The sequence below is a fragment of the Cupressus sempervirens genome, chromosome 7 (assembly GCF_028749045.1).
Source record: "Cupressus sempervirens isolate cs-2001-9-10 chromosome 7, ASM2874904v1, whole genome shotgun sequence".
NCBI classification, from domain to species: domain Eukaryota; kingdom Viridiplantae; phylum Streptophyta; class Pinopsida; order Cupressales; family Cupressaceae; genus Cupressus; species Cupressus sempervirens.
In genome coordinates this window covers 937,967,110-938,039,198 of record NC_143124.1, presented here as the reverse complement: position 1 = coordinate 938,039,198, position 72,089 = coordinate 937,967,110, and positions in this window count along the sequence as shown.

Here is a 72,089-nt window from a genome sequence, read left to right as displayed (position 1 = left end):
ATAGAGGATTTTAGGAACCATGTAAGGAAGGACAAAGGAATTTTATATCTAAAATCCATAGTGTCGGTTAAATGGAGGACAATATTGCTTATGGAGAACCCCTACCCCTACTCAATAGAAGGAATGTGTTTTGGAATATTTACCTCTTAAAGATTCAACTATATATGATGAGAATAATAGGAATAATATGGTGATATTGCTATCAAGATTTAACTGTGTGATTTTGAGTCAAACTCATTGACCCATGTTTCATGAGTAGTGATTCAACATGAATCCATCTCATATCTGAGGCTTTTGGATTTGTTGTAATATATTAAGCCACATATAGAGATCCAAAAGTAAGCCACATATAGAGATGTAATAAATTATAGAAAATTCTCAAAATTATACTATAGACAAAGATGATACCAAAACTAGCCAAATCCAAACAAGTAGTATAGAGGATGAAATAGGGTGGGGTTGAATCTCACTAAAACTCTAAAATCCAAATAGGGAAGATCTCTCACTTCTGAAGTGGAAAACAACATAGAACTCCACACAGGAATTCCCATACAATAAAATAATCCAAATCACATGTCCAGAATAACCTACAAGATGACCTTATAAAGGGCTTCGAGGAAGGTTCCCAAAAGGATTACTAAAATGGTGACAAGTCGACAAGTTACGACAAAATAAAATAAAGAGTAGGTCCTTTTATTAATTAAATCAATTAATTAAATAAGTCCTTTTGATTTTATTTTTTACAACCATTTATTTAATTTACCTAATTAAATATTTTATTAAAAATTAGGGGGATTACAAATCCCCACCACCCAAAAATTTCTTGTCCTTTAGCAATTTTCTATCCAATCCATACGATCAATTTTTCAATCCCAAATCAAAAGCACAAGTAGAGCATGTGAATTGACATCAAATCTCTTTTGTAACACATAGTCATCCAACTTTTGCTATGCAACTCTAATATAAACATTATTGTACTCTTCACTATGATGCCAGTGACGACAATAAATGAAATCATTTATGTTGTGATATTCAAAAATTACTTTGGGTATGGTCATAGGCATGGATGTTGATGCTGACACAAACTTAGTCACTGACACAACTATTGTGACCACTATTATACTCCTTACTAGAAAATGCCCTCTAAATAAACCCTATAGAATATTCACAATGGATAAAGCCTTGACAAAAAGTACCTCAATGAAGGGAGCCTTGTTTTCTAGTAGCTCATAGAAGGGAATCACAATCGTGAGTACCCTATTGAAAGGAACTTCAATGGACATATACTTGATGATAGCATGTAGGCAGTACAAAAGTCAAGTTGTATAGTCAATTAGTCAATGTGCCTCAATAAAGGGAGTCTCGGTGGAGAGTATGTCAGTGAAGGGGTCCTCAGTCATAAGTACCTCAGCAACATGAGCGACAAAGGGTGCCTTAAAAAGGGAGCCTCATCAAATAGTATTTTAGTGAAGGGAACCTTGACAAAGAGTAACTCAGCAAAGGGAACCTCGACCATGAGTACCTTGACATAGAGAGTCTCAAATAAGAGTACCTCAGTGGGAGAAAAAACCTTGATAACATAAAAAATTTCAGCTACAAAGAGACCTTTGGAAGAACACAAAAATTTGATGATGAATAGAGCCTTGCCAATGAACATCTCCTTGATAATGTACATAACAATAGAAGTAGAAACAATGATGGACATAGCCATAGTGATAGACAAAATAGTGATAAAGAGAACCGTGATTATGATGGCACAACTATGACTATGATGAAAATGATAGACAGAGCCATAATGATGATAATGAGAACAACAACAATCACTAACACATACTCGATGGTACTAGACACAGACTCAATGATGACGATAGGTAGAGAATCAATGATGACAAGCATGGACTCAATGATGATGATGGACACAATGATTATAGACACAAACTTGATGATGATGATGATGATGGGCACAAACTTGACGACAAGAGACACAAACTTGACAACGATGACAGACACAGACTTGACAACAATAATGGACACAATGACAATAATGGACACAAACTCAGCAAAGGTCGTAGTGATTAAAAATGTACACAATGATAGTGATAGAAACAAACTCAAAAATGAACATGTTGAAAAAAATAACTACAATGATGGACACAAAATTAATGACAGTGACTAATACGAAAATGGTCACAAACACACATCCTAGATGGTGGACATGACTAGGGGTATGGATATACCTTTGGTGATAGACATGTAGCCCTGACAAAAAACACAACCTGCATGCTTGATAGTACCTTAAAGGAGGGTACAACCAAAGGATAAACTCCATATTCAACCAATTGTAGTTTCTCTTGCAATGAATCATTTGTAGGATCTCAATGAATTTGAAAAATTTCTAGTAGAGCTTTCTATTTCTAAGGATCACCTATAGGGCCCAAATTTTCATCGATGTGATCCACGAGTGCTAGGTTGATGAAATTAGTGTAGATATCTTCTTCACCATTTTCATCATCTTTAAGTTTCAGGTGCTTTCCACCCTTAGCCATAACAATAGAATCTTGTGAATCCTCATATGACTCTTCATTTTCTTCTTGCATTTGTGTGACTTTATTCTATAGCCACTTATAAGTCTCTTACTTTAGACCATAGTTTGAAGATTTTATTACATTGAGATGATAGATGCTTGATTCACAAGTCTATATAATCCTTAAGACATATGTCACTCTCCCATCCACCAATCACCTAATCTTTCTTGATTTCCTTCAACATCTCAATCAATGCATCACTTGACACCATGATTTGAATTCAATACGTAATAGGCTGGGAAGATCAGCATCTCTAATACCACCATAATATTCGTAATGGCACACCCAAGAGTAAGTACTTGATGGAAACCACGCAATGGAAACAACTCGAGAGAAAGTACTTGAGGGAGACCACCTAATGAAAAGTTGATGAGGGAAACTAGCTGAGAAAAAACCACCCAAGGGAGCCACACTAGAGGTAGTTAAGGCCACATCTAAGGGAGTCAAGGTCATATTAGAGGGAACATGATGTCATGTGAGAGAAAACTAAAGGCTACAAAAAATGAGCTAAGTGCCTTAAGGAAGAAAATATAAATGCAACATTCAACTAATTGAAGATAACTATCAATCACTTTATTTTAGATATTCACTAGATACCAAAAGTAAGCCACATGCAGATATGTAATAAATTATAGATAATTTTCAATCTTATATTGTATGCAAATATGGGACTTGGACTTTCAAGATCCAAACAAGTAGTATAGAGGATAGAATAGGGTGCAATTGAATCCCAAAAAAATTATAAAAGCCAAATAGGGGGAAGATCTCTCACTTCCAAAATGACAAACAACACATAACTCCAACATGAATTGACATAAAATAAAATAATCCAAATTGCATGCCTAAAACACACTACAAGATGGCCTTATAAAGGGCTTCAAGGAAGCTTCCTGAAGGATTACAAAAATGTCGATAGGCCAACATGTTACTAAAAAATTAAAAATAAAAGAGCAGGCCCCTTTATTAATTATATCAATTAATTAAATAAGTCCTTTTTGATATTATTTAATTTTTGAGACCATTTAATTAATTAACCTAATTAAATATTTTATAAAAAAGTGGGGATATTACATTTTTGTCCATTAAAGGATGGTGGTATTTTCAAAGTCTTTCATTCATCTCTAGCCATGTTTCTTGCACAAAAATGTTCAATACCTTGAAAAACAAATGCCCAAATACACAAGGACTTAGCGGTGGCTCTAATACCATGTCAAGAAACTAGAGAATAGGTGGTTAATCAACTCTAGCCAAGCTAATTGATAAAATAATGACCAAGTCACTCAATCAAAATAGGAAGCACTCAACCAAAATGAACACCATGACAAGGTCGAGAAAATGTTAACCCTTGGTAATCTTACTTTTTAACCCTCTGCCAAAAATTAATAATAAAATTCCAAAAACTACATGAAAAAAAATTGTTATTTTGTTTTTCCTTATAGCCAAGCACACAATGGAATAAAGAAAATGGAGACAACACAAACACAAGAGCTAGAGATATGCAAGTTTGCTTGCTTGCTCGTTTTCTATTAGACTAAAATGAACTATTACAAATCTGCTTATTTTCTATTAAATTGAAATGAACTATTACAAATCTAGAAGGGAATAAAATACAAACTTAGAAAACTAAAATAGCTACTACTGTTGATCATAAAATAAACTTGTAGCAATATGTGGCTACATACAATAACCCTAGAGTAATCACTACTCAGACAGAACAAACTTTGGTGTTGATGTTTGCCTAACTTAACCAAATCTCTTTTTTAAAATAAGTAAACATTCCCCCTTTTGTCTACCTTTTTTCCAAACAAAAATTTCCAACTCATTTTCATATTTCAAACTTACCTACCTACGATAAATGCATTGAGTGTTGAAGTTGTAGTGGGGGAGTAAATCTGGAGATCTCAATCTTCTAACAACTAGGTGAACAGGGTCAAAGGACAACCAAATGATTTAAAAATTCAAATATACCACACATTAGAGTATGTATCCCTCTATACCCCTCTCTACCATTTGATAACCAAATAATTTAAAAATCCAACAATACCACACATTAGAACATGTGTCCCTCTATAGCCCTCTCTACCATTTGATAACCAAATAATTTAAAAATCCAACAATACCACACATCAGAACATGTGTCCCTCTATACCCCTCTCTACCATTTGATAACCAAATAATTTAAAAATCCAACTATGCCACAATTAGAGCATGTATCCCTCTATTGGATAGTGGCTAACTAGCCAACCAAAATAGTTTAGTCATTTAGGCGGCTGCATAGAAGTTGCCCTTCTATAACCCTCTCTACAGTTTGATTAGTGATGTTTCCTTCTTTTTTCAAAGGCATAGTTGCAAGATAATCTTGTATAGATGTAGTTGTGCTATGTACACCTCTAAAAAAAAGGTAAAACATCAAACAAACTACTGAATTTAGTAATTTGAATTTCCCAAAAAGTCTGATCAATAACTTTGAAACAAAGGAAACAAATCTACCACAAGTGGAATACGTCTTTTAATGAAAATTCTATTTCATAAAAAAATCCAATGCAGATTCCTTAGAAAAAATACTCTCGTTGAAGCATGAATGAAAAGTATATCAGATTTAGGAGCAGGAATCCCCTATCATGTCATTAGATTTGGCCTACTATCAACTTAGAATCATGTTATGGTTTCTCCTCTTCTATTTCTTCACAAGTGTTCACCCCATTCTCCGATTGTTTAGACCTGTGCCTTCTATGCATGGTAATATTTCGTGAGTATTTTCTAGTCTATTGTATGTTTTGTGGAATTAAAAAAATTCCAATTTGTACAAGTCTTGGTTTAGTCAAATCAAGGTTTTGCAAATTTTGAAACAAATGAACAAATTTCCAAATCCAGGTTTTGAAAAAGCCAATTCCTGTCATCTTCGAGAAACCAAATGATATTTTGTTTCTAGAATGTCTCCAATGCTCAGCAAGCTATATATAATATCAGTATGTTGAATTATGAAAGTTTTGTCTTAAGTCAATTTTACTAAGCTATATTTCAATGCAAATGGTAATTTAAATGCAATTTAATTCCATCAATAGAACAATAATTGATGGCACAGTTTCTTTTTGATCAATTACTTGCAACATTTTTTTAGGTCGGACAAAAGTTGAACCACAACCCTTGTAATATCATAGAAGTATATAAAGAATACCATTCAAATGGAATCTCGACCAAAGTGGCTAAATCAATTTGTTGGACAATCGATAATAGATTAATAATTCAAAAGGTACTAACTAGAAGGCTTAAACAAAAGTTCTGAATAGATGATGACATAAAATTTTGAACAAATCATGTATTGAATAGCATCGTTGTACAGAGTAATGGATGATAAAATTTGAAACTAATCATGAATCGACTATAGTAATTAAACATATTAACACATACGATCACATGCTTCCACAAAATTTTAAACTTTTTATACATTAAATGTCAACCTTATACATCAAAAGGAATCAAGTAAATGAAAATTAAATAGAAAAGAATCAAATAAATACTCAATATCTTTTTTCCCTTTTCTGGTGCCAGCTTTCTTGTGGCTTGTTTGCATGTGTTACACTTCAAGATGATATCTTTAATTCCAATAATCATGTTATAAATTTTATATTGGAGGTAAAATTGTGGTATATACATGCTGATAAGCATACCACAACAAGGCAATTTCAATCTAGTTCATGATCCTACTCAGATGTATCTCATCTGCAACTTGTATATATACTCTTCTTCTTCTGTTAAACGGTCATTAACCCATTCTCCGCTGTAACTATGCCGTTTGAAATGTCGCATCACATTTGATCCATAAGATTCAAAAACTATCAAATTAAAACATTTTAATTGATAAAAAGTTCAAATGAGAAAATAATGTATGAAATCCTAAATATTAAAAAAATACTAAATTCAATCAAACATGAGTAGTGACGTACCTTCATTTAAATTCATAGTTTTTGAACCAGCAAATAACTCATCCGGATCAATATATTGTTGACTCATTAGTAGAGGAATCAAATTCTCTTTTCTGAAAAAATAAAGGTTACAAGAACAAAATTAGGAAATTTAATATACTTTATTAAAAGGAACATGAACAGTAACTTTTCCTTCCTTATATACCTTGTCCATGATTGAATGACTTTTCTTGGACCAAAATCATCATAGTTCTCCTCCTCCTCCGAGCCTTCATCAGATGTCATTTCATATGAAGTAGTCTCACTGCTCAGTATTGACTACTTAACATCTGTAGTACATAAACAGTTCGAAAAATTAATATATCATAAATATGTTTTTGAGTAATTAAAGTGGGAAGGGTTCTGACTCATAAAAAAAAAGTAAGATCAAGTTTAAACCACAACCCAAAAAGATTTGGAGTAGTAGATGATAACCAAAACCAACAGCTACATAAAAAAAACCAACTGACCATAAATATGTTTGTATAAATAATCTTAGAGCATATTTAAAAAGAAAAAAGAAATATTTATCAGTATTCTTAATTGTTTCTTCAATTTGATTGTTTAAACATTTTTTTAACATAACATTTTCCATGGTCCATCATCAGGATGCATGCAAAAGAAAAGAAAGATAAAGGAGCATCCTGATGATGGATCACGGAGTGTGATCTAAAATGTTATCTTAAAAATTTGTTCACACAATCAAATCTAGAATACAAATAACAACACTAATAGATTGTGGAAATCTGATAGCTCTAATTTATCAATATTACAAACAAAATTAAGTCACATTCATTAGAAAATAGTTAGCATTTTACTTTTGCATGAGAATGTTACAACTTCCTTACTGTGATTTGAGTCCTTTGAGACAAATTTGCTAGACTTGGACACATCCTCTGCTAGGCAATGTCTGCGCTCAGCAACTTCCTTTTCTTTCTCCATACGTCACTTCTTCTTTGTCTCTTCTTCCATTTCTCTCTTCTTTCGCTCATATTCAACCTGTTTAATTATTTAGTCTTTACTCAAAATTAGCATATAATTTGTCTAATTAAAATTCTTATTATTTAGAAGCAAGAAACTACAACACAATGATAAAATTGCAAACCTCTTATTAAGAAATCTTAGTTTGAATCTATTCGAATATAATAAATAATAATAATAGTTAATAACAATTGAAAAACTCCTACTATTCACATACCAAAGCTTTGTGTCTGTATTCTTTTTCTTTAATCTCTAGATGTTGTTGCTCCTTAGCTTCTTTTTGTTGCTTCCAAACTTCTTCTAGTCGCTTCTTCCATTTTTCTTCACGTTCTCTCCTTTTCTTTTCTTCCTTTTTCCTCCTGACTGCAGTGGCCTTCTCTACAATTTTATGTCGTTCTTCCGCCTTCTGTATTTTCTCTTGCAATTTTCTGAGCCTGTCTTCTTCTACTTTCATTTTCCTCTCCAATGCATTTTTCAACTTCAAATTGATAGTTGATTTTGCTGCCATGGTACCTCCTTTTGTACTTAGTAATTTAATTATGAGTGCACTCTTTACCACTTTTTTCTGCTTTCACATGCAAAGAACAATGAATTTCTCAGTTTTGTTTCTATATTGTTTTATACATGTGTAGAGGAGTGAGTAATTTACAGCGCACCTGAAACAGAAAAAAATGAGTCTGGCACATTGAGTGCGGAGCATCCACAAATGGTAAAATACATTCATTACTAGCACAACGAAAAAATCCTCCCAACAAAGAAAGCTTCGCTTCCACAAGATCTTGTTAGCCGATAGGCTTTTTTGCGTGGCTCAGGTGGCTTTCATTGCTCATAAATGTTATTGCATTCCATTATATCAACATTAATGTTATTGCATTGGGTCTGCTGGACGAATGATTTGAAAAAGATCTTATTTGAGCTCAATCTAAAAACAATCTATCATCATTAACCATAAAACTTGAATTTAGATCTCCTCTGAGATTTTACTTTAATAGGCTTCGGGTCTGGATTTGAATCTTGTCTTACGCCCATAAAACTTTCCCCAAATTCCATTTTCAGTCATCGATAACCAATTTCAATCAACTGAGTGCTCGTTGACATATCGTGGCCTATAAGCATGTTCTTGAGCTTGCAGTTGGTGAGATTCCAGACATTAAAGTTGAGATCCCAAGATCCAGAAACAATGATGGGATTATTTGTAGAGGGGTTGAAACGAACACTGTTGTTCCAGTTAGAACGTCCATCAGCATCGGCCTGAATGGTGTACTTGCACTCGCTAAGAGTGTCCCAGAGCTTGATGGTTTTGTCTCGCAAGGCAGACACAATCTAGTGATTGTCAATGGAGAAGGCCACACTGAGAACATCCTTGGAGTGCCCCACAAAATGCGGTGTTAGTGAGGGCAGAACAACAATCACCCATCAACATTTCCGCAATTGCCATTGTAACCAATCTACCTACTGAAACAGTCTCTTGTCCTTGCAAGACACTACTAATGCGACCTGAAAAATAAGTATATTTTGACACATGTAGTATCATGTATTTAATGAGCTACCGAATTACCCTCAGATGATGAGAGAGAGTAGGATGGGGTGCAATAGTAGCTGAAGTTGCCACCCTTTGGGGGCACTGATAGCACTCTTCAAACAAGCCAAATGTTTTCATTTGTTGGATAAAGTTCATAATGCTTGCCCAACCACCAAAGCCAAAGCGAACTATTAATACCCAACCTGCAATGAATGTTTTCAAGATGTAAATAGTTGTCCATCTTGGAAGGAAAATGGAGGATTTTCCACACAGTTCTATTGACACATGCACATGGAAGAGAGATGTTAGGAACCTAGAACCACAAATGCTTACCTAAGAAAAAATAAAAGAAAAACTCATAAATCATTTTTTGATTGGTTAATAATGAGAAAATAATTCCCACAAATTCATCAACAAATTTATGTTGTTCTAAAATCATATGATCATAGGTTTAGATTTGGTTTTGTCAGTAAGAATGCTAATTAGTATTTAATTAACTAAACTATTAAGAAGAACATATTTATATTGTCAATTCTGAAATCAGATGATAACATTATATGAATGCCTTACCTCTGTAGTGTGGTTATTAAGTTATTAAATTGAAGAGCTAGAATTAGCATAGCTCGTTACCTATCTAGCAAGGGTTGTCCTATAGGTCAACATGCGTGCCATGGATGGTATATTGTAGACATTGAAACTAACCAAAAGAGCACCAACTGTAGAATTGATAGGACCAAAGAAAGTTAAAATAATTGCAAGGAACTAGATTGGGATGACAACAAGCAACCTGGCCAAAGCCCAGATAAATATGCTCTTTGTGTCATGATTAATGTGAGTGGTCTTTAATTAGGTTTAGTATTAGGATTCAATTGATGTTATAGTTAGTGTTCAAGGTTACCATTAGCTTAAGGCCTTGTGTTCAATTTTTATTAGAGTCATGGTTCATTTTTTACTACTTTTGGTGTATGGATATAATTTGGTTTAGGATTATGGATTGAATTCATTTATTGTTCTATTTGGTCTAGCTATATGGTTCTATTTAGTTTAGAATATTGTGATAATAGGGGAGTGATTATATATGTTTTAGTTTCAAGTTTAGGTTTATTTAAGTTGGTAAATATAGTTTAGTAGTTTAGTATTTTATTAGTTTTCAAATTTGGGTTTTTTTGTTTAGTAGATGTGCCTTTGTTTACAAATATTAAATTGACTCTATCACCCTATTTTTGTTACAAATAATTATTCAATGATTAGATAAGTGTGTGATAATCACCCCCATTTGAATTTTACTAAAACGTCCAACTCCCTTCAAATTTTTTTTGACAAATTATTATTAAATTAATAGAGAAATTTACTTTAACCCAAAAATTACTTAAGGCCGCTTAGATCATTTCTAGATGAAGAGTAATATCAAAAATCAAGGAGATTGATCACAAATCTAGAAAACCAAAGTTCTCCATTATCTATGATTCGAAAAAATAAAATTATTTTAAAGTATTGGACTATACTTTACAATGACATGCCTCCACACTCTAAATTGGAACAACACATGACATAAAATGAGATGTTCTCATAGAAAATTACATTTGATGAATCCAAATATATAAGTTTAAACCACTTCTATATATTAATTGTATCAATCAATGTTTGCAGACAAGACATTCTAATTCAGAGATATTCAGAGATATGCAGGAATCATTTCATTCAAAAGCATAAAATCAAAACCATTTTTTTTTCTAGCACCCATTTTTTCCAAACCCTTATTAGTTTTTAGCTAAGCTAATATACAGACAATCTAAATAACCAAGCCTTCTTGAAAAAATGAACTCCTAGTTCACAAATCGGTTTTCAAGTTTTGAGCCATGGAAAAAGATACCTTTATAATAAGTAAAATAAAGAGTCTAAAAATCAATATCAGGATCCATAAAATTGAAGAGATAAATGATGATCATATATTTATTTCTCTCTCTCTCTCTCTCTCTCTCTCTCTCTCTCTCTCTCTCTCTCTCTCTCTCTCTCTATGTGTGTGTATATATATATATATATATATATATATATATATATATATATATATATATATATATATATATATATATATATATATATATATATATATATATATATCTAATATAACATATGAACAAATAAAATTATAATTCATTATATAGTATTCCTAAAGCAACAATATTTATTTCTAGTTTCACAATTTTTTTAAAGTGATAGAATTTTTTCTATGTACACAATTTTCCAGTAGTGACTGAATTATTTCTAAGTCCACAATTTTCCAAAAGTGAGTTAATTTTTCTAAGTCCATAATTTTCCAAAGGTGACAAATTTTTTCGAAGTCCACAATTTTTCTAAAAGTGACAAAAAAATTTCTAATTCCACAACTTTCCAAAAATGTCAAAAGTTTTTCTAGATCGACAATTTTCCAAAAGTGATGCAATTTTTTCTAAGCCAACAACTTTTAATTTCCAATTTTTTCTAAGCTATGGTAATCTTCGAGACCTCTGTATGTTTTGGATATGTACACTAGCGTACCTTAAGACTTAGCACACCTTCATGCTAGCACACCTTTAAAGTTAGTGCACCTTTGTACTTGCACACCTTCTCACTTAACACATCTTCAGGGAGTCACATAAGGTGCTCAATTTTACAAAACATAAATGTTTCTAGATTTGAAAATAATTTCTAGGTTTTTCTCAAATGAGGTCTAGTGTACTTATTCCTAAAATTTTTGATGATTTAAGCCCTTTTTATACTCCAACATTTTCATGGACTTGAAATCCTTCTACTTCTTCTATCTGAAATACCTGGGCACATGTGTTGAATATGCACATACAATATACCATAGTAATCTTTATTGTTATGGATAATAAGGATGCCATGATGACCTACACAGAAGATAAACATCAATATACTAGTGCTAGGGGGTAAACATAATTCTTAAAAACTAGGCCCGACAAACAAAAAGAAATAAAAAAAATTGGTCAACAACTAACAAAAGAAACAATTGTGCACTAGCACACTTAACACACTTATGCAGGTGTGCTGACTAGGTCAAGCACCATGGTTTGTACATCTAGAAAGGGGAAAACCTAGTGCACCTTGTGAAGGTGCACAAGTGCACATCTACAAAACAACTTAAGGTAGTGTACATAGCACACCTTGTTAGGGTGTGCATGTGCATTGGGTGTGCTTGTGTGCACCTTTAGCTTTTATGCAATACTTGATATTCTTGGTTGGTCAATTTTGAATGATGCTAATTAAAAAAATTCCTAAATCTAAACTACAAGAGTTCCACTCCTGAAGCCACCTTGGAAGATAAACTATTCTAAGGAACAACCTTTAGGGAGTAAAATTACAAAAGGATGGTCCCCATTTCAAAAGTCAAAAATGGGGCATGTGTTGTGGAACCATAATAGATATCTAAGGAATAAGGATTGGAATTGTCACAAGTATGAATTTTGTCCTTTGATCAAGTAATGGATGTAATTTATTATTGCAAGGATGAAGTGATTTGAGAAAGGTTTTCTATAACGGATTTTGTATAAATATTCAATATGAGTAAAATATTTGGAGCATTATGAGAAACATAAGGGATGGTGGAATATGAAAATTGGACATTATTGTAAGTATGCATAAATAATGTTTGTGAAATACCCCAAAAAATTTAAGAAGGATAAATAATAGGATTAAAAAGCATTTAAAGATAGAAGGAAAGGGATAATTGTGTTGAATGCATGTATTTATGAGAGGTGGAGAATAAGTAGATACACAAGTTATTGAGGTAGAAATGTGAATATAGGATTAATGAGGGGTACTCCCCTTATTGACATAAACATTTGCACACCATCATAGAGGAATAAAAATAAAATTACAAGAAATAAAAAATTGCAAAATCATGAAGCCTACTTTCTATTATCTTCAATGAAAAGATAGTAAAATATTGAGAAATATGACATACTAAAGCCACATGAGCCATTTGATTTCAATACTTTTCATGCCAGAGCTACCATATACATCATTAGAACTACCCTAGATAAACTTAGGGACCTTCATTAGATAGGAGGGTTTTAACCACCCTATATGATTCTAGAAATTATAACCCTCTATTTTGAGGCTAACCATCCCTAAAGTTAGATGATTTATCTTTTCTTCCATTGGAACAATCTCGTAAAATCTTTGAAAACTCACATGAGTTTTTGGGAGATTTTTTTTTTTTTAATAATAAAAGTAACTTTTGGAGACTATAACTCTTCACTTGTTGACCTAATTTATTAATATAACACATTTTAGAAATGGCACAAAGTTATCTACTAGCTCAAGATGTCATGTGTGAGCCATGCAAATGTTTGAACTATTTCGAAAGCCTCTAAATCCTTCATAGTTGAGTTCAAATTTGTGTACCCCTCTTCCAATAAATCAATTACTTAAATAATATCTTTGAAAGTAGACTTGATCTTACCATGAAACATTACCATAAATCTGATATAACTAAAGTAAATCTGTAGAGGAATACATTAGAACATTATGAGGTTTAATAAATAATTTACTAGTGTAAAATAAAAATTATAAAAGTTTTTTTAAGTTAATATATAGTGTATATTAAGAAAAAATGATGTATATTAGGAAAGGAGATAGAGAGACTTTTAAACATAACCTTCTAAAGGGCCCAAATTTCGTTAGCACTACCTAAACTAGTGGATGCAAAGGGTGTCAATGTTGAATTCTTGTATTTAATTCCCAAATATATACTCAATAGATATCTTTCTATAAGGTATTATTTCTCTTTAATTTTATGTATTTAATTGATTTGATTAGTGAGGGTAAACTAACTAATTAAATTGTAAGTAAATGTAGAATCATCTATGAATGCTAAAACCATAAAAGGATCAGATCCATAAAATTTAAAAAAAATCTATTAAATGAAAAAAAATAGAACTTGAGGTCCCATAGGAGAAGCCAAATAAAATCTAAAAATATGGTATCAAACTATGTCAAAATCTAAAATGAAAATAAATATAAAACCCTAAAACTAAGATCTGTGGATCTTGAAAATCAAGGATTCTTTGGTAAAGATCAACCTGGAGGGTCTAGGTTAACATGGATTGAGGTATGGTTCAACCTTAACTTGTGTTGTAAGAAAACATAAATCTAAAAGTCTGACAAAAATATGAAACCCTAGTTATAAAATTTGAATTTGCTACTTTGGAATTTTTCATGGGTTTAGGAGGATAAATGTCCTTAGCAAATACATGTTAGGAATTAAACTTGAAATGAGAATGTGTATAAATGGTAAGATAAATGTAAATATTCACCTTACTTACCAAAGCAATAAGAATGGATTCAGTTATACTATCCATTAAGATATATGACTACTTGAATATAGATGTATGATGTAGAATGTAGGATTTATCCACAAATGTAGTAGATCTAAAATTTGAAAATCATCCAACAATGGATGTGAGTATTCTCCTTAATAATTGAACAATTGAATCCTTGAATAATACTTACAACCTTTCTTGGAAATGATGATTTGTATGCTTTCTTATGTGCATACTAGATAATAATGGATAACTTGCATATAGAGTAGATCTAGTGCACGTTAAAAAAGATGATTAAATGAAATGAATAAGTCTTCTTTCATAGTGATTTAAGAATCACAATTGAAATGATTGATAGTATGAGGTAGGAAAATAAATTAAAGACCCCAATATGGGTCAAGGATTCTAAAACAATGATATCTGATGTCATATTTTGTATATATTATATTTCTAAATCTTAGATAAGAGGTATTAGTCAATGTTGAGTGTTCTGGAACTTTAACAACCATATCATGTTTTAAAAACTAATGTGGGATAACAATTCAAAGAGAAAATCTCACCTCAGTATTATCTATTTTATGATCTAATTATTATTATTATTAATTATTATGGGACTTGTAGCATAGTTTGAGACAACATGTTTCTTGCAAGTCTTCAAATTGTCTATCGTGAATGCATTATTTTGCAAGATTTAAAAATCATTAATGTCATTATTTTTATCTTTGCATATATGTTAAACATTGCCTGTATTTTTTTTTAATATTAAGGATCTTAATATTTTCAAATTTCAAATGTTTTATAAATTATAGAGTTTAATGTGGCATCAAAGAGATAGAAACTAATAGGGTGAATAATAGGATGAAGGAAATGGATATAGGAGGTTTTCTATCATATTGGGATAAATTCTTAGTTAGGAATGATACATCATATCAGAAACACCCTATTTGTCTTCCTTATAGAAATAGAGGGCTTGCTACATTTGTCTTTGATAAAAAGAGGGAGGTTGACATCATGGTTGTCCCTTAAGGAGTAGATGGCTGGGGAATATCTAATTAATTCTTTATTGAGAAATTAAGGGGGTGTTATTTACATTTGGTGAAGGTGTAAATTTTTAGAGGAAATGTGCGTGATGTACAATAATATGATTGATCATTTGTGTGGCAAATGAGTGCTTTTACAGGACTAGAGGGCAATCTGGTGTACATAATTGGAGGCACAGGATACACTTAGAGGAGATAGGTAATCTCAAAGAAAATGTGTCTCATTGTGTGTGGGAGGTGAGAAAGTTCATGCTGTGAAATGGTTTTAGGTTCTATAATTAAGAAATAAACTAATGTAGTAAGTTCGGTAATTTTTAAGTGAGTGACAAGGATTGGTGACAATGCTTTAGAAAAGCCTCTAGAAGGATTAGATTCAAAACCCTTGTAATGTTCCACTGTTGTTTAAATTTATATAATAAAGGAGGGAATGTTGGAGCTTTACTTAATTTAGATTATTCTTATAGCTTATATTAATAAGTTTGAAAACACATATATTTAATTATGGAGAGTTATATTCCCTTAAGTGGTTACCTAGAGGAATACTAGTTATATATAACAATTACTAATTAAATTTTACCATTTAATGATGTAGATATATCAATCTAAGTGTTTTATTTAAGAAAAATTCTATTGCCTTCAATTTTCATTGTGATTTTTTGAGCTTCTGAGTTAGTTGGCAAGAGCGAAGTGAGTCCTTTGTCTTCCATTAAATTGAAACATTTATATCTATTAGTGTATGACACCTCCAATAGAATCTAAAATTTTGTCATAAACCTTTTTCGTCATACTTAATCTCATGGAATTTTTTGAACCAAGAAATTGAATAAACAAATTTTCTTAAATCTTCTCTTCTCTTGTAATGTGTCAACCTTTGATTCAATATTGAGGGTTTTTATTTATTGTAGGATTTCTTTGGAATCACATTTAACATGTATTCACCTTTAATTCTCTTATTAGTTGAAATTCATTGATAGTTGATATAACTTGAAATAAAATCAATTGAACTGTAGATTCTATAGTCTATTTGAAGATCCAAATGAATATTTGACTAAAAATATTGAAGTGCTATGAATTTGTACATCTTCATGAAAATTTGATTAGACTTTAGGATTCAATACAATTTTGAGGAATGCATTCGTTGTGCTTTATATCCCTCAAAATTTCATATTTTCACATAACGTTCAAAAATTTGTAATTTTCAAATACTAATAGTTTACTTACAATTTATCTTAATATCTTCTTCGAGGTAATATACTTCTAGAAATATTGATGAAGTTGAAGCAGTCAACCACTACTATATGATTGAAGATATGGACATGGGTAGTTATGGTATGGTTACCTTTGAGCTCACTTATAGCTAATATTGGTTATAGTAATGTTTGTTTTTGTTTAAGACTCTAACAAAAATTATTGAAATGATGTTTTACGCTAGAGAGCTTTGTTGGTGAACCTTGTCAAGATTATTTTGGGATAAAATAGGAATAATGATGATTCTATAGGTTTTCCTCAGGGAAAATTGTTACTCATGAAAAAAATTTCTAGCCTTGCATTAATTTTCACTAGGTCCATAAGTATCATAACCAACTTTATAATTTGTTTCATTTTATATTCAGCGATGAAGGCAAGCAAGTCTTTTTTTTATTTATCCAATGTGTGTTGCACAATATACTGCTGAAGGTTTTTCTAACCCAATGGGATATCTGTTAAGAAACTACAGAACATGAGGTTAACTAAATTAGCATACTTGAGCTACTCAGAAAAATAATGATCAATTCAGTCAAAATAGGAACCACTCAGCCAAAATGAACACCAAGACAAGGTTGATCAAATGTTAAACCTTGGCAAACTAACGTGTTAACCCACCATGATAAATTAACAATAAAACTCTAGAAAATATACAGGGACAGAACAAAGGTTGTTGCTCTATTTTTCCTTACAACCAAGCATACAACATAATAAAGAAAATGGAGAGTACACAAACAAAAGAGCGACATGTATGCATGTTTTCTTGCTTTCTTTCTCTCTATTAAACTGACATGAACTATTACAAATATATGATGGAGTAAACTAAAAACCCATAAAACTATAATATCTACTATCGTTGTCGACAAAATAAACTTGTAGCAATATGTGATTGCATACAATAAAACTAGAGCAATCACTACTCAGATAGGAAAAACTTTCACTTTCAAAAGCACAAAAGATTTCAGTATGTTGCTACACACTCTAATATTCTTTTTGCTACTATTGTTTCCTTCCTAACTCAATTGAATATATTTTATGAATAAATAAAAATTCCCCTATTTTGTCTAATTTTTTTCTATACACAAAAAATTCAAACTCATTTTCAAATCTCAAACTTACATACCCATAATGAATGCATTGACTATTGAGGCTGGAGCATTAGACTAAATATGGGAATCTCAATCTTATGACAAGTAGGTGAATGATAGGCTCAAGAGACAACTGATTAATTTAAAATTCCAAAACTTCCCCTTTGTCTCAAGCCAACAAATAAGATAACTCTTGATCCAAATTAACTACGCCCAGACTTCTTCTTAGGCACACAAGACTTTCTATGCCCAATGGCTTGGTGATTATATTCGCTAGCTACTGCTTAGACTTACAATATTCTATTTTAATTTCACCATTCTCAACCACGTCTATAATAAAATGATACTCAATTTCAATGTTCTTACTTCTTCCATGAAACACTAAATTCTTTGTTAGAGCTATTGAGGAAATGTTGTTAGAATAAATTATGGTTCCATCCTCTTGTTCTTCTTTCAAATTCTCAAAGATTATTCTCAATCAAATAGCTTGACACGCTATTGCATTTTCTACTATGTATTCATCCTCTATTTTAGATTGAGCAACTATTGGTTGCTTCTTATATACCCATGAAATTGTACTTGGGCCCATATGAAATACATAAATAGAAGTGCTCTTCCTATCATCCAAACTTCCAAGCCAATCACTATCTATATAACCAACCAACCCAATCTCATTTTCAATAGTATACAAAATACTAAATCCTTTGGTGTCATTCACATACGTTTGGATCCTCTTTCCCTCTTGTTAATGGGAGTCTTCTGGAGTTTCCATAAATCTAGAAATTAGACTTATCATATGCTTTATATCAAGCCAATTTTCATTCAAATATGTCAAGATTCCAACCACACTTTTATACAATGTTGGATTCTCATTACTGTTGCAATCTTCCTTGCTTAACTTTAGACCTATGGCTATTGGTGTTTGCGTTGCCTTACTTTTTAAATTTTAAATCTTGTAATGAACCTAGATTGATGTAAATTTTTAATATATTAAATTTAAAATCTCTAAGAATTATTTCAATCAAATTGTATAAGTTAAGACAAATATTATTTTAAAATGTTAATATGTTGATATTATTTGAAATGTTTCAAATATTATTTTAATCAATTTTCCATTTCCTTGTGAACAAACATAACCTTAAATGTATTATTAGTTTACAATACATTAATACATAAACCCTATTAATATTATTAATTTTAGTTAATCTTATAAACTTAAACCCAATATAAGTTTTTAAACATCTTCTAATTCAAGAAACCCTAATTATTAATTTTTATCATATTGGAACTTATACATAATTACCAAGATTTACTATATACATATGCTTAAGCTAAGTATAATCTAATATTAATCGATGCACTTAGAGAAAGTAAAATATAGCTGAGTTACATTGAATAGTCATGACACAATGTGGTGACTGTCGAATAGCATATTAATACCCATTTTAGGGTTAGGGCAAAAAGTAAAAAAAGATACGAATCAAGGATCACATCAAGCGGCTTAGCCAATATTTCACATTCAACAGAAGGAGGAAAAACCCATAAATTAAATCAAAGGTTAAAGCACATAAGGGAGTGACAATTATTGTATTCACATTAAGTAAGCACATTGCCGTAGTCATCTGAATGTGAAGACATCAACATCAATACTATACAGGAGAGTATGAGTACCCCATATGCTACATTAACATGGCTCGACGACGCTAGGAGGGAAAGACAGGTGTATTCGATCCTGTGCTTTTGAATAGTAAATGCAATAATGCATAAAGATATATATATATATATATATATATATATATATATATATATATATATATATATATATATATATATATATATATATATATATATATATATATATATATATATATATATATATATATATATATATATAACTATTACTGTTGCAAATCGTGGTACATGATATTAACATCAATCGTTTTGTATTTTGTAATTGTGATTTATGTATTTGGGATACATTACGATTATAGTTTATAATAAAACCATTGCATGGAAATGTTAATTCAGATCAATTAAATCAATACAAGTTAACATATATGTGTGTGTGTAAAATGATGATACATGATCAGAATAGGTATTAATACATAATCTATTAATAAATATTGATATGGGTATAATACATTTATGACTAAAGGAATAGAATGACATTAAGGAGTATTTTGAATTATAGTGTGGAAGGGTTGTATCTTTCTCCAAGCTATGAAATTTTGAGATAGGGAGTTGGTGGGAGCAAAGGCGGAGTAATTTTGAGGACTTGTCGGATACACTTGGACCTTGTTTCACGTGTCTCTGCACCATCATTCTACCGTCTTGAAATAATCATAGTGAGGAAGAAAGATTGCCTGACACTATGAGAAGAAATCTTCTTTGAAACCGATAAATTAGTATTAATGCTCAAACTCCTCAAACATCTCAATAGTAGAAAGGACCTTAGGCTAATTTAAATTGATGATTTCCTAATTTATACCTTAAATTGATTATTAGGTTAAAATTTTGAAAAAGGGGTGATCACAATTGGTATCAGAGCCTGATCCTGCCATCCTATAAAATATAGTAAATGACAAGAGGAGAAAAAATGAATGAGTAATTATCAAATGAAATTAGAAATGTTATGGAACAGACAAACCAAACCTAGGCAGAGCAAATAGGAAGATCAAATCAAGCACTTCTTCAAGCTTTGCAAAACATGGGAAATTCCATAAACAATCTTAATAATAATAATTCTAGTGGAAGGGACATAAGTTCAAACCATTCAACAAATAATGGAGCTTCACCACCTCAAGTACCCAAACTCACCTTCTTACCCAGGGAAGGTCCCTCAATGGAAGACGAGGGACAGACAACCAATACTGCTATTGAGAATGCCAGAGCTTATGCCAACCTTGAACTAGAAATTAGAGAATTAATCACATTCAGGGAATTTTGTGAAGCCAACAGATAGGAGACACATAAAAGAGAAAGGTGTACTAAAAATCAAGACTTTAGAAGTAAAGTAAATAAAGTAACACTTCCAAATTTTGATGGATCAGAAAAGTTTATTGCAAGATCCTAGTTGCCATAACTAAACACCTATCTAACCCTTAGTCCAATGACTGAAGGTGATGCACTTCAATTTGCAATCTTCCACTTAGAACGAATAGCAAACGATTGGTGGCATCATGGTCTTGTCACTCAAGGACACCAAAATATTACTTCCTATGAAGAATTCTTTCAAAAACTTATTAAAAGATTTGATAGAAAGCATTCTCAAGAAAATTTTAAGAAACTGACTCAAATAAGATAGCAAGGAACAATAGAAGACTACATTAAGGAATTCCAAAAGATTTCAGTTCAAGTCACAGGAGTAGATAATGATCGCTCTACATATTTATTCATAGAAGGATTGAAAGATTCATTAAGGGGTCTAGTAAGCACCTTAAAACCTTCATCTTTAGATGATGCTTTTGAAATAGCATTAAGGTTGGAAGTTTCAACCACAAATAACAAACCTTGGAATAAACCTAATATAAAAAATCACAAAAATAATAAATTCCACAAAAAACCTATTCCTACAAAGGATCAAGGAGAACTTAAAAGGAAAAATGTATGCTTTAAATGCCAAAAGCCATGGAAACCCAGCCACAACTGTAATGGAAAAAGAAACACTTGTCGGCACTGTGGAATAGATTGGATACCAGGACATAGATGTGAAAAGAGAGGTCGCATCCAAAGAATAGAAGAAGATCTAGAAGAAGAAGAAGAGGTCAACAAAAAAGCAAAATGTGACCAAGATAATAGAGAAGAGGGAGAAGAATATGGAGTGATAGCTACTATGACTCAACCCTCCAAAAATTGAGTCTTGAGAATTAGATGTACTCTTAATGGACAAAACGTGATTGCATTAGTTGATAGTGGAGCATCCCATAACTACATTGATGAAAAACTTGTCAACAGAATGAAATTAAAACTTGAGAAGTTCAAAGGTTTTACTGTCGTTCAGGCCACAGGATCATTAGTACAATGTACAAAGGTAATTCCACTACAAGAAATCACTCTAGGAAGGAAGCACACCATCAAAGAAGATCTACATGTGGTTCCATTGGATTTAGATATAATTCTAGGAGGTCCATGGATATTTTGTTTGGGATTTTTTAGGTTTGACCTTCCAAACTTAAAAATTCACTTTGAGAACAAGGGGGAAGAAATAACATTGGACGAAATACCTGATGGTTCGGCAAAATTGGTCTCGTGCAAAAGAATAAAAAGAATGCTATAGCATGGTCGAGGAGAGTGGGTTGCACAATGTTTAGTATTGAATAAATCTATACCTTAGGAATCAGCTATCCATATAGATATTGAACCTATCCTTAAAAAAAATTAGAGGGTGTTTGAAGAAATTCCACCGGGATTGCCACCTAAAAGAGGATTTGAACACATTATAGAATTGGAAAAGGATGCTAAACCAGTAATCACCACCCCTTACCAACATCCTCAAAAGTACAAAGATGAAATTGAAAAAGCCATCCAAGAACTCCTAGCCATTGGGCATATTCAACCTAGTTCCAGTCCTTTTCCATCTCTAGTAGTATTAGTGAAAAAGAAAGATGGAACAATGAGAATGTGTATAGATTATCGGGTACTAAATAAGAAAACTATAAAAAATCAGTATCCCATTCCCAAGGTGGATGAACTTATTGATGAACTTCATGGAGCAATATATTTTTCAAAAATTGATTTACGTTCGGGATACCACCAGATTAGAATGAGGAAGGAAGATGTTCCCGAGACAACATTTAGATGCCATTATGGACATTTTGAATTTTTTGTTCTACCTTTTGGTCTCACTAATGCTCCGGCCACTTTCCAGCCATGTATGAATCGTATCTTCTAGAAGAAACTCAAGAAATTCCTCCTTATTTTCTTTGATGACCTTCTCATCTATAGAAAGACATGGGAAGAACACCTTCAGCATATTGAAGAAGTACTAAGCATATTAGAATCTGAACCATTATTTGCCAAAGCATCAAAATGTGAATTTGGATTAGAAGAGATTCTTTATCTCGACCATAATAGTCTGAGATTCTTCATGAATCAAAACAACCTTAATAATCGCCAGCAAAAATGGGTAAGTAAAATCCAAGCATATAATTTTAATATTGAATACGTTAAAGGAACCCATAATGTAGTAGCAGATGCTCTATCTAGGAAGGGCCAATTGAATACCCTTACTAGCATCATAGGTGATTGGAAAGATGAAATTGCTGTAGAAAATGCTAAGGATCCAAGGACTAAAGAAATCATGGAAGGTGACATAACTAATGATGAAATCAAAATTGTTGAAGAACTTATACTATATAGGGGAAGGATACTAATTGCAGCAAATTCAAAAGTTAAAGGGAAGGTTATGAAGGAATATCATGACAACCCTCTATCTAGACACACTAGATTCTACAAAACCTATAGGAAGATAAGGGAGAGATACTCTTGGAAAGGCCAAAAGCAGGATATTATGAAACATGTCTAGGAATGTATAATATGCCAAAAGAATAAGGCTGAACAAAATTTTCCAGCTGGTCTATTACAACCATTATGCATCCCAAATAAGAAATGGGAAAGCATTACTATGGATTTCATTACAGGGTTACCTAAGGTACAAGACAGAGATTCCATTCTGGTAGTGGTAGATAGACTAACTAAAAATGCACATTTCTTTCCCATATCTATACATTATAAGGCACCACAGATAGCAGAATTATTCTTTAGACAGGTTTTCAGATTACATGGATTGCCAAAGAATATCATTAGTGACAGAGATAGCAAATTCCTTAGATTGTTTTGGAAGGAACTATTTAGATTAGCAGGAACCGAATTAACTCCCAACACCATTTATCATCCCCAAACATATGGACAAACTAAAATTGTTAACAAATGGATAGAAGGCTATCTCAGAAACTATGTGACCAGGCAACAAAATGCATGGATCAAATGGTTATACTTGGGGGAATATTGCTATAATAATACCCATCACATGTCAATTGGAATGAGTCCATTCAAAGAATTATATGGATATGATGCCACTACATTTGGAGATCTGATCAATCAAGAGAGAAAAGTACCTGGAGCCCAAGATTTTATCCAACAAAGCCTTGACATCATGAAAACTCTCATGGATAATCTCCACCATGCTCAAAACCAACAGAAGATATATTCTGACTGAAAATGAGTGGAAAGGTCATTCCAAATTGGAGATTTGGTATTCTTAAGACTTCAACTCTACAAACAATCTTCACTCAAGAACAATGGAGCAAAAAAGCTAAAGCCATGTTTCTATGGACCATACAAGATCCTAAGAAGAATAGGAGAGGTCACATATGAAATAGAATTTCCTGAAAATAGCAAGATCCATAATGTCTTCCATGTATCTAGGCTTCAGCAGGTTCTTGGGAAACAAATAGTCCCATGTGGTGATCTCCCACCATTAGACAGCGAAGGGAAGTTGATATTGGAGCCTGAGATTATTCTTGATAGGCATGAACAAAGAATAATAAATTGAACTACTCCAGAGTACTTAGTCAAATGGAAAAATATTTCTAGGGAAGATGCTTCAGGGGAGGGAGAAGAAATCCTTTTTCAGTCAGCTTTGCTTGGGGACAAGCAAAATCAGGAAGGGGGGACTGTAATGAACCTAGATTGATGTAAATTTTTAATATATTAAATTAAAAATCTCTAAGAATTATTTCAATCAAATTGTATAAGTTAAGACAAATATTATTTTAAAATGTTAATATGTTGATATTACTTGAAATGTTTCAAATACTATTTTAATCAATTTTCCATTTCCTTGTGAACAAACATAACCTTAAATGTATTATTAGTTTACAATACATTAATACATAAACCCTATTAATATTATTAATGTTATTTAATCTTATAAACTTAAACCCAATATAACTTTTAAACATCTTCTAATTGAAGAAACCCAAATTATCAATTTTATCATATTGGAACTTATACATAATTACCAAGATTTACTATATACATATGCCTAAGCTAATTATAATCTAATATTAATCAATGCACTTGGAGAAACTAAAATATAGCTAAATTACATTGAATAGTCATGACGCAATGTGGTGATTGCCGAATAGCATATTAATACACATTTTAGGGTTAGGGCAAAAAGGAAAAAAAGATAAGAATCAAGGATCACATCAAGCAGCTTAGCCAATATTTCGCATTCAACAGAAGGAGGAAAAACCCATAAATTAAATCAAAGGTTAAAGCACATAAGGGAGTGACAATTATTGTATTCACATTAAGTAAGCACATTGCCGTAGTCATCTGAACGTGAAGACATCAACATCAATACTGTACAGGAGAGTACGAGTACCCCATATGCTACATTAATGTGGCTCGGCGACGCTAGGAGGGAAAGACAGGTATATTCGATCCTGTGCTTTTGAATAGTAAATGCAATAATTCATAAAGATATATATATATATATATATATATATATATATATATATATATATATATATATATATATAACTATTAGCATTATAAATCATGGTACATGATATTAATAGCAATCATTTTGTATTGTGTAATTGTGATTTATGTATTTGGGATACATTGTGATTATAGTTTAAAATAAAACCATTGCATGGAAATGTGAATTCATATTAATTAAATCAATACAAGTTAACATATATATATATGTAAAATGGTGATACATGATCAGAATAGGTATAAATACATAATCTATTAATAAATATTGATATGGGTATAATACATTTATGACTAAAGGAATAGAATGACATTAAGGAGTATTTTGAATTATAGTGTGGAAGGGTTGTATCTTTCTCCAACCTATGAAATTTCGAGATAGGGATTTGGAGGGAGGAAAGGCGGAGTAATTTCGAGGACTTGTCAGATATGCTTGGACCTTGTTTCACGCACCTCCACATCATCATTCTAATGTATCAGAATAATCATAGTGAGGAAGAGAGATTGCCCGACACTATGAGAAGAAATCTTCTTTGAAACCCATAAATTAGTATTAATGCTCAAACTCCTCAAACATTTCAATAGTAGAAAGGATCTTAGGCTAATTTAAATTGATGATTTCCTAATTTATACCTTAAATTGATTATCAGGTTAAAATTTTGAAAAAGGGCTCATTACAAATTGCCCCAAGATCTGATTTGCATATTTTTCTTGAGAAATAAAAATGCCATCACGCACTTATTTACTTTTATTCCTAGAAAATACTTCAAGAGACCCAAATCTATCATTTCAAACTCACTTTTCATGGCCTTTTTGAAATCAGGGATGAGGAAATCATCATTCCCAGTAACATTTAAATCATCTACACATAAGAAAATAATTAAAACTTTTCCATTATTTGCCTTGATGTAAAGAGTGGGCCCACCATTGCTTTTTCTAAATCTATTTCTCATCAATCATGTTGTACCATGCCAGTCGAGCTCATTTCAACCCATAAATATCTCTTTTTAGTCTATAAACACTCCACAATTTTTGGCAAACCATCTACCATTTTTTTCTTCGATAATAAATTTAAACTAACATAACCAAGATGTCCATACCTAAGATGCCATAGCTTGAATGAGTCTTCAATCACATTCTTTACATCGAATTGCTTGTGTACTATAGTGTATAAATTCTTGGGAGGTGCAACAATGATTTTAGAATAGAAACATGTCTCTATTCTCAAAGGAAACATGCAATTCTCTGTCATTTGAACCATCACAACTATTTTCTTAATCCCATCTTTCTTCTGGATGACACAATTCTCATTTTCCATCAGCACTTTATAACCTTTCTAAATGAGTTGTCCAATATTCATCAAATTGTGCTTCATACCCGGTGAAAAATAAACTTTTTGAATCTTCTTCTTCTCACCTTGCTTGGTGTGGATCATAATAGATCCCTTGCCCACAATAGGAATGGTTTCGTTGTTCCCCATTCTAATTTCATGCTACAAATTTTTAACAATAAAAGAAAATAATTTTTCATTACCACTCATGTGGTTGCTACAACCACTATCCAAATACCACGCCTCAAAACTACCTTCTTATCCAATGTTTCAGATGATGAAGGCCATGGAATTATTTGCTTCACCCACATTCACATCAGCCACATTTACACTTTTCCTTAACCATTTAGTTTTCTTTTTCTAGCACTCACTTCCATAATGCCTAAATTTGTGGCAATAATAACACTCCATATTTCTCTTGTTAGATATGTAGTTTTTCTTGCTTCCTCTAGAGCAATTTTGAGAGTTTCTCACTTCCTCTTGGCTACCTTCTTGTCCTAAGGCTTCTCCTCCAATATTTCTTTTTTTGGAGTTACCAAGATCTCTACCTCTAGAGCCTCTACCAAAGCCATTTCTTCCTCTCCCACTATCTCTTGCATTGGCTTGAGCTTTAAAATCTTGATGTTGGCAAGATGTTCTTGATCTATTAATTTGGTGCTCATGTGTTTGGAGAATACCCATCAACTCATCCATAGTCAAAGTGGTTAAGACTTTTGCATCTTCAATGGTCATCACAAGATTATCATACTTTTGGGGTAGACTTCTTAAAATTTTCTCCACTCTTATTTTCTCCTCATATTCTTCTCCGTTTATCAAGCCAAAGATTCTTGAGCTAAATTTTGTAATATACTCATTTTCTTTCATTTGAAGATTCTCAAGCTCTCTTCTAATCATCTATAGCTTCACCACATACATATTATTAGTCCCTTTAAAATTAATCTCAAGGATATACCATGCTTCTTTTGAATAGTTAGCAGCTGCAATTTTGTGAAAAAGAATCTCTTCCATGGCTGCCTCAATCAATCTTATTGCTTTTGCATCTTTCCTCCTTGACCCCTTCCATTGAGTCATTTGATTATTTATGAGGGCATCATAATGAGATGGTTCTGTCACATCATTGAATCCATTGACCAAAAACTCCAACAAGTCATTTGCAACCATAATGGTTATCATCTTCTTTGCCCAAGTATTATAATTTTTGTAATGTTCTTGATGCTACACTTGAAAGTAAGTACCTAGTGGAAACCACTTGAGGAAAAAGTACCCAAGGAAAACCACCTGAGGGAAAATATTGAAGGGAATGTACCTGAGGGACACCACCTGATGGAAAGTGCTTGAGGGAAATCACTCAAGGGAAAACAATGCAAGGGAACCACATAGGAGGTATTGTGAGGCCATGTCATAAGGAGCCAAGGTTGCATTGTAGGGAGACAAGGCCACGTCTGAGGGACCCTGATGCCATTTAACACGAATCCAAAAGCTACAAAAAGGAAGGTAAAGGCTACAGGAATAGAAGTTATTAATGTGAGATTCAACTATTTAAAGACAAGTATGAATCACTTAATGCCTAATATTCACCAGATACCAAAAGTAAGCCACATATAGATATGTAATAAATTATAGAAAATTCTCAAAATCATACTATAGACAAAGATGACACCAAAACTAGACAAATCCAAACAAGTAGTATAGAGGATGAAATAGGGTGCGGTTGAATCTCACTAAAATTGTAAAAGCCAAATAGGGAAGATCTCTCACTTCCAAAGTGGAAAACAACATAGAACTCCACATAGGAATTCCCAGACAATAAAATAATCCAAATCACATGTCCAAAATAACCTACAAGATGAACTTATAAAGGGCTTCGAGGAAGCTTCACAAAAGGATTACTAAAATGGTGACAGGTCAACAAGTTATGACAAAATAAAATAAAGAGTAGGTCCCTTTATTAATTAAATCAATTAATTAAATAAGTCCTTTTGATTTTATTTTTTAGAACCATTTATTTAATTGACCAAATTAAATATTTTATTAAAAATTATAGACATTACAAATCCCCACCACCCAAAAATTTCTTGTCCTCAAGCAATTTTCTATCCAATCCATACCATCAATTTGCCAACCCCAAATCAAAAACACAAGTAGAGCATGCAAATTGACATCGAATCTCTTTTGTAACACATAGTCATCCAACTTTTGCTATGCAACTCTAATATAAACATAGTCACTCCTACAAAAATTTTGACCAACCTACAATGGCATGCCTCCTCACTCTAAATTGGAACAACACGTGACATAAAATGAAATGTTCTCATAGAAACTTACATTTGATGAATCCAAATATATAAGTATAAACCACTTCTATATATTAATTGTATTAATCAATGTTTGTAGACAAGACATTCTAATTCAGAGATATTTAGAGATATACATGAATCATTTTATTCAAAAACATAAAATCAAAACCATACTTTTTTGCTAGCACCCACTTTTTCCAAACCCTTATTAGTTTTTAGCTAAGCTAACATATAGACAATCTAAATAACCAAGCCTTCTTGAAAAATTGAACTCCTAGTTCACAAATTGGTTTTCAAGTTTTGAGCTAGTGAACAAGATACCTTTATAATATTATATTTTTTATGTCATAAAGGGTAAGTTAGTTTAGTATGAATTTAATCATAGCATAAGAGTTCATTTTGGTTTTATTCAATGTGAGGAGTATAGTTATTTTTAAAAAGAAAATTAAAAATGCATTATTGGGTATGTGATAAAGAGGGAGTTATTTAAGTGTAAAATTAAATTTGATTTAATTCAATATTAGGATACTGCACATATGTATGTACATTTTTAAACATCTCTCTCTCTCTCTCTCTCTCTCTCTCTCTATATATATATATATATATATATATATATATATATATATATATATATATATATATATATATATATATATATATATATATATATATATATATATATATATATATATATATATATATATATATATAATGTAACATATGAAAAAATAAAATTATAATTCATTATATAGTATAATTAAATTTTATTATATAGTATAAATCTCTATCAAATAAAATTTATTTTCATGTTATGATAAAATTTCTTTTATGGTTAGAGTGCAAAAGTATATTTTTTGAGTATTATATTTAGTTTGATGGTTAGGTTTAGATTAAAATGTCTTAATATTCAATTATGAAAAGGGGTAGATTTCATTTAGATTTTCAAGCTCAGGTTTTCATAAGATTAGGTTTACTATTAGATACACTATGGTATTTTTTTAATACTATATTTGGGTTGATGGTTAGGTTTATGGTGCTTAGCTTTTGGACTAGATTATGTTCAGATTTTTATAATCAACATTTCAAATCACATTATGTCATCCATCAGCAAGATGCGAGAGCAAGATATGAGAAACAAAGTAAGTTGAAAAGGAACTAGATTCATATTCATTTATGTAGGACCATTTTGAATTGAGTTCACAATTAAGGTATGATTGGTTTTAGGGCTAGATTTCATATTTGTTTAAAATTAGGGACTCTTAATAGTTTAGTCTAGAACTAATGTTAAGGCTAATAAATAATTTTTATAGTTAGCCTTTATATGTTTATGTAAATAATTAAACTTTTTTTTCTATTGTAACTTAAGTTTTTGGAGTTTTATTAAGATTGGTAATGAATGGATTTTAATTTTTGGCTGAGTTTAATTTAGCTTTAGAGAAATGGTGCATTCTAGTAATTAAGAGGAATTGGATTTGTGCATAAGACTCTAACACAAAATTTTTACATATATCAATAACTATTTGAGGTGATCCATTGGAGTTAACTGAAGTAATTGGACATGGCATGTAATGATTTAAGACTCATTATCAAAATGATCCATTATATTAATATTGTCTCTTACAAAAAAGACATAAAATTTTGAAAATTAAACATTAATACATTTAACTTACTATATATGGTGGGTCAAAAAAACACAGAGCATGTATATAGTAGAAAATATGATTTACAATAAAATAAAATGTCAAAACTATATTGTGAAACACATATACCTATTTTCAAAAATCATGCATGGAAAATATTATATTCATTTTTAATTTTTAATTTTTTAAAGAAAAGCATTATAGAACTTTAATATATCAATATTGTGAACACTAACATTGTAGAGTGTCTATGGTAACCTAAAAGCATAAATATGTTTCAAATAAAAATCTCAAACCTTTTCATTTAAATTATAAATTAGTGAAATATGTTAATCAAATATGTAATATAATAAATAATTAGAGAAAAATAAACATCTTTTGTATATTCTAATATGAGTTACAACGTAAGTAAATACAAATATGAATAACAAATTTATTTTTTCATTTAGAATTGTTTGATTAAACATTGAAATCATCGTCAATTTTTTTAAAATACTATAATTAAAGAAATTGATTACAATAGTACCAAGAATTACTCATTTGAGTCTGAATCACTGCATTCATTGCATTGAATCAAGTTTCATTGAATAAGGTCATTAGCATTGGGACCCAATATGTCAAACCAATATAGTTTTTGAAGTAGTTGATATCAACCAAAAAGATAGGGGGTTGACTTGGAGTACAAGAAATCTGAGAATTCAGCTAGAGGTTACCTCCTAGTTATCTAACCTATACCAACTTTAAACAACAAAAACCATAATATGTTCAAAGCTGAATTGTCATTAGCCATAGTCCTTAAACTACCATGCATAAGAAATTGAATAATAAACCAACAACATTTAAAAACATTTTTGCTATTGGTCCAATTAGTCAACATAGTACAGAAAAGGTCATGGGGCATAATGTTCAGAAACATAATCATAAAAAAAACTATAAAACACAATAGATCCCATGCTAGATGCCCTCTTCCTTCTCATGGTTACCATTCTTCTTCTCCTTAGGTGCTTCCCTTGCTATATCCTCCTCCTTCACTTTCATTGGTTTGTCAATGATGGTTTTTTATCTAGTCCTCCACCAAGAACCCATAGATGGAATGGGTTGTATCAGTTGTCTTTCCTTGGTTTTTTTCCTCTTTTTTAGCCTATAAGAAGTAGAGGTTTGTGGCTGTAGAGTGCATAACTTTGGTAGAGAACTTGGGGGTTTCCTTCCTAAGAGAGGTGATCTCTTCCCCCCACCCACACTATGAGCTTGGGTAGCTTTTAGAGTATTAGAGACATGGGATGGGCTAATAGAGATGGGGGTAGGTTTAATATCCTAATGGATTCTTTTCTTTTTAGCATGTTTCTCCTCACAATCGGAGGAGTTAGAGATAGAGTCATACTTCAGGAGGTGGGGAGGCTAGGTCTTAAATTTCTCTAGTTGAAGACACTTTTGCATTCTCCTAGCACACTACTTGCACTTCTTGGTGTCTGAATTTGACTCAATAATGTTAACTTTAACCTCGGGGTTAATTTTGACCTTAGTGGGATGGGCTTTCTTGGGTCTCTTAAGAGTAGAGCTAGGATTGGGATCTAGGGAGGTCTGAGGGGTGACATAGCCCAAGGGATTAATTAGGATAGGGGGATTTTGAGCTAGGTGCTAGATAGAAAATTTATTCATGAGGCCCTGGTGGATAAAAGGTAGAAGGGTTTCCCTTCTCTTATTTCCTTCTAGCCTTACAAATGCTATCCTCCAAAAAATGCAATAACATAAATGGAAAGAAAACATGGTCATTATTTATGAAATGATTCACGATAGGAAAGTGATAATAATACAATACTTGGTAGTGATCCTCCAAGGTAATGTATCTGATAATCATGTAGTAGATGACGTCCCATGGCTTAGGAAGGGAAAATTACACTAACCCACGTGTAATCTCTTTGGTTCCTCCTTGAATTTGAATAATTTTTACAAGTTCACCTCCTTATTGACCATAGCTTGCCTCCACCATTTCTTTCCCTCGAACAAAAAAATCCCCTACCTTGGAAATGCTTTCTTCAAAAATTTCAAAACTCATGCCATTAATAGTAACTTTTCTCTCCTAGATTTGAAAGATCTACATTAAGATGACCTCACTGTGTTGAACCATGTCCTCCATATAAGGTAAAAGGTCTCCCTCCTAGAAGTAGACCATCACTACTTTTCTACTACTAATTCAATATGGTCGCTAGTGCCTATGTCATCGTCTAAGTCCACAACCAACTCTTTGGATGATATATCCTTGCACTAGGTTTTGATGTTGTAAAATATAATATCCAAAGTCACAAAGGAGAAAGTGAAAAGGGATTTCATAGTAATCATAAATCCACAATATTTCCCAAAAAAAAATCTCCTATGTCAATACATGTGGGCAGTCCCTTTCCATCTGCAAACAGTCATAATTAGCTGTACTCTTTCTGGGAATTAACCAACCTGTCTTTATGATCATGAAAAGATCATTTTTTAAATCTTACTAAATGCCCCCTCTGTGTCCTTTTATGGACACAATCAATATTCACAGTAGTCAGGACATAAATGTTAATCAACATCCAAGCATGCAAAGAAAACCCTTTATGAAGCCACACATTCCTGTGACCACATGCGAAAAAGGAGACTTGCCACCTAGTTGGATAGTTCATGTGTCATTATTGAAGGTACACTACCTTTCCATCATAAATTGAGTTGATGATGGCAATAAACTGATGTCATCCCATTCCAATAACCATGTGACATCGTGACCAACTTTGGTAAGGTCATCTGCCATGCTATTTGTTTCCTAATATATATGTGCCACATGGATATCATGATAATATTCCATCATCCTTTATATTTCATTGATTATGGTCTTAATTGACCAACTACATTTTCCCTTTCCCCTAGTGACCAACTTAATGACTCCTCAAGCTCTTGCAATTCTTAGACCCTCGATAAGTGCAAGTGCCTTGGCATTATTATTAGAGCCTCTACCACAGTTACCTGAGTAAGAGGCCAACAAAATTACCATGTTTTTTTGAAGGATACCCATATAGCAATGCTACCTATCATGCCTAACCCATCAAAATTTAGCTTGGTCTAGGACTTGGGGGGAGTACCAAACTATCTCCTTTCTTGCCAAGATTTTGGAATTGTGAAACTGTGCCACCATCTAGCCCACACTCCAAGTTGAGGCTCAAGTCAAACCAATATAGTTGCTCAAAGGTTCTTTTCCTCATATATGAAGTACCAATATCTAGATATCTCAATATAGAAAGTTCACATGTTGATTGCATCTATGTAGGTATATATGTTCTATTACAATTTTTCTTATTCTTTCTCGAAATGAAAGATTAAAAACAAACCTCTAGGCCCCCTTCTTTCAACTTCATCCTAATTTCAAGGCATATCTAGTATTCCAACAAGTTGTATACAAAATATTTGGCCATGATAGTGAAAATTCTCTAAACCTTTAGTACTAACTTGTGGAGCTTGAATCATTGTTTTCAACCACGAAGAACCATTTTCATCTAAATTTGTGTGATAAGGAGCTTGTTTTAAATTGATCTCTACAGGAACAAAGTACAATTATGTAGGATCACACTCCTCTCAATAAACTAATACATCAAAAATAGTATCTCTATAGAAATGATTGAAATTTCAAAGAATTGGAGGATGAAACCTATGTAAACTTGCTTCAAGAAGATTTCCTTTTGAAAATAAAGATTTTTCCCTTCTCCATTATGAATTCTTCTTAGATTAGTATGCTCATAGAAATCAGGAGTTCTAATTGTCCTTTGTCTTCATTTTTTTTTTCAAATATCTAAAAGAAAAGATCAGAAAAATGATTGCATAAAAGAGAATAAAATCTAAGTAAAACATTTATTGAAAAATTAAAATAGTATGTTTGAAGTGGAGCAATTTAACAGAATTTTAAAATGATTATTTTAGAAAAAAAATATTATTTACAATTCAATTGTTAATATCAAAGAATGACAAGTTTATTTTTTTCCTATCCTTCCAAGAGAAGAAAAATATGTAACCTTCGTAGTAAATGATGACTATTACATCTCCATAAAATACCTATTTACAAATAATTTTGCAATTGTATTAGAATAAAATTTTAAAAAGCTACTTGTTGTAGTCAAAGTTACAGTAATATTAATTGAGAAATGTTTTACATCACATTTTCTATTTCTCTAAGACTTTTTTCTTCTGTTGTTCATTTTCAAGTCATTTCCCACTTTTCATTTTCTCATGATCATAGGAAAATGGTGGAACTATCCACAATCCCTATAATGAATTTACTCGAGATTTTCAAACGAATTTCATTCATGTTTTTCTCTGTTGGACCTATATCAATTGTTTATTTTCAAGTGGTAAACCCTGAGATTTGTGTATTGTCAATGCCCAAGCCAATTGCAACAGTATTTGACTTGTACAACCTCTTTGTTCATGATAAATTGGAACTATTCTTCGATTTTTTTTCATTGAATGGGGATCTGGAGTAGGTGTCAAATTTCACAATTACATACAAGGGTAATTCTTGTGGCATGGTTCTTGGCTTGTACGTGGTTGTACAATTTCATGAACAAAAACTTAGAGCACCATTTACAAGTCCTTCTATCCATAAATTGGAAGTAAAAATTACTCTTGCTTGCTTTGTGATCAACAATTCCATATCTACTTCATCTGTATAATTGTCATCTCCTCCAGTAAAATTTGAAATTTTAGTTGCAATAATGTGTGCCATAGGTTGCCTAGGAGAATGTAACATATTTCTATTATGAATGTGAACATTATCATTAGTTGAAAATGAATGTAGATTTTTATCAAAATCATCATTTATTTTTGGAATAATATTACTCCTTGTTCTTGACATCAATAAATTCTAATCCACAATTGTTGGATTTGCATCTCTAAGAATACTAGCAAAATTCTTGTTTTACCAAATCTTCTTTTCTAATGTGACTACCTTCCATAGTAGCATTTTCTTGTCTAAAACATCCATTTATCCTTTACATTTCCACACGTAAATAGAGTTGAGCTATCACAATGTTTCATAGTTCAAAATTTTTATGTGAGGGAACAAAATTTGGACTGAGTCATATTATTTAGACTTTATTCAATTGTAACTATATTATATAATTCAAATTTTATTCAATTGTAATTATATTATCCTACAATTTAACTAGAATTTGAATTTTATTCAATTATAATTATATTTTATAATTTAATTTAATTTTGACAAATATTTATATAACAATATTGTAAAATTTGAATTTTATTCAATTGTGATAATATTTTACAATTTAATTTAATTTTGAGAAAGATTTATATAGCAATATTGCTATTGGGATTCAACTATATACTTTTTTAGTCAAATTCATTGATTTTTGTTTTGTGTTTTGTGTTTGGTGGTGCTTCACCTCTATTAACATAATCTAGATCTAATAAATGCTAAGTATTATATTCATTGTCATTAGAGATATCTTTGTGTACACCTCACAAACACATGAGTTAAACTCATTGACTCAAAAACTACATATTTAAATCAAACAATATAGAAGTGAAAAATATCTCCAACTTACAAACCATTTACCATGTCAAATTATTAATATTATTTTAAAATAATATATTTTTATAATGAACAGTACAATAAAAACAAAACAAAAAAGGTCTCCCAAAAAAATTAAAACCAAAAAAATTAAAAAATAAAGAGTCTCATAAATGATACAATATAGATATAAAAATATAATAAAATTTATTGCAAGAAAGAAATAATACAATTTTAAGGTAAATAAAATAGTGTGTTTAAACATGGTTTCCAACATATCTTCCACGTATTCCTGTTCTCTGTTTGGTTCAGCCAATATTTGATGGGGAATTCGTGGACCCCAAAATTTATGTTTTTAAAAATAAATAAAACTGGAATAGGAATACGTATTCCAATAACACCTATTTGGGTGGAATTGCAAAACCTATTTTTCGGCCAAAATTGAAATACATATTCCTATTTCACTTCATATTCCAATTCCAATTTGGTGCATCCAAATGGAGAATTTAAAATTTTAAAAATTTACATATGCCTATTCTTCTTGTATTCCCATTAATATAATTGTAAAAAAATCATTATATAATTGATAAATGACATTACAGTAGCCATCAAAATTAGATTTGTGTTAATTCTCATTTTATTCGCTTTGAAAGCAAACCTTTATACAATCTTGACTAATCCTACCATTAGACGAAAATAGCCAATTGTGTGTGGACCAACTTTCTAACTCTGCCATTAACCAATCGAGGTGAAGCAGACCTATAGCTTTGCGATCTGCTTGGGAAGGTTTATTTACATTCACTGTTTAGTATACTTGTGAGCAAAAAAGCCTGCCCCACAGAACACATAAACATTCCATAGTATGGAAAACAAAACGGATTTCATCCATTAAAAGTCATTTCAATTTTCTTCAACAGAGAATGTCATCAAGAAGTTTATATCTCTTCCTAACTCTTCTATCACCTATCCCAGGCTTCTGTTTCATCTATGTTTTGGGTATCTAGAAATTAATATCAGCACAAGAGTTTCTCATTTTTCTCTTCACCTTGACCATGGATTCTACAAGCCCAATAGAATCCTTAATAATGTTAATCTTAGAGCTTTCCTCCTCCTGCTGATTAGAGTAACACCAGTCACAAACCTTACACTCAGATACATTATCAAAATATGCTCTACTGCAACACCTGAGCCCAAAAACATTCAAGATTTATAGAATCATTTCAGAGCTTTTAATGAAATGGGTTGGTGAAAAAGTAACAATCCCAACCAGCATTTATTTCTAAATTTGGGAACAATACATGAACTATATAACAGGAAAAAGGGTAAGGAATTGTTGAGTTACTTACTGGTGTTGCAAATGCCAAAGGCATTTAGTGCATTGGAATAAATAGACTTGGAAACCCAAATCTCCACACATGCTACATTCCATTTCTCTTTCCATGCGATATGCCCACTAATTCTTCTATTCGCGAGAATTAGATACTCAGAAAACAAATAGAATTTATACTGAGATGTCCGATTTGAATACAAAAATATGCTGCATACAATTCTGTAAAAGAGCAAGAACAATGTCCTTGGCTTTAGCGTTTGAATAACTTTGATCACTATAAAAGAGAAAAATGTCTACGGGATTTGTTGACATATGTTGCATAGGAAAATGTAGTGACAAATCATCAAGCAAGGTGGCTATGAATCAGCAAGATTATTGAGGTTTTCGTGATCAGCAAGATCCTCATCCCTTAGCTAGTGCTGCTCTAGCCACCTAAGGACAAATATGCTTTTCTTAATGAATAGTTGTTAGTTGTTTTTGGCCTTGTGTAGTGTGTGTGTGTGATTTTGTATCCCCTCACCATTTTTTGTGAATATGTAACTTTTATATTTTATTTAATAGAGAAGGGACTATTCACCAAAAAAGAATTTATAATTATATAATTCATTTCTCAACAAATGAAATAAGTAGAAATTTTAAGCAGAAATTGACTATAAGCAACATGGGGTGGTAAACTATAATAAATAAATGTAAGTCAATCTTCATATAGGAATATGCCACATATTCTTTATGTGTATAACAAAATGATAAATAACTAATCACAAAAATGTCATTATCTCATGTTTGTATTTAGTATTTTAGAAGAAAAACTAGGTTTTGGTACAAAATATAGACCTTTATGCCAAAAGCGGAAAAAACAAATAGTACATTTGACAATAAGTGCAAGTAGTTTATAAAAGTTCAAGAAATTTTTGTCAATATTGTTTTGGAATCTTTGAAGAATTGGTAAGAAATTCTCAAAATTAAATCATTTCTTTTACATCGTAGGAAACTTTGCCAAACTAAATAAAACTATCCTTTCAAACATCTATATATTGCAACTTGATATTCTTGTTATCACTAAGAATTAAGATTTACTATATGGATTTTCTTTTTTATGTGTTTTAGTTGTAGCATTATTGAAGTGCATTTGAGTATTTGTTATGCTATTTAAAACTATAATGTTAATAAATAGGAATTTAACAGAAGAGATCATTCCACTAGCTTGTAACTATGGTATGTTTATGATAAATTAGCTTAGAAGTATTAAAAATGATGATATGAATTTGAAGACTGGTTGATTTAATAATTAATTTTAATTATAAGAAAGCTCATTCCTATAAAATATTTTTAGACCAATGAAAAGTGGAATGGTATAACAAGAAGTAGAATTATTTATGATAGACATAACAAGGAGTAGAATCAATCATTACAATACTTCACATTTTTTTATGCTGTGATTTTAGAATTTACTTAATACATGGTTAAATTTCATACTAGATGCTAGTAAAACCAACAACCTAGTTGAGATAGGTTCTGAAAAGAAAGAAGCTTAAGTAACTTATTGTGAATTTAAACATCGGTTGAATTGTAGCAAAGGAGAAAGATACTTGGAAATTGCTTGTATAAAGATATATTTATATATATTTTAAAAGTTGGAAGTAATCCTTCCCCAACCTCGACCATGTGCGATTATGTAGTAATGTGATTGTGGTATTGCATGATTGCACTATGGTTTTGATAACGTGAACCATAGGTTAAAAAGAAATTTCTAAATTTTTCAAGTACACTTTGTAAATTTCTACCATAATATATTTCTATGTAAAAGAAATATTCTAAATTTTCAAATAATGTGTGTTTAAGGGGTCTAACAACCCCTTAGCACATATATAATGGTTTGAATGGGTACAAAGGTCTTATAGATTATCCTCTAACCCCTCTTGACCCATTTGATGGAGTAATATGTGTCTCAAGGGGTCTATAGACCCCTTAGCACAAATAGTATGATAAACTAACTTAAAATGGGTCATAGGGAACTTTGATCACATAATATGTGTCTTAGGGTGTTCATGAACCCACTAGCACACATATAATGCCTAGAATGGCTTAAAAACAGTCATAGGGTACCCTATGACCATTTTTTACACATCTAAACACACAATGTATGTCTTAAGTGGTCCTCAAGCCCCTTCAAACACATATAATAGATCTAGTGGGGAAAAGAGGTCATAGGAATATTAGTACGTATAAGGTTATGAATTGTTAACTTGTGATTATCTTAATCCTTAATTAAGTCATGCTATCATTATTATATTATTATTTAGGTAGGTACATTAGCCTAGGTGTTATTTAGGGTTGTGTCTATTCAACTTAAGCATAAATAGGTTTATATAGGAGGTTGCGAGTCTTATTTCAAGATGATATTGTGAAGTGTGTTCTTATTAGAGATATTTGGAGGTTACCCCCTCAAAGTGGCCTATTACTCTCATCTATTATCAAGTATTTATATAATATTTCTTATTATTTCTTCTATTGTGTAAGGTATTTCATTACAAGTGGTACCAAAGCATGATCTTGGCACCATAGAGGCAAGATTTTTTCTCAACATTGGGGCAATTTTGGGAAGAGCACAACTTTCAGATTTGAGAAAACTCTTTAAAAAAATTAAAGGGTTTATGAAGACTATATTAAAGAAGCTATAGTCCATAATTCAATGGAATTAGAGAAAATTTATGGAAATTATTGCAGAATTACTATTTCTACTCAATTTATTGAGATCTACATATCTCTCACATCTTGTCAAATTGGAGTATAAATGGAATTGGGTTTTTGAATACATTGCAGAGGAGACTACATTTCAAAACTTTGGAGAAATTGAAGCAAAATAAACAAGTTATTACAAAATGAGAAAAAATTTCTTTCAAGGTAGCAAAAGTTTAGAATTTTTTTGATTTTTCTTAAGTTAGGGTATCTTGGCCCTAGTAAGTTACAACAAAAAAATAAAAAGAAAAATTAAGAATTTATATTTCATTTGTGTGATTTATTTCAAAAATATTGGTTTCATTCATGACTAGGCCTCCAACAAGAGGCAAAAAGAATGCTACTACACTAGGGAAATCTTTTGATCAAGATTGGGAAACAATAGAGGATAGTAATCCCAATGAGGAAATAAGTAAGTTCAAGGAAGGTTTAAGAGGGATATGTGTGACCTACGAGGAGATATATTAGATATACAAAGAATGTTAAGCATCTATATGAATGAAACAAGGAAGGAGTTGTGAAGCAATCAAGGTGAAACCTTCAAGTCGACTAATAATGACACAAATTTTAATACTCCTATTGGATCTAGGAATTTTTTTTCCAAAGGTGTATATATGCAAATTTGATGCCAATGATCATCTAACATGGATAAATAAAATGGAGAATTTTTTTAAGGTACATCAAACCCCATATGGACACAAGGTTACAATGGCTTCCTTATATCTAGAACTAAATCAATTCATTTGGTATCATTGGCTTTTTACTCATAGAAGGAAAAAGGGTCTCACCATATCATGGTCAATTTTTACAGAACTCCAAGCACAATATAGCAATAGTGTGATGGAAAACTTCTTTAGCCAACCTGCTAAGCTTCAAGAAACAGGATCAATTAAGGATTATATTAAAAAATTCCAAAATATATCCTTAAGAGTAGATACAATTACAGAGGAGAACTTCAATGATTTATTCTTGGCTGGTCTCAAGGATCACATTCAACATGAGGTATAGATGTTTACTTGTAGCTCAGTAAATGTGTCTTTAATATTGGCATGCAAGGTAGAGGAGAAGTTCTTGATTCCTAGGAAGCAAGGGGCTAATGTGACAAGAGAAGAAGGTTATTCAACACCTTATCATCCTCAACCTACTAGGTTGACTCCACAAAAAAATGAGGAGAAAAGAGAAAAAGTATTGTGTTTTAATTGGGATAACAAATATAGTCGAGGACATTAATATAGTGAAAATAAATTGTTCTATATTGAAGGTCCAAGTAAGGAAGAAGAGAATGAGACTATATTAGAGGAGGATAGGGAGTCAGGTGAGGAATCACATGATTCTCAACCAATCATTTCTTGTCATGCACTTTCAAGTTTCAATACACCACAAACTCTCAACCTAGTGGGTTTCTTAAAGAAGTAGAAAGTAACAATGCTAATAGACTCAAGTAGTACTCATAATTTTATCAAAAAAAAGTTGGCAACTCTTCTAAATTGTTTTATATATCTATCCCTAGAGTTTTAGGTATTGATTACAGATGGGGGCATAGTTAGTTGTTCGAGGAAGTGACATAGCATCAAATTATCCATGGGAGATTATCAACTTGATACCCCAATGTATGTGATATCCATGGGTGTGGCAGATATTGTTTTGGGAGTATTATGGATTACTAGATTGGGAACAACTAAGATGAACTTCCAAGAACTATTCATGTGATTTCAATCAAAAGGAAAGGTAGTGGAGCTAAGGGGATTGAAGGTAAAATCCCAACAGATGGTAAGCCCTCATCAAATGCAAAAGTTTCTTAAGAAAGAAGAAAATGGATTTTTGGTCCAGCTATGTTCATTAGATGTCTCTCAATATAATCTTCTTGGCCATCTAGATTTACAAGCAATAATCGATTGTCACTCAGTGATTCTTGGAGATATGCCTAAAGGACTTCATCCTAAGAGGGATCATGACCATGCCATACAACTAGTTCTAGGGAACCAACCACCAAGCATTAGGCCTTATAGGTACCAACATATACAAAAAGGTGAGATAGAAAAAATTGTTGGGGAAATGCTCAAGGCAAGAATTATCAAGCATAGCCAAGTGCTTACTCCTCACCTATTGTGATGGTACATAAGAAGATGAGACTTGGTGCATGTGTCCAGATTATAGAGTGATCAACAAGTACACCATTAAAGACAAGTTTCCTATTCTAGTCATCAATGATCTTCTAGATGAATTAAATGGAGCTATGTGTTTTACCAAGTTAGATCTTAGATCGAGTTATCACCAAATTTGGATTAAGGAGGAAGATATTTTCAAGACAACATTTCAGACTCATGAGGGTCATTATGAATTTTTGTCATTTGCTCTTACCAATACACCATCTACATTCCAAATTTTGATGAATTCCATTGTTAAGATGTTCTTGAGAAACTTTGTGTTAGTGTTTATTGATGATTTATTAATTTATAGAAAGACTTGGGAAGAACATTTGTAGCATGTAGATCAAGTATTACAATTACTCGAAGATCATCAAATCTATGCTAAGCCATCCAAGTGTGCTTTTGGTCTTAAGGAGGTGAAGTATTTGGAACACATAGTTTCACACAAAGGATTAAAGGTGGACCCTACCAAAATTAAGGCTATCATGGAATGGTCTATTCCAAAATCCATTAAAAAGTTGAGGGTTTCTATGGATTAGCAGTGTACTATAGAATATTTGTGAAGAATTATGGTTATATACAAGCACCCCTTACCATTCTATTGAAGAAAGATTCCTTCCATTGGAATGAATCTACTAATGTAGCATTTGATAAATTGAAGAAGGCTATGTGTACAACTCTAGTGTTTTCCACTCCAGACTTCAACAAGGAATTCAATGTGGAATGTGATGCTTTTGGAAATGGTATAAGAGTAGTTCTCATGCAACAAGGTCAACCAATTACTTTTGAGAGTTGTCAATTGAAAGGTAAAAAATCATCTCAAACCTATTTATGAGAAGGTAATGCTAGCAATCCTTCATAGAGTTAAAAAATGGAGGCCTTATTTAATGGGTCGATAGGTAGGTCATGATAGCCTAATTTTTTTTTTGGAACAAAGACTATCTTTACAAGAGCAACAAAAATTTGTGACTAAGATGTTGTGATATGACTTTGAAATTGTATACAAGAAAGGGAAGGAAAATATTGTGTCCAGTGCACTTTCTAGGAAGGATGAAAAAGATGATCCCTTATTGTGTGCCCTATAATATAAAAGAAAATTGGGTTGTAGAAGCCAAAGAAGAGTGTAAAAATGATGTTGCAACAAGTAACCTCATCCAACATATAAAAAGGGTATGTGAACGATCATGGTGTGCCAAAAAGTGGCAATCTGAAAAATATGTAGTTCTGAAATGCCTCAAAGAGTTTCAAAATCTATTCCAACTTTTTTCCCACCCATCCTGATACTAAATGAAAACAACTAATACCTTTATAATTCCTACTATATCTTTCGATACCAACCTTATATGGTCATCTTTAAAACATCTCATAAATGTGCTTTTTGGTATGTTTTTATGTGTTTTTTACTTCAAGCATGTAGCTGACGACTTTTTTAAAACCAAAATTTGATGTAATGAAAAGGGTTTCTTCAGAATGTTCTTAGCTTTTCATAAATGTAAGGTTTGTCAAATTACAAGTTGAGTAAGTAATTATTACTTATTTTCTAATGGAGTTAGCTATTAAGTGATGATTGATATACTAGTTGAAAATTAGCTATAACTTTCAAACCATATAAGATTTGTGAAATCCAAAAGATGTGACCTAATTTTTATTTTCGTCCTGAAATTTTTGTAGAATCGCATTAAAATCCAAAATTTTGACAAATCAAATAATTTTTTCTCTAGATAAGACCTTATAGTTTAGAAACTAGATTCAATTTCCTATAGATTATTTTCTTACAACTTTTTGATATAAAGTCCAAAACCACTTTAAAATTATGTGTCAAGTTGACATAACCCTAATTTTCTTGTTTTTCACTGCCACTTAAGGCCATAGTTTGGTACACCATGATCTTGCACATACCCAAATGTGACCCTAGTAGTTTGTATAAGTTTTGTTTAAAATGGGATATTCTATGGTATAAAGGGTGCTTGTATCTCTACAAGAATTCCACTCTTAAACACAAGATTCTCAAAGAACTACAAGAGTCCCCTATTGGTAGTCATTCAAGATTTTTGAAGACATATCGTTAGGTCAAGCAAGATTATTTTGGGAAGGGCTAAAAGGTGATGTTCAAAAATTTGTGGCTAATTATCTAGTTTGTCAAAGAAATAAGGGGGAAACAATTAAGACACCAAGTCTCTTGTAGCCTTTATCTATTCCTAACTAGTGTTGTGAAGAGGTATCCATGGACTTCATCATAGGACTTCAAAAATCTAAAGGTCATAATTTCATCATGGTAGTAGTTGATCACCTCAATAAATATGCACATTATATTGAATTATCCCATCCTTTTAAAAAAAGTATAGGGGAAAATGTTTTCTTGGAGAATATCCAAAAGTTACATGGTACACCTAAGATTATTGTTAGTGATTGTGATCCTATCTTTACTAGTCACTTTGGGAAAGATTTATTGTCATTTTTGGGTACTCAATTGGCTCATAGTTATTCATATCATCCTCAATTAAATGGGAAAACTAAGGTTGTTAATAAATTTTTGGAAGGATATCTACATTTTTTCGCTTCAAAAAAGCAATCACAATGGGTAGATTGGTTACCTCTTGCAAAATGGTGGTACAATACATCTTTTCATAGCTTATAAAAAATGTCTCCATTTTTGGTACTTTATGGATATCATCCTCCTTCTATCACATCTTCATTAAGGTTGTCACCAAGATTTCAGGTAGTAAATGACTACTTTCTTGATCAACAATAGGTACTTTTGAGACTCAAGGAGAATTTGGCTATGGCACAAAATCAAATGAAACAACAAGTAGACCAACATTGTAGTGAAAGAAACTTTGAAGTTGGGGATTAGGTCTTCTTGAGATTGCAGCATTATAAACAAATCTCAATGAAGCAACAAAAAAATAACAATAAGTTGTCCCCAAGATATTATGCACCAGAACAAATCATGCAAAAGATTGGTAGTGTTTCCTAAAAGCTTGAGTTGCCACCAACAAAGATACATCTAGTTTTTAATTTCTTATTTGAAGAAGCTAATTGGATAGAATATTCCTACTCAAATCATACTACTAGAGCTTCACAGAGAAGGAAGAATAATTTTGGAACTAGAGTGCATTCTTCAAACATGCATGAAGAAGATAATGAATAGAACCCTCACTCAATATCTCAACCAATGGAAGAACTTACTAGTTGAAGAGTCCACATGGGAGGATGAGGAGTTCATTCAAAAGAATCCACACTTGGCTAGCATTAAGGACAATTCTTCTTTCAACAGAGGGGGCATTCTATGCATTTAAATATTGGTGTATATAGGGTTATGAATAATCAACTTATGGCTATGTTAATTCTTAATTAAGTCATGTTATCATTATGATATTGTTATTTAGGGAGGTAGGTCAGCCTAGGTGTTATCTAGGATTGTGTCTATTCAACATAAGCATAATTAGGTATATATATGAGGTTGTGAGTCTTATTTCAAGATCATATTGTGAAGTGTGTTCTCATTGAAGATATTTTGAGGCTGCTCCCTTGAAGTGGCCTATTAATCCCATCTATTATGAAGTATTTATATAATATTTCATATTATTTCTTCTATTCTACAAGTTATTTCATGACATCTAAGGAACCCTTAGCACACATATACTGGTTTGAATGGGTACAAAGCGGTTATAGATTATCCTATGATCACTCTTGACCTTATTGATGACATAATATGTGTCTTAAGGGATTGATAGTCCCCTTAGCACACATATAATGGACCCAATGGATAAAAAGTGAAATAGAGTACCTTATAACCCCTTTTGACCCATTTGATCTCATAATGTATGTTTTAAGGGGTGTAAGGAGCCATTATCACATATGTTTAATGGTTTGAATGGGACAAAATGGGTTATATAGTATTGTAGATGACCCCTTTTGACTTGTTTGATAAAAAATGTGTGCCTTAGAGGACCCCTTAGCACACATAGCATGATAAAATGGCTTAAAATGGGTCATAGGGTACCCTATGACCCCTTTGTAACACATTTGATCACATAATATCTATCTTAAGGTGTTCGTAAACCATTTAGCACACATATAATGGCTTAAATAGGTTAAAAGGGGCCATAGGGTACCCTATGACCATTTTTAACACATCTGACCATAGAATGCATGTCTTAAGACGTCCTCAAGTCCCTTCAAACAGATATAATAGTTCTAGTGGGTCAAAAGAGGTCATAGGAAACCCTATGACCCCCTTTGACCTGCTTTATTGCATAATATTTTCTGAAGGGTTCTAAGGACCTCTTAGCACACATAATGGTTTGACTAGGTCATAGAGTACCATATGGACCATTTTAATGAATGTAATTACATAATATGTCCTAAATGGTTAGAGGACCCTTTAGCACACATATAATGGTTTGAAAACATCAAAAAAAGGAATAGGGAACCCTATGACCCCTTTTGACCCATTGGATCACACAATGTGTGTCGCAATGGGTTTGAGGATCCCTTACCACACATAATATGATTGAATGAGTCAAACGGTATCTTAGGTTACCCTAACCCAATTTTTGACCCATTTGATCATATATGTGTGGCTTAAGGGGTTCTGAGACCCATTAACACACATATAAAGAATCTAATTTGTCAAAAGAGGCCATAGGGTACCCTATTACCTATTTTAACACAATTGATAGTGTGATGTATGTCTTAAAGTATATAAGAACATATTAGCATACATATAATGGTTTGAATTGGTTAAAAGGAATCATAGTGCACCCTATGACCCCTCTTAACCCATTTAAAATCATAATGTATGTCTTATGGTGTCCAAGACCCCTTAACACCCATATAATCATTTAAACAGATTAATAGAGGTCAAAGTTACCTTATGGCCCATTTTGACCCATTAGATAATATAATGTGTCTCTTTAGTGATTTGAAAAGCTCTTAGCACATGCAATATGATTAAATTGCTCAAAAGGGGTCATAGTGTTTTCTATAGCCTATTTGGACACATTCAATCACATAATGTGTGTCTTAAGGGGTCTAAAGCACACATAATAAACTCAAAATATTTAAAAGGGGTCATAGGGTACCATATGACCCATTCGATCAAATGATTTGTGTCTTAAAAAGTCCAAGGTTCCCTTAACACACATATTAATAATGTAACATTAAAATGATTTCTCATTAGGTCTTAGGGCTTTGTACTAGTTCATACTAAACATTTCCATTCTCACCTCCTCCTCCTTAATCTTATCAATCATGGTATCATTCATTTGGTCTCTCACCATCAGGTTCACTGACCTTAAAATAATTTCCTATGTGTGGCTACTAACCTAATTATATGGGGAGTTGTAGATCCCCTAGAAATAGTTATTGATCCAATCCTCAATACACTCCACGTCTATTATTTCTTCACCTCTATTGTCCATAGAAGGTTTATGCTATTCATCTTTCTCTTCTTGACAGGTTGATATATGGAAAAAGGAAATATTCCTATCACCCTCCTCCAACCATTGAACCCTAGATCTCTACTTTTAGAAGATTCCCTCGCGTTTAAGAAGAATCTTCCACCTATCTTGACAATCCCTCTCCTCATGTTGATTTTCAAAGGATGAAATACCTTTTTCTAGACATGTTTGAAGATATTCTAACTTCTTAGTAGTGTTATTTTCCTTGAAAATTTTTCCAAATGAAGATTTTCTCCATCCTCTAACCTCTTTTCAAATTCTTTCAAGCTTCCTATTTATATAGAACATAGTCGTTCAGTCTGCTAGATTATTTCACCACTGCCAAATACAATCCATGAGCTTTTTGTGTGACTGCCACAAGATATCATACATGAAGGGCCTACATCTATTAGTTTGATTCTATGTCCATGAGAAAAGAAGCATGGCAGAAATTGTGCTTAAGCATTAAGCATACCATACAGTTATGGACTAGGTATTCAAAGTGGGGAGCTTTTGATCTAAAAAATTAGAGTAACACATGATAGTAACAATAGGAAAATGCATTATTTAACCACTATCAAAATATCTTTCTTGATCTAATATAAAAATTTGTGGGAAGAAGTATCTTTCAAAGAATCCAATGGTTTTATGTTTATTGTTAAACCTAGAGTTATAAAAAGGAGACTTAAAGAGTGGAATGTTGATTTACAAGGGAACATTTTTGAAGAAAAAATTGAAATAGAGTAAGATTTGGATAGTTCAAACAAGGAGTTATTGCTAATGGTCTAATCCAAGATAATTTTTTGAAACAAAAATATCTTTTGAGAAAATATTTATTCGCTCTTGAAAATGATGAAACTTTCTAGAGGCAAATCTTTTGGGATCTTTGGTTGGATGAAGGAGATAGGAATATAAATTTTTTCATGACAATAAAAAATTAAGAAGATAATTCAATAATACTGCATCAAAATCTAGTGCCAAAAAATTAGTAATTAATAATCCTCAGGATATAGCCTCATAATCTATACTCTTTTATCAGATTTTACTAAACAATGATAGGGATCCCTATCTTCTGAATAATAGCATTTTGAATAGCATGCCAAAACTTATCTCTTTTTTTATCAAACCAAAATTTTACTAAAGAAAATATCAAAGGAAGAGGTTACTAAGGATTTAATTCAATTTAACCTTGATTAAATACCAAGCTTTGATGCATTTCCTTTCCTCTTCTACCAAAAATGTTGGTAGTTCTTGGAAGATAAAATAGTAGATGTTCTAGATAATATTTAGAACTCTAGGAAATTGTTAAGATAATTAAACTACACTTTTCTAGTGATTATCTCAAAAAAAAAAAGTCTTAGGTTTAGATGGTTTTAGACCACTATCTCTTTGTAATACTATTTACAAATTATTTAACAAAGTTTTAGTGAACAAGCTAAAATCCCTACTACCAAATCTAATCTCAGAAGAGTAGACAAGATTTTGTCTAGGTACGTCTATTTTAGGTGGAGTTATTATAGCTAAAGAAGCCATTTAATTGGTCTAACATAAAAATAGAAAATCTATTTTAATAAAACTTGATATTAAAAAATCTTATGACAATATTAGATGGTCCTTCATATGTAAGTGTCTTCATGCCTTTAGCTTCATAAAGGAGTAGATTTATGTAGTTTTTCAATGTGTATCGACAACTATAATTTTCATCCTAGTAAATCATATGCCACAAATATTGATTCATATTTCAAGAGGACTTTGTTCTGATGATCTCCTTTCACCCTTTACTATTATCATCATGGGAGAAATATTAGGAAGATTTATCCATGAAGCCAAACTTGACGGCAAAATAAAGGTCATTAGGATCACTATTGAAGAGGACCACATTACTCAACAATAATTTATAGACGACACCATGATGTATAGGGAAGAATTAATTTGAGGAAGATAGAAATTTTGATAGAATTATGTTTTATTATGCATAAGTATTGGGCCAACTTATTAATAAGGGGAAAATGGAGGTTTATTTCTTCAATGCCCTTGCTAGCCTAGAATAGGAGATCCTTGATGTCTTTGGATGTAGTAAAGGCCACCTTCCAAATAAATATCTAGGCATCTCTCTTAATTCTAGATCTTAGAATTGTGGTTTTTGCAATGATATGGTTAAGAATATGGATCTTAGGATTCCTTCTTGGAAAGTTAAATGGATTTCCTTAGCTAACAGAGCTACAATGCTCAAATAACTACTAGCACCTATTTCTATATACTAGATGACATGTTTAGACCTTCAAGGAGATTCCATTATTAAATTTACAATGAAATTTAGATCATTCTTTTGGAAAGGGTATAGTGATGAAAGAAACTTTCCCCTTTTATCTTGGGATAACCTCTAGAGATCTAAAAGGGATGGAGGGGCCAATGTAAAGAGATTAGAGGAAAAAATCAAGGCTCTAGTTACTAAGCTTTTCTAGAGGATAATTGTAGAACTTGATCTAAAATATGGTAGAATTTTAATAAATAAATGCCTAGAGGGAATACACCCAAATGATATATTTAGGTAAGTTAACCCTGCTAAAGAATCTTCCCTTTGGAACTTTGTTGCAAAATGCATGCCATTAATCATCATCTATCATGGAGTCTAGGGAATGGGGAAAGAGATTTATTTTGAGATGAATCATGAGAAGGATTCAAAATTATTTCAAACTATTTTTTGGACAAAAGACCTATCTAGATTATGAATAATAGAATTGGAGTGTATGTGGTAGATTATGGATAAAATTAACCTCATCTAACCTTATGGACTCTCAATGGAAATTAGATTTAATAACAAGCTCGATAAAATTATTTGGATCATCTCTCCCTTAGGGAAATACTCCACAAAATTTGACTATGATTTTTTTTATAAACTCAACTTATTTCTCTAGTCTAACATTCCCTTAAATTTATGTGGGGTTAAAAGTTAACATCTAAAGATATGGTGTTTTCTTGGTTTTTTTTTCCTGACAAAATGCCTAAAGCAAGAAAATTTGCAAGGCTGGGCTACCAATGTCCCTTAAGATGCATTATTTGCAAAACTAATTCTGAGAACCTTGATCATATTCTATTAAATTGTGAATTTTCCAATCAATGTTGGATCTAGTTAGTGAATAAGTTAGGCTAGAAATTTTCCCTTCCCTATAATATAGTAGATCCTTTCCTAAGTTTGACCAAACTCCAGCTCAAAGACTCTTATGTTAGTCTTTAGACTTCTTTATGCTACCTCCTCATTTGGGAAATTTGGAGGGAAAGTGGTAGATAATTTAGAGGGGGATGGATGACAGGGATTAATCAGTTATATCCAATTATCTTATAGGGATTTAAAACAATTTCATACTAATTCACACTTGATAAATTGACATAACAATAACTCAGTGATTACATAGAACTTCTCAAATTAAACTAAAAAACTTTTAGCATCAAATTGTTATCTCATTGTCCATTACTTTACCAAGTATTAGAGATATAACTTAGCTTATATCGAGTTGTAAAAATATGTAACTAACATGAAAATCAACTTGCATTACATAAGAAATCGCTCATTTCGACATAGATATTTTAACACGAAAACGTTATAAAGGGAAAAACACTTGGAAATAGACAATCAAAATATTTCACTCTTTTGAAGTGAGCTCTATCAGGAGTGAACCATGTTAAAGGTTACATGCACCTTTATAGTGTGACCTAGTTAGAGGATTTTCACCAAAGATCATCTAGACCTTATCACTCCTTCTAATTACTAGAGAGTGTCCTTCTCAAAAGGAATTAGAAACATAACTAATCTATGTTATCATATTGGATTTTGAAGACTTGTTAGGTCCACTTTGTTAGTAAAATTTATCTTCTACAATGGTAAGAATGTAATAGATGAATTATTTGCTAGGTTTAGGACTACATTTCTTGTTTAGATCTCTACTTCATTCTATCTTCTTCCTTCTAAATTTTGTCTTGTTGATTAACACTAGTATTCTTTTAATTTTCACTTGCTCTACTTGATCTTTCTTCTTCTTCTATTCTTGGTTCGCCTTGTTTTTCTTTCTTCATCACCTTCTATAGTCTTAACTTTTTCAGCATCTATTAGCAACAATCAACAATCGAAAATAGTCTCAATCATCTGTTTAAATTGTAGACTGATGCCTTTTAAATATTTCCATATTTTACCACTTGATCATGATCATAGATCTTAGATTATTTATTTTTAGTCAATAAAAAAATAGAACTCCATTGATATTTATGCTTACCCTTATCTTGTATAAATTCCCTTCATCAAATCTTCAAGACATTTCTCTAGCCGTAGATCTTGTAACAAACTTTGTCATTATCATTTGGATTTCTTGAACATTTTTTTTTTCACCAAAATATGGCCTTATATTCAATCCTTCTTAAACTTTTCTTCTTGTTCACACTCGATGAACATTCAAACACACTTAGTTAAAAAAATCATTTGGTTAACACTAGAGTTACTTTGTTTACAGTAAACTTCATCTTTCCTTTGTCAAGTGCTCTGTGATAACTATAATCACTTGGTGTAGCTTATGTAGTTTGCTGAATACATGAGCTTCATCACAACATTACATGGTTGCAAAGCAAGAAAGCTAACATTGTATTGTCATAGTCTAATTGATTTGAGAAACTGTTGAATATAAATACTTATCAACTCTATCATCATACTTTCTTCAAATCATTTCCATCAATTAAATAATCTTCATCAATCAAATATTATGTTATTCTTTTGAAATAGAATAGTATATAATCAACTAAGGCTTGACATCAATGAAAAAATAACAACTATTATGACTCTTTTAAATATACTACCAACATTATATGTTACATCATCAGTTGGGGCTAACAATCTCCCTCTATGGAACTGATAGAAACACATAAACATAAGATTTTACATTAAAAAAAATTATGCATATGACTATGAAATGTATGCGTTTACAAAAATAGAATTGTCCAACTTTGTGACTTTATTTAGATTCTATTCAACAGATCTCAACATCATAATTCACTCAATTGGTAGCTTCAATAACTGCATCCCTATTATTTGTCAATATCTCTCCCTTAGGGTGTACTTCTATTGTCAATAACAATTCCAATAATGTGTGTCTCCCTCTTTGACAACAATATTCTTTCTTCTTCATATTATATCACTCCCTTTAATCATTCTCTTCCCCTTTGACAACATGAATCTTTTGTTAATGGGTATTTGATAGGGGAAAGACCTCTAGTTTACCTATTAGATACTCAAAAGAATTCCTAGACAATATCTTGGTAAATATAGCTACAATTTGTTCTTTAGAGTTCATCTATTTAATCCTCACTTTCTTATATTGTACTCTCTCTCTCTCTCAAGTAGTGATAACTGATAGATATATGCTTGGTTTTTGCATACTATTAGGAATAATGTGTCTCAACCTTGGATAATTTATATTCATATTTTTTTTCTTAATTTTTTTTTTTAAAAATAATCTAATTAAGTGTGAGTGTACATGTCTAGTTGTCATGTTGATTTGTCCCTCCACTTGTATGTGTTGACATCTTGAGTTGTGTGTGAGGAGATCATGGCTAAAAGGGTTATGAAAGATTCCTATGACATGTAAGAGCTATCTCTAGAAGATTTGATGATGGGTGAAGATGTGAGGAAATGTGGCAACTGATCATTGAGTACTATACACTTTAGTCTCCATCTAACGCACAATATTTTTGTTCTTTAGAAGTTTCCCTAAAATGGAAAGTGCATAATATAAGCATTTTTAGGGTTGCAGATAGGAGAGAGTGAAAAGTGTATTCTTGGTTGCTACTAGATTAGGCTTCCATATCCTAAATGAACTTGCATTGAAAGTATGTTGTAACCTTTTATGTTGAAGATAATATATCATGTAGGTTTTGGAGGGGTCGGGTTGTTTTACCGAAATATATTTCCCCACTAGCATATCCTTTTGTTTATGTTTTTTTCATTCTCTATCTATTTTTTGTATTCATGCTTTACTGCAATATTATTGTTTACATAATATCAAATCTAAAATTGTAAGGATTTAATAGGAATTTTTACAATACTTTCCTTAAGGGATTAGTGTAGGAAGTTGTTTCTACACCTGAGTTTCCTTACACCTACATCATCGTATTATTTGATATATTTTTTGCACTAGTATTATCACAATAAATAGTAATAGGGTTGGTTACATCCTCTTGCATTCATTTGAATAGTTTCTTAATCCACACAATAGTAGAATAATTAAATGAATCAACAACATACTAAGCTTTAGTAGTAGATTGTGAAATGCAACTCTATTTCTTGCTTAACCATGTAATTATTCTTTCTCCTAAGAAGAAAGCTCCACCACTTATAATTTTTCTTTTGTCCACATTACTAGCAACAATTACATGTTTTTTTTTTTTTTTCCTTTGGATTAGGGGAAAACTTTGCAAAACTTCTAACTACATGAGAAATATTAGGTATACTATGCACTATATACAAAAACATACCAATCCTTGATCTATATTATCTTTCATTTACCTCTAATGTGGTATGATCTTTTGATAATTTTCAAATCTAGTCACTATAGGCATACTAACTAGCCTTGACTCATCCATTCCAAATATTTTTAGGATTTCCTTTAATCAACTTGAATGCCAATAAAATCTTGATCTCACCAAACATAGTAATTTAAAAATCTTTGTTCATTTGATTTAAAAATGACTTGTACAACAAATCATTCAACTACTCACCAATCACCACCATGTTATCATTTCAAATACAAATTATTGTTCTCACTTGATCTAAAAAATCCAATATTAATCAAGTATGAATGCAAACTTCAATCCATAGAAAGATTTGATCAATTTCCAAACCATAGGGTTCTAATTAGGTTAAACAAATCCTTCTGGTTGGCCGATATACACTTCTTCTTCAAGTATTTCATTCAAAAATTATGACTTAACATCTATCTGATATACCTTGAATCTCTTGTAAGTAGCATAAGCTAACGAAGTTCTAACTCCTTGCAAGCTTGCAATAGGGATAAAAGTGTCACCATAGTCAATAACTTCTTCTTATAAACTAATCTTGCCTTGTTGCTCACAAATTCACCATTTAAAAAAAAAAAATTGAATTTATCTATTTTTTTCAATTACATTCTTAGAAAATGGTCTACGTACTATTTTCTATGTGTTTTTTACTTAATCTTATCAATATCTTCATTCATGGAATTAATCCAATCTTCATTATCAAGTGCACCTTTAACCAGTCTTGGTTCAAATTCAATAGTAAAATTGATATTACTTTCAAGAAGTACTTATTTTCATGAATCCAACACTTATCTCCAATGATTTGTGTAGGTGAGCAGTTCCTTCCCATATATTTTGCAAGTATAGGTTTAGTTGTCTAATTTTCAACATTATCTTAACTTAGTTGGGGCCCTCTGTCTTTCTTGAATCATGCTACCTATAGCTCGGATTCTAGAGGTTGATACTTGGTGGCTCTCTATTATTTCTCATGGATTAGTCCATAAGCGTATTCATAGACATATAAATTTTTATTTTAATCATCTAATTTCTTTTTTCTTTCCTCATCATTCTTGATTGCAAACTCATTAATTCTTACATTTTTACTTTTAATAATTATATTAGTAGCCATTTTCAAACACTTGTGTGCCTTTCTCTTAGAAAAATATCTGTGTAAAATACCTTCAAAACCTTTTAAATGAAATTTTCCATTCCTTTCATCTTTATGAATGTATCATGTACCAAAGTTCATAAGGTGTCTTGTTTATTTCTTTCTTCAATTAAAATTGGTTAAGAGTGTAGACTATAGAACTAATAGATTCTCTCCATAATATTTGAGAAATTCCTTTCTAAATCAGTAGTGTTCTTACAAAGTAAACAATTGACCGATTCCTTCATTCAACCACTCATTTGAGAATTAGTTAATTGGTTTGTTTCCCTTTTAAATTGAAGTTGATTGATTTTCTTATATATATATGTATGTATGTATGTATGTAGAGAGAGAGAGAGAGAGAGAGAGAGAGAGAGAGAGAGAGAGAGAGAGAGAGAGAGAGAGAGAGAGAGAGAGAGAGAGAGAGAGAGAGAGAGAGAGAGAGATAATTCTAGGGAATATTTGAATATTATATCATTTTAAATGATTTCCTTAATTATTGGACAATTAAATTTAGATATTTATTAATTTATGATGTTTAATCAACATTAGTGATTTTATGCTATTAATACTAGGATCGAGCATAGACAAGTAGGAGAAGAATTTTCTAGTAAATTAGGACTTTCTCGATTGGTATTGGAGATTGTGGAAAAATTAGTGTATGAGACCAATTTTAGGGTAATACACTATGGTGTTTAAAGATAATAAACTAGCCAGAGATAAATGCAAATGGATCCCTCCTCTAATAGGATGGGCTAAGTTAGATTTTGATGAGGCATAGAGACACAACCCTAAATGAGAAGGTCTATGGTACACATCTTTACCCAAAAGAAAAAAACACTTACTGCAATTGTCCAACAACCTTCTAGAACTAGAGGTTCTAAGTTAGGGCTAAGTCTTAGTTGGGAGATGTCAACCGAAAACTAATTATTGAAGGATATTCACAAATCATCTTGAATTCCTTAAGGAAGGTAACATACCTAACTTGATATTACACTCAAAACTTGAATATACATTAAAGAGAATAGATAAATTCAAAGAAATAAACATTAACCATATTTACCATGAAGGGACTAAAGAAGTTGATAACTAGTAAACAAGGGAAAATTAACCATAAAAGTAAGTAAATGAAACATAATTATCTTGAAAGTCAAAATAATACAAAACCAACATATTATTTCTTCTTTAATCACTTCACATTAGGTAGGTTGACCAAAAAAGATGGCTAGACTAGTATTTTATCTCAAAGATACAAGCCAAATACAAAGCATCTAATACAATGATGTTTGCATTAGACTTAGACCTATAGAGAATACAGGATAAACTGGTATTCCCTTAATCATCTCCCATTGTAACAATGCATTCATATAGCTCCTTCATTTAGCTTGACCGTTCCATATTTAGATTTATATATTTTTCTACTCATTAGTCTTATCCTTGCTCACCTATATAACTTCTCATTGTTTTAGTTATTAGTCCCTACCATTAAGGCATGATACTAAAGTTTTTAAGTGGTTATTTCTATTAGTTCTATTTTTGAAAACTGTGCATAATGTATTATATCCTATAGTTTAGACAATATATTTATTAAAATAAAATTTTCTTATTTTAATTATTATTTTTTTCATTGGCTAAGAGGTTTTTTGTTGGTGATCTTTTCTATTTTGACTAGGATAAATTATCATCATTTTTGGACATAAGACTTTATGTGTCTACTGCATATACACGAAATACCAAAAAAAGGACAGATGTGTACAAGAAATACCAAAAGAGGAAGAATGTTTGCATTGAGGATAGATCTTTGTACTACTTTTTCACTGCTTACTAGGTGGCATTATTATCTACATGGGTGGTGCTCATTTCTCTTGGCATCAATTTCCCTTTGCAGAGTCTTTTCTACTTTTCACATATTGATTTTCAACTCCTAGAGTTGTATCTATTGCAAATTTATGTAGAGTGCAATTTGTTAAGGTCTCAATTTGATCTATCTTTATTGTTGAATTGGTTATTTTCTAATTAAATCAAAGTTATTAAGATAAGGAAGGTTTTAGAGGAATGATTATTTTCTAGCTTCTGAATGCTTACCCTCTCTACTGTCACAACAATTTGGTAGATATGTATTTTTGTTCCATTATTTTTGTTTTGATTATGTTTTCTGTGCACTCTCCACCCTTATAATATGGCCGTATGTTTTCATACATTCAAAGCTTGTCTCTCATTATTAATGTTAATTAAAACTAAAATTATTCCATTAATGATTCTATTTCAATTTACTAAAAATATGCAGCCTCTAGCTATACTATAATGTGATGGCTTTGATTAGAGAAAGAGAGGGTTTCCTCCCTCTAGTAGGCTAAATTTTGTGGTTTTTAATATTCTTATGTAGATCATAGCTTTATGGCAAGAAACTTTTGATTTTACTCAGATTTTTTCCCTTTTACCTTCATGTTGTAGCTTACCATGTTTGATTATGCAAATTTTTATGCCTTTGAAGACTTGTTTTGTGGAGTTTTTTGGTCAAAACATACATATTTCAATAGGAAAAACCATCAATGCCACAGATTCTTTCTTATTACTTAAAATACATGAATGAAAAACCATTATTTATAATTCTCCAAACATTCCATCACAACATCATACATATTTTCTCTTATATGTACCATTGATGAGGATTTATTTTGTTTTTTCATTCTTGGCACTGTCTTTGTACATAATTATAGGGCTTCCATTTTCTAGAGCCACAAAATTGAAACCCTATTTTGGAAGTGTATATATTGACATGGCATATAGCTTCATGTTTACTATTTATCAATATGTGGAAAAAATAATGCAATAGAAATCTTTGGACTTCCAAAAATACACATGATGCTCTCCACTTTTATTCATGGACACTTGACATTTCTAGAATATTTCTTCTCATCATAAGTTTAGAAGAGGATTGTAGTTTTTATATTCCACTTCAATTTTACAACACTTTTAGAATTTCATATTTTTCTAGTGTAGGTGTTTGATTTACTTGTAATTTTCTTATTTTGAAGCTTAATATTCTTTCAAGAAATATTTACAATTTTTTATTTTTTTATTTTTTTTCTTAGCACTTGTAGACTTTCACAGGCTTTCATCCTACAGACTAAGTTTTTTGAGCAAATAATTTATTTTTCAATCTCACTATATAGAAATTAGCCCAAAAGAGAATCTATGCAAAGATAACATGTAGAAGTGTTCCCACTCTTTATACCATACATTGTAAAATAAGGGCTTTTGGATCTAGTACACTTGTTCATGCATCTAACAGATTAGCTTCAATTTCCTATTCAAATCTATTATTAATAATTACTACTTCTATTAGACATTATGAATTTGAAGAACTGGTTTCCTTAAACTCTTTAAATTATTTTTCAATGTTTGTAGATCATGCTCATAGTGATAAGAAATCTCACAATAAACAACCACCATTCTACAACCATAATTATACAAGATTTCACTATGATTATGATTGAATCATACAATTTCGAAGAACACAAGAGAGGGCTATAAGAAAATGACCGAAGAAAGAGTTTATTCTAAATCCTTGCAACTCACAGGTTCTATTCCAAATCATTGCAACTCATACCATCATATGTGAACACAAGTTAACCAAAAGGAAAGTGATAATAGTAAAGGAAAGGCACTAAAATTGCTCATAAATTTAGTTTTTCCCCTGATCTAGTGTGCTACAAGTTACCAATAGCATGTAGCATTAAAATATAATTCAAAAAATTCTTCCTCATATCAATTGACCACTCAAGATAGATGATGTGTAGAGGAAAAAGAACATATCAGCTACTTGCACACTTAAGGAGTCAAAATCTCAAGTTCTCCAGCTTCATAGATTTTTTTGGTCTAGTGTCTTTAGTAGTGGCTTATGAATCAAAATCATGTTGAATTATATTTTTATTTGTTTGATTTGTTGGTCCAAAACCTTAAGTTGCGACAACCATTAGGATTTAAAGGATAGAAATAAAATAGCATTTTCCATTTCAATCAGTATTCTTAGTAGTATTCTAAGCTAAGAAGTTCATGTCCAATTACATTACTAGTTATTTGCTTATCTAACATATAGGTAGGATGTTGCCAAAGATTTCATGAGAACTAAGACAAAATCTATTTAGCCCTCAACCATTGTAGTCCTCAAAACCAGATTTCCCATACAGTCTTGTCAACTACCTTGTTTGTTCTTCCACATTTTGCATATAGGTCTATATATTTATCAATAGAATATAAATGTTTTTAAAATATAAGTACAAAGTGCAAATGTCTTACTCCTCTGCACATAAAGTAGATGATAGATAGTCCTACATGAAAACTAATGTGCATGTATATATTACAGTTCATTATTCCATATTGCATCCTAGATATTCCATTCACTTATCATTAAATTGTACAATTCTTGGCTGGTTACAAAATGTTTGTACCAATCCCCACTCTCTTAAAAAAAAAATTTTCTTTCATCCTCTTTCAATTCTATCCCTCCCTCTTTTCTTATTCTTCCCTCTGCTAGGGAGGGACTCTAGCTCTGTAGAGCCCTTGTTAATTATAGGGGTTCACTGTACTCTTTTGGGTGGCTAAGTTTTATTTTATGATTTAGTTCGATATAAGTTAGAATGACATCATTATAGTGATCTTCTCTCTGATCTTGGACCATTGAACTTTTATCTTAATTTTTCTCTCAATCATTAGATGGCATAAACCTATGCTCTAGAAAATATGGTTATTTCTTGTATATGAACTAAGAGGCCACATGTATTTTCTTGTATTAGTCTTGGTTAGAAGACTCTAGAAGCTTCTAGTTCTTTCAAGTAGATTCATAGAATTTGCTGCAACATTTTACATAGGCTCATCTCTTTCTTTACTTCACCTAACCCCTAATCTTGTATATTTTCCATCACCCTCCCCCCTATAGTAGCCATTTTGAGCTATAGAAACCGTGATTTCCTTATATCACACTCAGGAAGAGGGAACTACATCATTTAGAGGCCCGATCAAACCTGAACGATGGGATAGAATCCTGAGAAAGGGGACACCACTGCATGTAAAGAACTATTTTATATATTAAGAATAAATAGGGCTTTGATAAAGTAGCCTGATATGGAAAAATATCTTCATTTTCTTCTTCGATGGCACAATGTGGTAGAGGATTTCAGCAACTGGCTTGAGGTCTTCTTTAAAGAATCGAGTGTAAAGGTGGATATAGAAGTAGATTGTGGGCAACATGACCAGATTGAAATATGTACCTCATTCCTTTCCATAGTAACAAGAAACAAGAGAGGCTAATACACAGGATGTATAGGAGTTTTGTCAATGGGATTTAAATGAGGACATAATCATTGTCAAACCTAGAGAAAGCTAGGATTTAAACAAAATATATTGGTATGACGAATACCCTTAATGACAACAAGGGTCTTGATTTTCGTTGTCTTTTATTTTGGATGTGAATCTATTAGAACTACCATGTAATGAAAGAAAAGATGCTATAGAGGAAGAGGGTAGCAAGATGGTCCTGACTCTCTCCTTACTCTTCTGATGATTGTGATGATTGTCTTTAATAAGGAAAATTCTCTCAAAGATTCAATAATTCTTTTTTTATGGCATGGACAAGGCAATGAATGCGTAGAGTCTCCTTTTGATTTATTTCTAAGTGTTCTAAGAAATTTTATCATATATAAGATCTCTTGGCTAGCTTAATTATCAATCATTTGAGACACTTAAAGCAGCATTGAATCAATAGAAATAAAGATTAATACAACATTTAGTGTAAGTTAAGTTAACTAATTCCTTTATTACCATAGTTTATTTAGCTTAATCTTCATTCTTATTTTTGGGATTTTACTTCAACTATTTGTTTCACTAGGAAGAAGAGTAGGAAGACACATTTTTATGCATAAGCCTAGAGTTGCAGGTAGACTCCAAAAAGTATTCCAATCTATTGTTTTATACTTCTCAAAAAGCATAACCAGATTTTGATTTTCAATTACTATTTGCTAGTAAGAAGTCTAAAAACATGATTTTGAGATAAAATTATAAGTCTTGTATTCTAATTCCATTTTGCCAATTTTGGAACAAATGCAAAAAAGTTCAAATCCAGATTTGAAAAATGCAATTTCTATCATCTTCCACGAACAAAATGGACCCTAATATACTTATAAGGTATATGCTATAATGAAGAATAATCATATTTCAAGATGGGCAGGGTAAAATACCTATAGAAAGGTAAAAATGTTGGCATATAGATGTTAGGATTAAACCACGGACACAAATAACAATTACATGCACATATAACTAGTAATAGACACGAGGCACCAAGATTTAATGTGGTTCACCCAATCCCTGGGCTACGTCCACCAAACAACAAGTCCGATCTTATTACAATCCAGTGATTACAACCTGATTAAAATTTATAATCCCTTACAGCTCAATACCGCCGCAAGAACCAATTTCGCATCACATCATGAAAATACCTAACCCTAAACCCTTTTATAAAATTATTTTATGTCATTTTAGGGTTACAACATGTCTGCTATATGTCAGCCATATGTCGGCTACAACGTTGGCCACGACCCAAAAATTTATGAAGTATGTACAATACTTTCTTGATCAGTCACCACAATCTAACAATAGAAAAGTTGCAGAGGACTATCATGCTAATTGAGGATTAATCTTGAATGAGAAATTGATATCAAAGTTATATAATAAAAGTGCAATAAAAAGCTAAGAATATTAAGGAACATTTAATAAATATGAAAGAATTGAAGTGGATAGTTAAGAACTAAAAAGAACTATAGTTATAGTTTAAATTAAATGAAAATTAAGACTATTCAAACATATATTTTCTATCCATTACTAACTAGAATAAATTAAATATTCTATCAAATCTTTTCTATCCATTACTAAATAGAATCCATTAACATATTCTATCAAATCAAACATATATACTAAATAGAAACTATTAAGATATTCTATCAAATTAGATATATATACTTTATGAGTATGTAGTACTACTAAACAATTCACCTTACATTCTATTTACGATTGACTTCACTTTAATTTAGCCATGAGCTAAAGATATGGTAATGTTATTAATAGAAGAAATTATAAAAAACCTTATTATTATGGTAATGTTATTATTATGAGTTCTAAAATACAAATGAGATATATCAGAATGATATCTTTATTACATGTATTTTTTATACTACCCTATAACTTTGAGTTTGAAGCTTTATTTGATGTTACTAGGCTCTATAAAGAATCCTCTAATAGGAATCTTGAAATCTTATACTGAGGCAAGAAGGAGACAATATAAGCAAGGACAACTATGTGAAGAAATGGTACAAGAAGTAAGTCATTTGAGGAATTAAGGATATAAGGACAACTGTGTAAAGAAATGGTACACGAAGTAAGTCATTTAAGGAATTAAGGATATAACAATATAAATGTAATAAAAATAGTTAATAAAAGTCTATGTAAAGAAGTATATATTCTAAAGAGTGAATATCAAATGTACAAATATCAGATTTTGTAAAGAAGGAATGTGTTCTAATGGGCCTAGGAGCACATGTACATTGTAGAATAATACATGTACATTGTAGAAGAACGAATATGTTCTAATAGGCCTAGGAGCACATGTACATTGTACCTCGGTCATGGGTAATAATATGGGTTTTCTTCCACATTATTTTTAAAATATAATATAAATAGAACATTTACTTTTTACGGTGAAAAAAACAAAATAACATTAACCTTACAAATCATGAATAATGTATAAGGGAAAGTATGAAAATAGAAAATCCTACCATATGGAGCACCACATAGAAACACAAATAGGATAATAATATGAGCAGTACTATCAAATAGTCTAATGGGCGTGGGCCAACTTTCTAACGCTTCCATAAACCTAACAAGGTGAAGCAGATTTGTAGCTTTGAGATCTACTTGGGAAGGTGAGGAAAATAGCCAACCCCACAGAACCTATAAACATTACACACTATGGAAAACAAAATGGATTTCATCCATTGAAAGTCATTTAAATTTTCTTTAGTAGAGAATGTCATCAAGAAGTTTATATCTCTTCCTAACTCTTCTATCGCCTATCTCAGGCTGCCAGCCTTAAACATCACACAGTAAGGAAGAAATTAAGCTTGGAAAAGTAAGTCAAACTTTGACTATTTAACACTTTTGTACTAGGAATAAAGCCTTAGTGTGTGATGTTTAAGGCATTCGATCTCAGGCTTCTATTTCGTCTGCGTTTTGGGTATCTTGAAATTAATGTCAGCACAGAAGTTTTTCTGTTTTCGGTTCAATTTCACCATTGATTCTCCATGTCCAATACAATCCTTCATAAGTTAATCTCAGAGCTTTCCTCCTCCTTTTGAATAGTGTAACACCAGTCACAAACCTTACACTCTGAAACATTACCATAATATGTTCTACTGCAATACCTGATGACACCAAAAACATTCAAGATTTATATGATCCTTTCAGAGCTTTAATGAAATGGGAACTGGTGAAAAAGTGACAATCCCAACCAGCATTTTTTTCTAACTTTGAAAACAATACATGAAATAGATAAGGGAAAGAGGGTAAGGAATTGTTGTAGGGTTACTTACTTCTATTGCAAATGCCACAGGCATTTAGTGCATTGGAATAAATAGACTTGGAAACACAAATCTCCACACATGCTACAGCCCATTTCTCTTTCCATGCAATACGATTCAACTAATTCTTCTATTTGTGAGAATGAGATACTCAAAAAAGAAATAGCATTTATAGTGAGATGTCTGATTTGAACAGAAAAATATGCTGCATACAATTCTGTAAAGATGCAAACTATCTAACAGGTTTCTTGACATATGTTGCACCGAAAAATGTAGTGACAAATCATCAAGCGAGGTGGCTATGGATCCGCACATCAGGTGTTGACTTACAAATTGTCAAACAATACTAGTAGAAATTTTCTCCATCTATTTAGGCATGGATTCCAACTCTTATTTACAAAATACATATAAGAATACAACAAGGAAAGTGACCATGCTGATTTGTGACGTATTTTTGTTGGGTAGCAACTGTATTATATACATGGAATTTTGGTGTTCGTAGACATTATTGAATTTCATTTGACAATAACAGTATCTAGAGTTTTCTCTCATTAATGTTCAAAGTTTATAAATATTTGAAAATCTTTGGGAGTACACATCACAATAGATGAGGACGTTGTTCTACAAGTCAACGTCGTCTATTGATTACATATGCCAAACAGCCCATCTATTCTTGACTAGGTAATTCTAGTAGCATGCTGCAATATTCCTAAGAAGCTTCTTTTTAATAATGAGCATGATTGAATATGGTTGATAGGGAATTTAATCAACACTTTACATTATTTATGTTCAATTCAACATTAATATATTTATAACTTATAATGATAAGAAGAGCTCTCTGGAGCTTCTGTGGAGCTTGAGTTTGTATCTTGTGTAATGAGAGAAGAGTAAAGGGAAACATAATAAAAAGTATTAGAAGTTTTGAAAGAGGATATGGTAAGGAGAGAAGATTAAGAATCATTAAAAGAAGATATGTAAATTTGTAAAAATAACAAGTTTGTAGAGATAGTTGTGATCATAAGAAAGGTCTTAATATTGTTGTGACCAAAGATACCATATTTTTATAGTATGGTTGTGATCAAAGAATTAATAATGGAGCTACTCAATCATTGGGCAATGCTCTATGTATGATTGCTTGAGTGTTGTTGGATTCTAATTCATTCAACCAGATTCCCCCTCAATGGCATTGCTACTAGCATAACTCTTTGGCTCACTGATGCCTCACTCCCAAAACCCAGGTTGCTCTCCTAGTGGCTGGATTGTACAGTGTCACCGCTTCCTAACTAGTTCCTCTTGCTTCTAATCCCAAGTGGTCCTTCCCCCACCTTCACCTATCCACTTCACCTCCCAGGGTGGGAAATGATAAAAAACAAGCTCCTTCTACTGACAAAGGGTGGGCTCCTTTTGGGCCACCCTCCAACCCAATAGATCATTAGGGTTTGCATGATCGAAAATATCCTCATCCCTTAGCTGGTGCTATGATTTTTTTAATGAATAGTTGTTAGTTGTTTTCAGCCTTGTGTAGTGTGTGCGGTTTTGTATCCCCTAGCCATTTTTTGTGAATATGTAACTTTTTTATATTTTATTTAATAGAGAAGGGACTATTTGTCAAAAAATAATTTAAAATTATATAATTCATTGCTTAACAAATTAAATAAGTAGAAATTGACTATAAGCAACATGGGGTAGTAAATTTTAATAAATAAATGTAGGTCAATCTTCATATAGGAATATGACACATATTCTTTCTGTGTATAGAAAAAAGATAAATAACTAATTACAACAATATCATTCTCTCATGTTTGTACTTCATAGTTTAGAAGAAAAAAAAGATTTTACTATAGAATATAGACATTTATGCCAAAAGTGGAATACATACAATAGTAAGTTCAAGAATTTTTCAAAACGTCAGGGAATCTTTGTTGATATTATTTTTGAAACTTTGAAGAATTGGAAAGAAATTCTAAAAATTAAATCATTTCTTTTAGATCATAGGAAACTTTGCCAAACTAAATAAAACTATCCTTTCAAACATCTATATATTGCAACTTGATATTCTTGTTATCACAAAGAATTAAGATTTACTATGGATTTTATTTTTAATGTGTTCTAGTTGTAGAATTATTGAAGTACATTTGAGATTTTGTTATGCTATTTAAAACTATAATGTTGATAAATAGGAATGGAATAAAAGAGATCATTCTAGAAGCTTGTAAATATGGTATTTTTATGATAATTCAGCTTAGAAGTATTAAAAATTATGACATGAATTTGAAGATTGGTTGCTTTACTATTCAGTTTAATTATAAGAAAGCCCATTCCTATAAAATATTTTTAGACCAATGAAAAGTGGAATGGTATAACAAGGAGTGTAATTTTTTTTAGAGGTATAAAAGGAGTACAATCAATCTTTAGAATACTTCACATCTTTTTATGCCATGATTTTAAAATTTATTTAATACGTAGTTAACTTTCATACTAGATGGTAGTAAAACGTACAACCTATTTGAGATAAGGTATGAAAAGAAATAAGCTTAGGTAATTTATTGTGCATTTAAACATCGGCTGAATTGTAGAACAGGAGAAAGGCACTTGGAAATTTCTTGTACAAAGATATATTAATATATTGTTTAAAACTTACAATAAATCCTTCGGTTAGTGCATAGAGTTGTGGACCAAAAACATGTCACTTTCTCTTTTTTTCGATCTAAAGCAAGTGTAATCATGTAGCAGTGTGATCATGGTATTGCATGATCGCACTATGGTTTGGATAACGCGAACAAGAGGCTTAGACAATTTTCAAAACAACATGAGTATGCTTTGTAAATTTCCAACATAATATATTTCTATGTAAATTTTTTTTCTAAATTTTGAAGTAATGTGTGTTATAAGGGGTCTAATGATGGGGACACAACCCAAGAATAGAATGGACACAATAGAAAAGGGAAATTATATTAACTGAGAAAATAAGCTAGTACAAACAGTAAAAAGAAAATAAACTTCAGAACATGCCCTAAGGGCTTACAATAGCATAAATTTGGAGATAATTTCTCCTTTCAGGACCTCTTCTCAAACTCCACTCTGAACTGCCTTTTACAATGCCAAAAATCTCCTTAAATAGACCCTGGAGGGTTAAGGACTAGGAGTACATTCTAGAAAGTGCTAGTAGGCATCAACCGACCAAATAGAAGGTTCCAGAAGTGGCGTTAGAAGTCGGTGCAAATCTAGAAGAATCTAGAAATGGTAACCGAACTTTCGGGAGGCATAACTTTTGAACCGTAGCTCCGATTGACGAACCGTTCCCATTTTTCGGCCCTTTTCGAGGTCATTTAATGCCCCTAACCTGACTTTGAAGCATCCTTAGAAGGTTTCCAAAACCTGAAAAACTGCAATAACTTTCAAACCGTGGGGCCTTTTGACCTGATTCTTTTTCTGGAATGCTCTAAATCACAATTACATTCATCTGGCGAATTCACACCTTCTAGGTTACCAAAATGATGGCCAAATTGCATGCTCCTATTTTTTCAGGATTTTCAAACACACTGATAGTGGAACTGTGAGAGTTGGATCCTTCATTTGACACAAATGGGTATCCAAAAATGTAAAGACATGAACCATAAACTAAGTCTAAGTACATTTTTTTGGGTGACATAGGATTGCCCTTATACCTCTGGATGCTCCTGCATCATCTAAGGACCCCTTAGCACACATATAATGGTTTGAACAAGTACAAAGGGGTTATAGATTATCCTATGATCCCTCTTGACCTATTTAATAATATAATGTGTGTCTTAAGCGGTCCATTGACAATATAATGTGTGTTCTCAAATCCATTAACACACATACAAAGGATCTAATGGGTCAAAAGTAGCCATATGGTACCCTATGAATTATTTTAACACACTTGATAGTATAATGTGTATAAGAACATATTAGCACACATATCATAGCATACCCTATGACCCCTTTTAACCCATTTAAAAGCATATTGTATGTCTTAAGGTGTCCAAGACCACTTAATACACAGATAATCATTTGAATGGGTTTAAAGAGGTCATAAGGTACCTTATGACCCATTTTTATCCATTAGATAATGTAATGTGTCTCTTAAGTGTTTTCAAGAGCCCTTAGCACATGCAACATGATAAAATTGGTCGAAAGGGGTCATAGTGTTTTCTATAGCCTCTTTGGACACATTCACTCACATAATGTGTTTTCTAAGAAGTCTAAGGACCCCTTAGCACACACAATACACTCAAAATGTTTAAAAGGGTTCATAGGGTACCATACGACCCATTCGATCAAATGATTTGTGTCTTAAGAGGTCTAAAGTTCCTTAACACACATTAATGTTGTAATACTAAATGATTTTCCATCAAGTCCTAGGGCTTTGTACTGGTTCACACTTAACATTGTCTTTCTGACCTCCTCCTCCTTGACCTTACCAGTCATGGTCTCATTCATTTGGTCACTCACCACCAGGTTTACCGACCTTAATATAATTTCCTATCTGTGACTACCAACTTGATTATGTGGGGGGTTGTAGATCCCGTGGAAATAGTTATTGACCCAATCCTCAATAACCTCCACCTCCATTATTTATTGACCATTATTGTCCACTAGAAGGCTTATGGTGTTCATCTTTTCTTTTCTTGATAGGTCGATATATGGAAAAAGGCCATATTCCTATTACCCTCCTCCAACCACTGAACCTTAAATCTCATCTTCTAGAAGATTTCCTCCCATTTAAGAAGAATATTCCACCTATCTTGACAATCCCTCTTGTCATGGTAATGTTTAGGGGATGAATTACCTTATGCCAGACATGTTTGAAGAGATTCTAACTTCTTGTCAGTTGTCTTATTTTCCTTGAAAATGTTTCCAATGAAAATTTTCTCCATCCTCTAATCTCTTTTCAAATTCTTTCAAGATTCTTATTAATATAGAACATAGTCATTCCTTCAACTAGATTATTCCAACACCGCACAATATAATCCCTGAACTTTGGGTGTAAGTGCCATAGGATTTCACACCTAAAGGGCCTACATCTATTAGTTTGATTCTATGTCCATGAGAAATGAAGCATAGAGTTTTTTGAGATGGTCCATGTGTTCACCTTTAAGGAGGTATCACTACTAAATTTGGAACCGAATTTTGACTAATTTTGGTCAAATTTTGACCCAAGTTCATTGTTATTTTTCTCATCAAATTTTTGACCAAATTGTAGATTGGTCAAAATTTCAATAGATATATTCATCAAAATGTTTTTGTTTCAGCATTTCGATGAATGTATTCATTGAAATTTTGACCAACCTACAATATGGTCAAAAGTTTGACAAGAAAAATAGTGACTAACCTAGGTAAAAATTTTGATCAAATTGGGTTTAAATTTACTAGTGTATGTGGGAGAATGTCCCAGTGGGCTAAGATGACAACCCAATCAAGCCTAACATGTATCAGATTGTTCCCCATTCTACCATGTGAAAGTGAATCCTTGAGGGTTGATATCTATCAAATCATTCCTCCAAATCAAGCACTCCAAGTCATGCATACTCTCAGAGAAGTCCTCTGGGCTACCCATTTTCTCTAAAAGGTATAGAGTGATAAATTCTCTTATACAAAAAAATATTTTCCTGTAGCATCGAATCCACCACTCCTGTTGCCTCATCCAAGACCACTAGCCTACCATTATGGGTATTGGGGGCATAGAAGTTAAAAAAATTCTAGTTAGCAGCTTGGGAGGTAATGCCTAACACCAAAAAATAGGTATGGCGTTATAAGCGAGCTATTTTTAAATTATTATACTATAAATTAATATATATGGTACTAATAAAGGATAAAAAATAATTTTTACATGTAATAATAACTTAGGTTTAAAAGTTTTAATAATAAGTAATTAAATTTTGAAATAATAAAATATTATATTGAATCTAACTAAGTGCTACTATTTACAATTATAATTGAAAAATGTCATCCTCAACCACATAAGATTTGTGGGGGGTAATTATTCTCATACGCTAAGTTTGATGTGGATTCATACATTTTAAAAAGGTGAAAATGGGTGTTATAGCATATAATTGAACTTATTCAGCATAATGAAATCCAATAAAGAAATAAAGGCTCACATATATATTATATTTATAAAATAGAATGAAGATAAGAAAAAGTCATAGTTTTAAATATAGATGATTTATATAAAGTTATAGTAATTTAGTATTTATCAAAATCATTTTTTTTTTAATTTGTTATAATACACTTTTAAATAGATAATATTATATATTGTGATCTTTCTATCAATATTTAGCTATGTATTTTTTGAGAGAAACTCAATGACACATGTTTCATGAGTAGTGATTCAACATGAATCTATCTCTCATGATAATAAATGTAACACTTAGCACTCATTGGATCTAGGTGATTCTCATAGAGGTGAAGCACCGACACTTCCTGGGAGGTCACCCATCCTAGTACTACTCTAGCTTGAGTGCACTTAACTATGGAGTTTCCTCCATGGTTAAACTCACTCTCTTTGCAACCCCATTTGCAAAACATTTAAAAAGTTTTGTGTCTTATCGACCTCTCACTAGAAAGCCCCTTAAGCTTATCAATTAATAAGTAGGAGATAATTTCCACAACAAATCAAATTGTGATATTTCTATGAGGATTTAACGATGTAGTTTTTGAGTCAAACTCATTGAACCATGTTTCATGAGTATTGATTCCACATTAATCTATCTCTCATGAAAAGAAATGGAACACTTAACACTCACTAGATCTAGGTATTTCTCACAGAGGTAAAGCATCGAAACTTCTTGTGAGATCACCTATCCTAGTACTACTCTAGCTCGAGTGCACTTAATTATGGATTTTACCCCATGGTTAGACCTAGTCTACTTGCAATTCCATTTTTAAAACCTTCACCATGTTTTGTGCCTTATGAACTATTCACTAGAAATCCTTTGAGCTCATCAATTTATAAGTAGGAGATAATCTCCACAACAAGTCAAATTGTGATATTGCTATCAAGATTTACCTATGTATTTTTTGAGTCAAACTCATTGACCCATGTTTCATGAGTACTGATTCAGCATGAATCCATCTCTCATGAGAATAAATTGAACACATAGCACTCAATGGATCTTGCTGATGCTCACAAAGGTGAAGCATCGAGACTTCATGGGAGGTCACCTATCCCAGCACTATTCTAACTCAAGTGCGCTTAACTATGAAGTTTCCTCAATTGATGAGCTTAAGGGCCTTTCTAGTGAATTTTTCATAAGGAAAAACACTTGGTGAATTTTATGCAAAAAAGGTTGCAATTAGAGTGGGTTTAAGCATGGAGGAAACTATGTAGTTAAGTGCACTCAAGTTGGAGTAATACTGGGATGAGTGACCTCATGGGAAGTCTCAATGCTTCACCTCTACCAGAATCACCTAGATCCAATGAGTTCTAAGTGTTCCATTTATTTCCATGAGAGATGGATTCATGTAGAATCACTACTCATGAAACATGGCTTAATGAGTTTGAGTCAAAAACTACATAGTTAAATCCTTATAGCAATATCACAATTTGACTTGTGGAAATTATCCCTTACATATAAATTGATGAGCTAAAGGGGCATTCTATTGAATGGTTAATAAGACACAATACTTGGTGAAGGTTTGAAAAATGGGGTTTCAAGAAGAGTGGGTTTAACCATGGAGGGAACTCCATAGTTAAGAACACTAGAGCTAGAGTAATACTGTGATGGGTGACCTCCTGGGAAGTCTTAGGGCCTCACCTTTGTGATCATCACCTAGATCCATTGATATCTAAGTGTTCCATTTATTCTCATGAGAGATGGATTAATGTTGAATCACTACTCATGAAACATAGGTCAATGAGTTTGACTCAAAAACTACACAAATAAATCCTGATAAAAATATCACAATTTGACTTCAGGGGAAACTATCTCCTACTTATCAATTGACAAGATTAAGGGGCTTTCTAAAGCTTCTATTTACCCTAAATTATATAATTTATAGTATTAATAAATCC